A 53,955-nucleotide genomic window follows, 5' to 3' on the forward strand; every position below is an offset into this window, starting at 1 on the left:
AATCTCTGGTTTGGGCAATCATGTTGCTATGCTTCATCGGTTAAGCACAGCAGTAATTCAGAAAATGAAGCCATGCTGCATCTGTCATATCGTTTAAAATTTACTTCAGTTTTGCAGGTATTTGAAGATTGCAAAATGAACCACGTTACCCTGCAATATTCTGCCGGCGTTGGAATCTGCTCTGAACCTAATGGGTTTCTTTAGCTCCCCAGAGTTGGAGGTTTCCTCCCCCCTGCAATATATTCCAGTCAATGACACTATTGAAATTCCGACAGTAATTTATATACAGTAACTGGCTGCCCTCAGATGAGACGCTAAACAATTTCTGTGCACCAGGCTGCATTTTTCTCATGAAATGTAGCACTCTATTGGCAGTCACTTCTCCTCCCAAACCAGCATCATTTATAAGCACTATTGACAGTCTGCATGGAAGGCTTTTTTTTTTTTTTTAAATAAAAAAGGATCATGATAAACAAGCTCAGATAAATACCCTTAGATAGGACTGTCCATGAGTAATATTACTTACAAAAATAGTCCCCGTGGCTTGGAAAAGGCTGTAAATATAGCTCCCATCCTGGAAAGACAGTTATGCATAGACTTCTCTTTATACGTGCTCTCGGTCCCGTTGAAGACACTGGGACTAGTCGCATGATTAAAGATAACCATGTGTCTTAAGCATCTGCAAGACTGACATTTTCCCTGCCAAACAGAGCGCCTCTACAATGAGCACCTCTCTGCTTTGCAACAAAACTTCAAGAATTTTAAAGTATTATTTCAGGACTGCAGGCTTCTTCCATGTTAATGATCTAAAGATATACGCATATATATAGGAAAGCTTACTTTCTTTTGTTCTTATTCTGTACTAGTATACCCTTGTTATGGCTAGTGTGTGTATCTGTCATGCTGAGGGGTCAGAGCCAGCCTCCCACATCCAAACATTGCTGTATTTGGGTGTGGGGGGATTATTTCTCATTGATAATTGTCTTTATTAAAATAGACCATAGAGATATCTAAAATCAGAATATTTCTGCTTTCATGAAAAACAGGCTGAGGTCCAGGCAGCTCCATCCATAACGAGGTCAAACACAAGCTTTGCATCCAAAAATCCTTTGCAGCTTGAGTCTGCATTTTTGATCCAGATGTGAATTCCCTGGCTGCCCTCCTCCGGCACCTCATAGCCTCGTTGACACGATGAAAAGCATGAAAAATAAGTAACAACCCCCCCCCCCCAAAAAACCCAAACCAAACCAGAAACCAAAAGAAAAGCCCAGATAAGCATCGACAGTCCTGCCACTTTTCATGTGCGTGTAGTTTTAGTTCAGCGTGGAAGGAACAGTAATAAAAGGTTATCGCCACGAAACACACACCTAAAATGAGTTTGGGGCCGACGGGCACCTCCAAGCTGCCTACCTCAACCTTTTTCACCTCATGAAGCAGAGGCAACGCCATTCCCTCACCACCTCAGCCACCCCTCTCCCGCAAGACCCAGCAAGGGGCTGTTTGTGGGGCGGGGTGGGTTTTTTTGGTGAGGGGAAAGAGCGTCACGAGCTGCCTGTAAACCTAAGGAAGGGCACCCTGAGGGGACCGGAGGGCGGAGGGGAGGCCGGGGGCGGCCGGCCGGCCGCCCCCGGCCTCCCCTCCGCCCTCCGGTCCCCTCAGGGTGCGACAACCCTTAACGGCCCTTCCCGCCCTGCCGCCCTCGAAGCCCCTCCCCCCGCTGGTATGCGCCGGGAGGGGCGGCGGCGGCGGCGGCGGGAGGGGGGGGGGGGGGAGTGGAATGACGCGGGCGCCGCGGGTCACGTGACGCGAATGGAATGCCAACAATGTAGCGAATGTCCCGACTGCGCCCCGCACTCGGCGCCCGGGACGGCCAAGGGGGAAGATGGAGACCGGCCCGCGCCGTCGGGGTCGCCGCCGCCGTCGTTGAGCCGTTCCGTGACGGCTTCCCCCCCCCCCTCCACCACCACCACCCAGCCCGGTAGGCGAGCGGTGGCGCTGGGCGCCCCGAGGAGGTGAGCGAAGAGGGGCGGGGGGGCGGCGGTTTCGCCTCGACCGCGGGTGTGAGAGCTTCTTCCCCCCCCCCCCCCCCTCCCCAAACTGCTGTGCCCTGGGGGGAAAGTCGTGTGGGGGCGCGAAGGCGGGTCGGTTCTTGAAGCGGGAGTGAGTGTCCCGTGTGCGTATGTGTGTGTGCCCCCCTCCCGGGGGCAGCCTCGGCGCTCTGCCCGTACCCTCCGACATTTTCCGGACACCCGAGTGACAGCCCAGCCCTGGCGGGGCGGGGGGGGGGGGGTCCCGTCCGTCCGCCCGCCCGCCCGCCTGAGGCCTCTGCCCCAGGCCGGTCCGCCCGGCTCCCCTCCGCCGCGGGGACCGGCTCGGCGGGCTGCCCCAGCAGGCCGGAGAACTGCTGCGAAACGGCCGGAGTTTATTTTGGGAGCTTTCTGCCTGCGAAAGGAGTGGGCTCGGGGCCGGGGGAGAAGGGGTTGGGGCGCCCGCGTTCCCCGGGGGCATTCCCGGCCGGCACGGGGGTTGGAGGCGGTGAGGCTGGGCCGGAGCCCGCCGTGGGGGGTGTCTGTGAAGGCGAGGGCCGGGGGCAGCCGAGCGGGGGCACCCGGAGCCCGCCAGGTCCCGTCCGGCTGCAGCGGGGGCCCTGTTGTTCGCAGTCAGCTGAAGGTCACTGCCAAAATTCAGCACTTCGCCACCCTCCCTCCTGCCTCGTGAGTGGCGGGCGTGTTGAAATACCCCCTTCCCCGGCAAAGGCACTCGCGCAAATGACGCAAAAAAAAAAAAAAAAGCTTATTTGGAGTGTCCAGGCTCTGCGGTCAATTACTGCTGGTCTGCTGTGGATGGGGAAGGTGAGCTGTTTCCCACAGCGCTGGATTGGGCCAGTGCTTATGGTTGGCAGTGGGATGCAGGCACAGAGTTACTTTGGGACGGTTTTGTTAGCAGGAAGAAGGAGAGAAGGAATGATTTGGGGGAAAATCCTCACTTCAGTTCTTTTCACTTGCACCGTGTGCTCACTTATAAAGGGGAGCATGGTTTGTATAATAATGAAATTCCTGAAATGCTCCCCCTCCCCACCCCCTTGACAGCCTTAGACCTCCAGTACAAAGTGGATGGTCCCTGCTTCCATGAATTTGCGATCCAAAAAAACCAAAGCAATACCTGTAAATTGAGAGAGGGAAGGCAGTTGTAGCAGTTTCTTAAAACTTTATTCCTTCCTTCTGCAGTGATCGCTAGCTCAGCTCACTACAGTGCCTGCACAGTTATAGATAGGGAAGCAGCTCTCCAGCTCAGGGTTTGGGACTTAGCTCTTGAAACACAACTGAGTTTTAGTTTCTCGCCTGTGTCCTAGCTCCACAGAGACAGTAGTAGCACATGCAGCCTGTTGGTGAACGAAGAAACAAGAGAGTGAATAGCTAGTGCTGCTGGGACAACAGACATCAGCATATAATTTCAGTGTGGTTGGTTGTTTGCTGCCAGAGCAGCTATTGGTATTTCTCAAAGGAAGAAGACTAATCAGTTATTAAAAATTTTTTCTAACTTGATGCAATTAAAGTAATGCTGCGCTTATTTGATTGTATCTTCAGGATAATGGACAAGCTTCTAATTAGTGCAGAATGTCTAACATTTGGGGAAAAAAGCCTTAGGATTGTTTAGTCAGAATGGCTTGAAGCTCAAAAATAATTCTGAAAAATCATTTCTCGTGATGGCAGGAAGGCTATTGATACATTCATGCTGTAGGCAAGGTGCAGATTAGAAGGATTTGGAGTTATCCAAATCCAGATGTACAGTCAGAAATGCGTAGACAGAATTAGACACACTACATATCTCTTAAAGCATAGAACCCTTTTATCTTTTGCTAAAAATGCAAATCACAGGAAGATTTTAAAAAGCGGGCAGCTTGTCTTTGTAAGTCATCTGTAATATTTAATGTTCCAATTTCTTGGCTTACCTTACGTATTTAGTCAAAAAACCCTTCTGCAAAATGTGAAACATTTGCAGTTAGCTCCAACAACTTGCTGTTGTTGCTGTTCTCATTCATACTGTCTAAATGATCAACATTTCTTTCTGGTTTAGCAGTATTGTAAGTGTAAGCTGAAGAAGTTGCCAGCTGGCTTGACCTAGCATTATTAGACTGGAGCTTAGGCTAAAGGTCACAAAAGTTCTTTATGTGAAGCATGTGTGTAAGTGGGAAAGCAGTCCTTCGCTGCAAAAAGGTGGGGGGGTTGCAAGCTTTTCCAGCGCGTCCCAGGCCTGAGGATTGGCACAGGGACTGAAAAGGAAGAACAACACAGATTCCTAAACCCAGCCATATGGTGCCTGCTGCTGTCAGGAAAGGAAAGACAGTTATAGACCAATTAATTGGTCTGTATCTTTTTAAGCACTAGCTAGTTATGATGTAATCCTAAAAGGGCTGCAGTCCTATTGGTTTTTTTTAACGAGGCTATGTATTATCTTTTGCTATATTCTGTCTACATAGAAAAAATTCTGTTCTTGGGATCCTTCGGTTGCTATTGTCTTCATTGAGAACAATGAAAACTTGATCTGTTATTGACTAATAGCTGATTTGTTGTTTGTGGAAATATCAAAATCTAGATGAACAGCTTTAGCATTTCTCTTAAAACAAGTGACAAACCCTGTCCAATGTGCATGTGGGCATTTATGTCATTCTTAGTCCTCTATGAGTTAGGGTTGCAGGATATCCTTAGAGAGTACCGAGTGGAGCTCAAGACCTTGAACACATTATAGGTGTCTTTTAGTTAACTGAGCATTTAAATTTTGGCAAAAGAACTTGACATGGGTTAATCTCAAGTGATTAATCTATGCTCCTGCATTTCAAACTGGTAAATCATCACAAAAAAAGAGTCTGGGGTCTGAGTTCACTATTGCATTTCAGTCCTTGGTTGTAGAGGAAAGCTTGAAGTGGACTCTCTACTAATTAGGAAGTGGTGATGGGCTTCAGACATGAATGTGTCCAGATCCTCTTGGCCTTCACTGTAAGCTGTTTGCTTGGCAGTGAGAAGTGATAGTAAATGTATGGAAATGGTTGTTTTGTTGGGAAATACTGTAGCTATTGCAGGAAGAGTTGCTGCAGTGAGTTGAGTTTTAGTATGAGCATATGAAAATAAAGATCAATACTTTCTGGAGAAACTCTTTCCAGTGATAAATGTGCTATGATCAGAAATGAAATTCCTTTTAAAAAAAAAAATCCATTTGACTTCTGAGGGACGGAGAGGAACATACAGTGTGTTACCATCTTCTGTATTTGTGATTTGAAAACAACTGAACCAAATTCTAGCCTTCTCAACAAAGTGGCTTGAGCACCATTCAGGAGTCGCTTTGCAAGTGCTAATATCAACAGCAGAAGCAAACTTGCATAAGCAGCATCAATAGCGAGATGACGTTTCTGATTAAGCTATCTTTTGAATCCTCTTCTGAATGCACCATTATTTAATGTTTCTATTATGGTGATGCCACAAAGACTTAGTTAAGGTAGGATTCTTGTAACTTCATGCCGCACAGAGATTGCAAGTTGCATGGTAGCTCAGCTGTGCTGCATAGTTGTTCTCTGCTGCATGTCAGAAGAGGTCCTTAAAGCTATCTCAAAGTCTTTTCTTTTTTCTGTGTTGGGATGCTAACTGAGCTGGTTCTGCCTCTTCTGCTTTTACTGAGTAGCTCCATCTATGCCTCTTTTCCCTTTCTTCCCTATAAGGCACAGCTAATGAAATACCATATACTCCCCCTCCCTCCTTTTTTTTCCCCTTCTCCTTCCAGTTCTGGGGAGAATTCTTACCTTCAGGCTTTGCTAAGATATTCATGTGGAAAGGCAAAATATCTTGTCTTTCTGTTATTCACTTTGTTATTGAAATACTAGAAGTTGCTATGGTTAGAGTCATCAATATTTCCATTATAAATCTTTTTTGTAAACTTCTGAAACTGAGCTCAGCTAGTGTAAAACAAACAAAATCTTGAGTGGGGGAAAAACATTTCATGAGCATACTCTTCCCTAATTATGAAATAGGATAGGCTTGTCCAGCATTTGGTTATGCAATTGGGTGGGAAACTTGCCGCAGTTAGGTACTGTAAAATTCTTAAACATTGTAGTTTTTAAGGGTTTTATTTTCATTTATTTTGAAAATGAAACTTTAAAGAAAAATGAATTATTTATTGGTTATGTTGAGAAAGCCTTTTGGAATCCTATTCTTGAAAATAGATAAAGTGAAAATCATTAAAGGGAATCCAGCTGTGACAGCTTAATAGGTTAAACTGATTCACTTTCACTTGATTAATTGTCATGCTGTCCCTTCAGAGGCATTTACAATATCAACTTAATTGCATGTTCTTTCTATTTTCTTTTGTTTCAGACACTGTCAGTCTGCAAAATGATGATTCCAAGGATTTTCACTTTCTGTAGGAAACGTGAAGTTCGTGAGCTGAAGTAAAACGTTGGCAGAATTTTCTTGAGAATTTTGCCTTTTCTTTTTCTCTTCGAAGGATTATGTTTACAAGAAGTTGATACCATCAAGTGACACTTTTTCGAAGTAAAGTAATTTAAAAAAACTAAGAATAAAGCTGTATTTATGCTCAGAGAAAACTGGATTAACAATGAGGCCAAAGACTTTTCCTGCTACGACATATTCTGGAAACAGCAGACAAAGGTTACAAGAAATTCGAGAAGGTTTAAAGCAACCATCCAAATCTTCAGGTCAGGGACTACCTATTGGACCAGGCAGCGAAACGTCTCTGGACCCTAAGATTTTAATAGGGAAGGATGCTGCAAGGCAGCAGCAGATGAGACAAACACCTAAGTTTGGACCATATCAGAAAGCTCTGCGAGAAATTAGATATTCTTTGCTGCCTTTTGCTAATGAGTCGAGCACTACAGCAGCTGTTGAAGTGAATAGGCAGATGCTCCAGGAACTGGTGAATGCTGGTTGTGATCAGGTACGTATGAGTTTGGGGGGGGAGGGGGGTTGTCACTGCCTTTAAAACAAGTTTATACTTGGGACTGAGGAAGGGATATTGATGAACATTATCAAGCTTGCCAGCTGACAAAATGCACCGATTTCTCTGGCAGTTGTGTTGCTGTATGACTCGCAGAGTAGATGGACTTGGTGTTGAGAGATGTGCCTAGTATGAGGTTAACTCATGTTAAAGACAGTCATGGTGACCTCTAGGATTCTCTTATGGTTTCTCTAGTTGATGTATAAGGGTGAACAGGGTAGCTTGTATTTTTTTTTTTTTCTCCTTCCTTTTTTTCCCCCCTCAATACTGGAACAAGCGTTAGCTATGAGTATTAAGGTGGAATTTTGTCTAGTACATCTAAAGTCAGTTCGCTGTCAGAACCAACTAGAAGAAATGACAGAGACAGTATGTGGTCTTTGAAGAAGCTCACTTGCTGTTTGCCAGAAGCAGGTGGAACTGGCTGGATGTTCAGCAAGCAGCAGTGGTTGGGTGCATGCTGGGGAAGGATTTCTCACCTTCTCTGCTTCTATCAAGAGATGGTAGACCTGTCTCAGATAAGGGACTTGGCACAGAGATGCTTGCTTTTGTCATTCTGAGATTGATGCTAGAACATACTCTTAATTCAAAGACCATTTGCCTGGTGCGGAACATGGTCTTTTTGTGTTGAGCTGCATTCATCTTGCATGTGCTTCTGGTGTTGGTATTGACTTTCACCTCTGTCCAGGAATACTTCAAAATTTTGCTTTTTGGAGATGAAGTATGTTTTGGGTTCAGATTGTGATTGTTGTAGAAACAACTTTTTTTCCTGTGTGATTGAATGCCAGTTATTGACAAGCTGAAACATTTCCATTTATAGTCCTTGATATAAATTGGAGAGATTTAAAACCAAAGTGCTTTCAGTGGCATTTCCTTGATTTCAAAACTTAACCTCATTCACTCATGTCAGAGTGTGAGTCTCTTGACTGTCCTAGACCGTATTCTGAATCTGTATAACAAAACTAACACTAGGCATTATTATAAACAGTCTGCATTTCTCTGGAGCTATATAGTCGTTAATTAGTGCTGTTTCTTTTCCAAAGAGTTTATGCTATGCAAGATAATCAGTGCAGGAGTAGATTGCAGATCCAATGAGAAGTGCTGCAGTACAACTGAACGCTTCCTAGGCCAGTGAACCAAGATGCTGGTTTATTGTAATAAGAACCAAATTATTTAACTGGAAGAACCAAGGATTTTCTCTAATCTTAAGCATGCCATGAAAACACAGTGTTTTTTAGAATTCTGCCCTCTAAATTTCCCTAGCTGTTTAGGATGAGAACACTCCCTGTGCATTTGAGCCAAGGTTAAATGAGCACAGCTGGATTCTGGATTGGAAATGTGCATTTGGTGGGTTACATGGACAAATTGTTCACACACAGAACAGGCTTGTTGGACTGAAATCTTGGAAAGTACTTTGAGCATACTACAGCACAGAAAAGTTAAGCCAATGTATAAAACAGAAATACCTAAGCACCTGTTAAAATGTCTTGGTATTAAAGGCAGTGTAATGCACTATATGTGTAAAGTTTTTAATATTTTCAGCTATTTTATGGTATTACTTCTTATAGAGCACTGAGAATGATCCCAGTTCTGACTCTGATGTGGAGATTTTTGCTACCTCCTTAAATTTGGCTGCACATTTTTGGTTGTTCCTCCCCCCCCCTCCCCCTCATTGGCCATGATCCTTCCATCCTCACATTTAGCTCTGCTCCCTAGCTGTGACTTGTTGCCTGGAGATGGCATTATTGGGCCTATCCCTTAGGTGTGTTTGACACTCAAACTGAAGCATAAGCAGGATCACATTTGGCTAGAGTCCAGACAGGGAATCCAAAACTGGAGTCTTGTGGCTAAAAATGCTGGGCTTCCTAGTGTGGGTCCAGGCCGTATGAAGGTTGGCTGTCCTGGAGGGTTGTGAATGAGTGGAGCTTCTTGACATGGTGTGAATGGTATCTGGTCCTGGGGATGGCAAGGTGTACGGTGACAGACTTGATTACTACCTCTAGATTCTTCCTTTCCTCCTGGTGCCTGAGCTGTTTTGAATCAAATACTGAACTGTTTCAGAACGTAATTTGTAGTAAATCAGCCATCCCAAGCTGCCCTGTCCCTGCCTGTGAATCCAAGCCTTTAAATGCCTACCGCATGGACATCTTCGGTAGTCCTGTAGGCAGCTAACAGATCTCTGATTTAACAGAGAGGTGAACTCAGCTTCAGTTTCTTTGGGGATGGTTTTATTTATCTCTGGGCCCAATCCTACTGTGAGGTTGGTAAATGGGCATTGAAGCCTTGTGCCCCCCCTGCCCCCCCCCCCCAACGCCAGGAGCAAATGTTTGGAGGTTAAGGATTTCAGTCCATGAATAGCTAATGGTCTACTTGAGCCTTCCCCTACAGCAAGCTTGCAGAGTACAAGATCTTACACCTCCTGATCCTGCTTCATGCTACACTAATGAGCTGTTCAGTGGCTGCAAGTGTCCTGAAGTTGGCAATTTGTCATAAGAAGCTCTAATCGTGGGCGTTCTAGGAAGTTGTGAAGAATGAATAGACGGCTCTAACATTATGCAGTTTGATTTTATGTGAACTCCATTTTCAAGTTGGATTTGGGCTGATGCTTTTTGGTGTTCTGTTCCGGATGGAACACTGGAGAGTAATGCTAACCTTCTGGGTAATCTGTTCTGGTGGATACCATGCAAGGATCAGGATTCTTCTTCAGTCTGTTTATTAGGCCACAATAAGGATTTTTGGAAGGGTGAAGGGGAGCATTGACAATTAAGGGGTATACATTTTAGAGGCTGGGGGAAGGATACTTATATTTATTATTCCTATTAGCTCCACTCATGTAGCACATCTGTAGCATGGTTAGATTTTAACAGTCATTTTACATACTACAAGAGATGTTGCCTATTAGGTAACATAAAGGTAGGGTTTGTAGCTCCCTGTTCTGCCTAAGTGACTCTAAGATGAAATTGAAATTGGTTTAATTAAATAAGAAAGAAACATTGTAACATTTTATTACCTTATTCTTGCTCTATGAAAGACCCACACAGACAGGAAATTGGTTATAAGCTGGTTGGTAAACTTAAGTGTTTAAAATGCAGTGTAATTCATGAAGTAAATAAAAAATTCTTGTGTCTTTCAGTTACAGTCATCATGGGTGTTACATATGGAAACTTTTTTAAAGAATTGATTAGGAAGTTGCCAGTGTCCTCTTAAATGACCCACCTTCTTTCACTAAGTTTTCTTTTCAGCCATTGTGTAGCTTATGATTTTGTAGTGAAAACTGCCTCCCCAAACTTAATGGAGACTTTGCTGTTGACCTGAAGGAAGCCAGGATTACACAAGTTTGTTTTTTTTAAGAGATACAAAACAAAATTACCCACATAATTAGTCATAGTTCTTCTCAAAGGGAGTAACTTGTCTGTTGTTTGCCTAAGTCATCTTTTCAACAGTAATTATTAGCAAGTTTCAGTCAAAAATAATTAGTGCAGCATAAATGGTTTTGAAACTTGTAGAACATGACTGCAAAAGGCTGGACCTCTTTTGTTGCAAAAGCTTGAAGCCAAAAGCACTGCTAATATACTGTTCTTTAGTAAATACAACTCCTTGGACTTAGAAGTGTAATTTGCAGTCACTGCAGAGGGACAAGAGTGTGGAGCAGCTGTCCTGCAGGCTGGTAAACCACTGGAATCACCTGGGGCAACTGGATGGTGCTTGGGGTGTGGTGGTAAATGCAGCTGCTGTTGTGGATTGAATTTTTCCAATGAATAGATGCAATTGAGCATATGATCAGTGACATTCCAGCAACCTGAATGGGCTGTACTGTACTTACTGTACTTCCTTAGAGCATAAACAGCCACTGACATTGTAATTTAGAGTGGGCTGCAGCAGTTCTAGATGAACTGTGGAACATTACACACTTGTCAGCACACACCCCGCCCCCCCCCCCCAAGCAAACTTCTTTTCTTTGATCAAGGGTGCCTTTTCTGGGTGAAGATTTCTAGACATAGTTTGTTTGGGCAGCTGTTTTTAAGGAAAACTGATGTTTAGGGGTTTTTACCTCCAGTACCTCCAGTAACATGCATCATGTACAATACACAGAATAACTATGCGAATATGTGAAGCGAGGAAGTTCTTACGCCTCATTCTTTCCAGAGGCTCCTATAAATATCTCTGTAATAAAACATGTACACCCCACCTGTGCCAATAGCAGAACATTCCAAAGGAGAAGATCTGTCCTTTGGACACTAATTATAGTGTCTTTCAAGGAACTGGAATGGTGTTTGTGGGTACTGTAATGTGTCTAAGAGTATCAAGCTGACCATCTTGTCATGTGTGTTACACTGAGTTCATGGAATCCACTTTGTAGAAGTGGGGTGGGTTTTGGTTCTGGGTTGTTTTTTTTAAATCCTCCTTCTTGCATCCCAAGATTCTTTTGATCTCTTAATCATGGATGACATCCTTTTTATTTAACCCATTTGGCAAAGATTCTACCCTGATTTGGGAACTACCACTTGATTTTGAGAAACTTTGAAAATGGGGAATGCAGTATTTATCTCAGTTCGAACAAATACTTGCACCTCTTTAAGTGAGGGAAATTCTGCTACACCAAATAGAGCTTGGGCAGAAAGTCCTTTTTATGTTTTGCAGGTGGAATTACTATTCTGTTTTTTCTTTTCTATATAGGGTTTTAGGTCATGTTCATTCACATATGATCCATGTGTCATCTATCAGTTTGTTACTGAGCAGTATGACTTTTCATCCTATCGTTGGAGCGATGACAGAAAGCAGATACAATGCAAAGCTTTGTTTTGGTAACAGACAATGCATGGCTGCAGTTTTGCTTGTAGCAAAATATCTGTTGCGATGTATTTGTTAAGAGGACAAGTCTAAAAAGACAGCTTGCCTTCAAGGTGAAGGGCAGCAAATTTGTTATAGCCCTGAGCAAATGGGAGAATCAATTTCATAACATTGGCCTGTCCTGTAACAAAATTTTGTCTTTTGATTGGGTAAACTTTACCTGTGTTAAGAGTTCTGCTTGCCCAGCTATTTACTAAAACCTCCAGGAAGAAGACCGTAGTCATCATCTGGGTGTTTTGGGTCCAGATTGTTTTGTTAATGAAAAATGGCTGAAGAATGAGCTGTTACAAGATTGCCTAGGTTATTCTGTGGGATGTATGTTAAAGGTGGCAAGAGTCATTACAAGCTATGTTGCAGGTCAGGAGGAAATAAGTCTTCTTGGGTTACAAGGAGAAAAAAGGGGCCTTCAAATGAGGGCACGCACTGCTGAATGCAGGAGAAGGATTTTATTTTAGCAACTGAAGTAGATTTGATAATTCAGGCCAATAGTCTCTTGTGTGTTCATTTGCCTCCCTCATTTGAAGGTAAGTTGTTCACTCTGTTTCTTCTTTGCTAGCTGTGTTGAGAGCTTGTTTCATAACCTTTTCCTATGCTTTTTTCTTTTCTCTCTAACCTCCACCTACCTTTTTGGTTTCAACCTTTTCCTCATTTCTGAGAAGCTTCCAGTATCATCCAGCGTTCTTCCATCAAAGCATGTAATGCAATATGTTCTCCCACAAATACACCTGAAGTTAGCCCCTTAAGTCAATTCAGTTTTTAGCTGCTTCAGAAAAAAAGTGAATCATAGCTTTCCAGGGGCTGAAAGCAAGAGGCGAGGACTGCTTTTGAGCCAATATCTGCTGACACCTCTCTCTTCTATCCAGTTTCTGGTCGCCAGTCTTCCTATGTTGCTGTCACTTCTTGATGACACTGTCTTAGTGAATATCCTTAAATCCTCTGTGTTGTGATGCAGTTCCTGCAATGTATTTGGGAAGGTACTCTTGGATTTGTTCTGCATGAGTGGCTTAGAGTATGCTCTTGTCCTGCAGAAGAAAGAAAAAGAATTTTGTCTTTTCCCTTGCATTTTCATGGTGGTAGAAATATTCCTTGGCAATAGTAGGTGACTGCATGTGCTCCTTCATGTGACAAGATGTGGCTTCTTGGCAGCTGGGCAGTAATGTGGCACTGAACAAGGCTGCAGTATGTTTTAAATTCTGTCCTTTATTCTTGTTAGCCTCCTTTCTTCTTTGGCAAGCTATAGAATAAATTGCATCTTTGTAGTAGGATTATGTTTGAAATGACAGAACAGGAATCAGATGCCAGACTTCAACTGTAGATAAGTGTGAATCTTGAGTTATGTTAAACTAATGCTTCCCTATTCCTCATGTCAGATCATCATTCTAGAGGCTCGGGAGTTAATATAAACGTCTAAAATTATATATTGCTGTAACAGGGTGCAGGATTAACTTGCATTGGATACTTAAATTGTGTTTATTAAAATTTAATTGCCAGGAGAAGGTTGAGCTATGGATTTTTTAATATATATTTTTTTTAATAAAAAAGGAAATGGCTTCATCACAGTCACTAAAAATTCTGCATAAGCATTAACTTCAGTCTCTGAATAAAAATGCCCTTGAGACCAAAAGTGAAGATTGCCATTATTATAACAGGAAGTTGATATCACAATAGTAGTAGGGTGTAACTGTTCCTTTTGCATTTTTTGTTGTTCTCAGCCTAGATCTCTGTTGTTCTTTTTAGCTTGTATCTGAGAGGGTCCAATGTGGTTTTACACCGAGACTGAAAACCAGCATCTCTGCGGTGGGTGGTGGTGGTTTTTTGGTTGTGTTTGTGGGTTTTTTTCTTTCTCAAAAAAAAAAAAGGAATTACACTTTTAAACTTAGAGAGATTTCAGTAGAAGGACTGGATGCAAGGCTTTTGCATGTTACATTCTTTAGATGTAATCCAATATGTGAATTCAGAACTCATTTAATTCAACCTAGGAATGCTTTTCTGATAGTTGCTAAACTGAATAAAAGTTTATGTTAAAGCTACTAACTGAATATCTGTAGAATGCAAATAAAAGTCCATGACTGCTTCTCATGTGATACACAGGTATGTGCCATGCTTGTGTAGAGTGCTTTTTTTTTTTATTAAATCCCTTTTTTCCCTAATGCATGGCCAAATATATATGGAGTAACTTACAATGGCAGTCCCTCTTTTCCTCACTTTTTTTCTTGCTGTACCCACAGGAAAAATTTTTGCGAACATTTTAAAATCAGTTGATCAGCAGAACTGAAACTAAGTTAATGGGAAGGAAAAAAAGGGGGGGGGGGGGATTTCATCACTACCCTGTGTAGATACACTGTCAGCAGGTATGTGAGTTTATAGTAATTTAAATTACAAGAATGTAGCCAGGCATTCAATTGCATGATATAATCTGATAAACTGAAGGGAACTAAACTACTATTTCTTCCATTTTATTTATAAAATATCATTGCCAGATACTGTCATATTTGCCCAAGGGCAGAATGAAGTTACTGTGACTGCATTTTCTGAAAGCACGGTAGTATTCCAATTGTGTGTCAGTTTTCTGGAGGTATTCAAAGTGCTGGCTGAGTTCTTACCAGACCACTGCTGGAAGGAGAAACAGTGACCAGCATGGTCATGCCCAGGAGGTAGGGACTGAGGATCACACCACTGTTGCTCTGGAGGTGAATGGTTATGTGCTACAAAACGCAGCGGAAGTGCTTTTTGGTTGTGAGGTTGATAATGTCACTCTCGAGCAGACCACAGCTTGTAGGTGCTCCCTTGGGCACAGCATTCAAATCCTGTTCAGCAGCTGCTTATGGTGGTAGTGACTCCTACAGAATGTCCATGTCCCATGCGTGTTACCCCTGTGGCCCCCCAGCCTACCATAAATCAGGCTCCAGTACATATAGTCTATCTTCCTTGGGTACTGGCTGTCTCTGTGACTTGCAAATGCATGTATGCAATGCTCTCTAAAATAGATGATGAGAGACATGAAAGAGACTTTTAAATCAAGTTTTCTTGGTGATGGCAGCTGCTGTTTTTCTCATTTATTGGGTATGCCCATTAATTCCCCACCATTGCCTTTTTTTTTTCTTTTTTTTTTTTTTTTCTTAAATCTCTCTTAATGAACAGCAGGGTAGGCACAGGTTTTCCTTTATTTGACTTAGGAAAGAATTCTGGCTGGATTGCAAGCTCCCTCACTAGGGATATAGCTACTCTAGAGTAGATGTTTTACAATCAAGTACTGCTGGAAGAAACACAGTTTACACTAGTAAAATCAAGGAGGGACAGACCCCTGTCTGTTTGCTTAAAGCTACAGATGTTTGTGTTAATTTTGGCCTTATCCTTAAATAAGTTGTGTATGGCATGTGAAATACATTCCACTTTTTTCACTCTTTCTGCTTATGTTCATAACCTAATTGTGACTGTAACTTAGATCTGGCATTTTCATGTTGCTTGGAGCTGAGGCTTAGAGTGGAAAATGCTGGTCCTTATTTCTAGGTTTTCATCATTCTCTAGCTTTTTGAAAAAAACCTAAAATTAAATTTAAAAATGCTTCTGATTACCAAAATGGAGGGTGAAGTTGCTGCGGCATTGTGGGCTTTGGTGTTAAGCAGCAACAGGCTTGTATGATCCATACTTGAGAGGGATCCCAATTTCCAATCTTCAGAAGATGCTTAAATAAAAGCCTGGTGAAAGTCAAACTTGTGCTGTCAGCCTGCTTTACATATCTGCTGCTGGTCACCCAAAATACTGTTGCTGCTGGAATATTTTCAATTTCATGTTACTTGGCAGCTGATGTGTCTTCCCTGTTACCACATGGCTTCTGCTGAGGTAGTTCTGTCAGCTCTGATCTTGACGGGGTCACCCAGCTATGGTTGCAGCACAGCAAAACAGGTTTTGTTCTAAAAGTCTTGTCCTGCCATCTGGGTTGTCACTGGCAGTTCACAAGAAACTTCTCATACACAAATTGACACACAGAAATTAGGTTTCACCCAAGAGATGCATGTGTGCGTATATGTATTATGATGACTGCAGTGTTTGCATGGTACCAGCTGTTTGCAGAGAGCTTAATCCATAGGATTTGGTACTGCACTGAAGATTTCTTTTTCAGTCTTAAGTAAGCAAGACTGTAATGTTTGAGGCTGCGTTCTGCTTCCCTGCAGTGTAAGAGATGGATTCTTCTTGATGAGAAACTTGTGTTCTTCATTTTAACTGATTCCAAGCAATTAAAAATATTTCCCCAGGGAGGCAAAGGATGAAGAGAACAGGATAGGATATGAAAACACTTTAAAAATAAAAATTATTTCTAGGTCAGATAATTTTCAGAAGGCTGGAGCCAAAGAACGCTGCGTACCCATAACTTTGTGAATCAGGTAACAGCTATGGCAGGGACAGCCTGTGAAAATAACTATATTCTGTGCTGCTTTGTTATTAGTGTATGCGAGCATATGTGAAACTGTTACTGCAGCACATACTGTCTTCTGTGCATTTAGAGAAATGTAAACATGACGTAAATGGAAGAATGTTGAGATTTAAATGTAGATTGCTTGAATGGCCAAGCATTTTGCTACTGTTTTCTATATCTTTCATGACTGTAATGCATGATTTGTAAATTACTCATTTCATCCAAAGCATGCAAAGATGCAGTATATTACTCCTGACATGCATAAAATGCTAGAAAGAAGACTGCTGATAGTAGCTGATAATATAGTGAAGTTTTGCCCATCAGAGATTGACTTCAGTAGGACAACTAGCAGTGTAAAATTATTCCTGTGTAAGTCTTCATATGGTTAGGTTTGGATTTTATCCACCATTTATGAACCTGTTGGATGTGGGTTATTTCAAAACAGAAGAAAATGTCAACACAGACTCGGAGATCATTATTGCTGCTCTGCAGCTTCCTTCTCTCCGTGTTCATTTTGTTCTTCCACTGTATCAACTCTTAAATATCTTCAAGGCTATTCAAGTCTATACGTTCCTTTACCTGTTGTCCTATTGCATCGTTTTTTCTGCTCCATTGGTTTGAATGACTAATATTCAACACCTCCTACGTGCTTTTCTCCATGTGCCTCTGGATACCCTAAATGAATTAATTTTTTTTTATAATTGCAAACTATTAAGAAAAAACTCTTTTATAGACTTCAACCTTATTTTTTCAATTTGATGTGACATCCTAAAGAATTATAGATGCAACTGTAATGTGACTTTGACAGCATACCCCATATATTTTCATTTCTGCATCTTTTCTTCCGTTCAGTGTCAGGACTCCATAGTCTGTGCTTAAACTAGCTACCTGTCCCATTCACGCTTTTCTTCCAGCTTTGCCACAGTCACTGTGTTCATTCCACCTCCTGCCAGATGTCAGCCTGATAAAGATGCATAAAATCTAATTTAATCAATGTAAGTGGAACCTTAGAAATACTAATATGTGCAGGGTATCCTGGTTTACAAAAACAGAAAAAATCTCTGGCTGTCCCAATTAAAAACACAAAAATTTCTGGCCATATAAGATCTTTGAATCAAGACAAATCTTCTCCATATTTGGCTGGTTTTGTCCTGGCTTCAAACAAGTGCTGAATAATTTTCTCCAGAGATATGCATTCCACCTTGCTGGAGCCTGTTCTTTCTGATTGTCTGGAACAATTTCTTGATTGTGCTTTTAGTTGATCCCCCGACTGCCTGTGTAATGTGTGCTGCCCAGACATGGTAGTGACCAGCTGGCTGTGTGCTGGAGCAGGGTGGAATTTCTCTTTTCTTTCAAGTGCTCCAGCAGTTGCTGTGCTGGAAACTCACTTCCATCTCCTTCCTGTGATCATTTCTTGCACCTTGGCCATCCCTCCCATTCTGAAAATCTTTTTATTATGTTCTCTAATGCAAGCACCAAGTTCATTGAGTGCTTTCTTGAAGGTGTTTTATGAAGAACCTGTGAAACTTGTGGTGTTGCAGTCATGGTGGAGAGAAGGTGTTGGTGCAGTGCTCAACAGTGCAAATCAGACCTAGAGCCTAGGATTTCACAAGTGGGCAAGAGTCAGCAGTCTCTGCCAGGGCACGTGGCAAGCTAGCTCCCCATACTACAAAAGCAGGACCTCACTGGGAAGTGCCAGCAAATTCAAAAGCAAGCCACAAGAATTTTCATCTGCGTCGGTGTGCCTCCCCCTGCCCCCCACCTCTCTGTTTATTGAGAAGTGAACCTTCAGAGTTTTTAGCCACATGAAAGTAACCTAGAAAAAGTATTTTTCAGTACTACTTCGGTGCTGTAAAACCTTCTGTAACAAAACAGTTCCACTTTCCCAGGAACTTCCCTGTGGTTTGTAAGCATTAGAAACTGGTGGAGGTTGAGAACTTGCTGTTGCAGGCCCTGCTCTACACTCACGCAAAAATGGGTGCTCAGATTTACTGCCAGGGAGGAGCTGTTGCCTCCTGAGCCTGGAACACCTCTGTTCAGGAGGTGGAGGAGGGTCTGAGCTGCAGCACAGTCTGTGGCAGAGCTCTGGTGTTGGAGGTAGAGCTGACTTCTAGATTCCTGGGAAGGTCAGAACGTCCTGCTGTGTGTTAGCATCTCCAGGAACACTATTTTGGCCAAATAGCAGTGCTACATGTTTAACAGGATTCCTTGGGTTTTTTTTGCAAAGAGCAATTTTTTTCTTGCCTTATGGAGGAGGATTTGTGCTCCCAAGTTCACCCCTGTCTACTGGAATTTGAACTCAGTCATCACCCTGCCCTACATGGGCCAAACAACAGCAGCCGTAGCATTAGCACAGCATCTAGGGGAGGCTGGTCACCTTACTTTTAGCTATGCATAAAACTTCCTTCTCTTCCTCTCTCCCATTTCCTTGAAATAGGACCATTGCCCAGCGCTAGACAAAACTCTTAACTAGCAGGGCACCATCAACCGTCCTTGTACACTAAGTTTTGAGTCCATGAATTTGGGGAAAAACCTGCCATTAGACCACAGATTGTTTTGCCACTTTCACACAGTAGTTTTTGTGGTTTCCCAGTCTGGGAAGACACTCAATGGAACTAATTTTTACCACCCCACCCCACCCCCCCCCCCCTTTTTTTTTTTTTTAACTCTCAGATCATGACAGCTAATGAACAGAGGAGGTATTACTGCTGAGATTTGAACTCCAACAGGAAAGTGATAACTGACAATCATGAGGGCAAATGGGAAGCATAACAAAGATGGAGCCCCTGCTAAAAAGTAGTAACTGGATGTGTAGGGAGAGAGGATGATGCTTGGCATTTACTTGGGGAGGAGGGCAATCAGATCACAGAGCTGGTAGTGATGAGTTCAGCCCTTAGTAGCAAACTGGTCAACTGGAGGAACATTAGTGCTAATGAAGTATCTGCCTTGGAAACGGGATGTAGTTTTTGAGGATGAAAATCCTAATCATGCACATTGAAGTGCTGTTTTGGTCTCTCAGCCCCCAAGCTGCCTACATGACCAAAGTCAGTGTGTGCTCATTGAGGGCTCATACTCGGGTGTTAGGATTTCTTCAGCTTGGCAGTGTGGAAGAAACAGCAGCCTGAGCCAGAGCTGCTCCCTGCGCACCAGGGAAAGCAGCACGGGGTTCCAGCAGTGCCCCCCAACAGCGAGTGCCTGTTGCTTGCTCTAGCTGGCAGGCACTGCACAGGAGAGGCATCTTCCCCATCTTCCCAGCCCACTGAATTTAGAGGCTCCAGCTTACTTTGCTTTCCTCCTCCCCACTTCCCTCTTTTCAGTGTTTTTTGTGTGCTTGCAGTCTAAAGTCATGCTTAACCCCTCATCCTGCCCACATGCTCTGCTCAGTAGGCTTAATTGCTTTTTGTATTTGTAGGTAACACCCTTCTCTGTTCTAAAGGCCTGGCTTCTATGCTTGTTGCAATGGCTGTTCGTGCTTTTGGGAAAATAAAGGATTTGCTTTTCATGTAAAAATAGCTTTATTATTTCCATACGCGAGTAGCAATCAGGGCAGGCATATTTCCAGGTCAGCCTGGAGATGGGGTTGGATAGTGAAACCCTCTGTTCCAAAAATGGGCTGGAACCAGCAACAGTTCTTGATGTGCTAAGCAAAGCTAACTGGCTTGGAGAGAGGTGGGATCCCTTTTTTGGGTGGACATGCAACATACTGGTATTCTTCTGCTACGGAGGGGAGCCAAGCATTGACATAATGAGCACTTTATTCTGTTAAGTACTCAAATGTTAGTTTTACAGTTTTCTCATAATCATGTTCTTTTGGTAATTGTAGGCATGGGTTTTTAATAAAAGATTATAAAGGAAGGTTTCTTAGGGCATAGTAACTACAAGTGCTTAGAGTGTCTGAGTAGAAGGGATGTTTGCAGGAGCAGTCTATTATTCCACAAGATTGTGCTCTGTTGGGTACTGAGTAAATAAACAGTAAATGTGCAAATCTTGGATAATGTTGCTCTATGATTATTTAGATAGTCCAGCTGTACTTTGGATTTTGTTCTCTATGGTAGCTGTCTTGTGAATCTTCTGGCTCATTGCCATGTATTTCTAGATTTATATGAACATGATGTGGATCTTTTTCATCTTCGTATTTTGCTAATTCATATTTTTACTTCCTTCAGTCATATTTTAAAGGTCTCTGTAAGGCTTTTAAAAATTAGTCAGCTTGAATTTTCCCTTTATCTTCACAAAAGTCGCTACAGAAATAAGAAAAAAGCACAGAAGGGGAATTACAGGCAGCATTAAAAATGTTCCTTCAGAACAGAAAAGCAGATTTAACATGAATTAAAAACTCAGCTCTGTTTCAGAGTTGCAAAAGCTCTTTTATTCACCAGAGAACTGTTAAAGCTAGTCATTTTTGGCATAGTATCGGTCAGGGAAGCGTGACAAAGTGCAGTGGAATGCACTGAGCTGCGATCCAGCTTGTAGTGGTATATATGACTTTAGTGTATGGAGCATTGCAGGAAGTGCTGGGGGTGGGGTGGGGAGGCCTTTTCATCTCATCAGCTGCTGAGTAACAGTGTTCTCCTTCCTCAGACCCCACCTGCAACAACAGAGGGTCCCTTGGATGCTTGGGTCAGAAGACAAAACGTGAAAAGCCTGTACAATCTTGAGTTTCTGGTAGAACTTGGCTCTGTTCTCTGAGCACTGCTGTGCAGAATGCGGTGAGGTGAGAAAGTTGGGAATAGTAGTATGTTTGGGATTGCACATCAGCTGTGCCTATCTAGACTGGACTGTGTCCCCAGCCCCACCATCCCGGAGGATGAAGATTCTTGGGCTGAAATTCTGTCCTTGTTGAAATCAGCAGGAAAATTCCTATTGATTTCATCAGGCCAGAGCTTTGCTGCTTATTTTGAGCAGTAAAAGAGTACTCCTGTTCCACCCCAGTACACACACATGCTAAGTCCATTTACTTTGACTTAGGTTTTGGCATAGATTTTGGCCTTAAATGGAAATCTGTTCAAATCCATTTAGTATCGGTAGCTTGGATTTCAGATTATATGGATAGTTAAACCCAGCTATATGTGATAATTAATAACCAGTTAAGATATTCTTGTAATTTTAAGCATACCTGGTATTTTCCTTCTTTCTTCTCTAAATTGTGATGTTGGCATCCACAGAGTTTTCCAAGCATTTGTAATGATATTATAAGAAAACATACTGGTACCTTTCCTGGCAGAACAGGATCATTGGTCTGAGACCTGCATGTTAAAAATTGGGAAAAGCTTGGCGTGGTATGGATTGTGTTACCAGTGTAAATTGCTAACAAGAATTTTACGGTTCACCTTGGGTTTCACATTTGCATCACTCTGGTACAGCAATAATCAAATACAAAGCCACTGTTATATTGGTATTGCAGTAAAGCTGTGTGGTACAACGTCATTGCAAAAAATTAGGTCTCTACCCGGAAGCCATTATAACCTGAATTGATGTTCCTAGAGTAGGGATGTAGGAAGGTTGCAGCACAGAGAAGATAAAAGGATAATGATAGTGTTTTTATTGTTTGCATAGATATCTCTGTCATTCTTACTGTCTGCTTACTTAATGTTCTTCAAGGGGAGAGCTTGAGGTTGTATTGAAAACATGGGCAAATGTTCAGAGCGGGAGTAAATGAGTAGGCAGCTGCTGGGATGTCCCAGCCCATACACTTCAGGTTAGAAAGAATGCAGAAGTTGCTTGGCAGATAGATCGCTTAGATGGGAGCATTGTAATACTCACTGAAAGCTCATTTGGCATTTAGGATATAGATCCTATTTAAGATGTAGGCTGTCAGATTATTAAAGGTTAGGGTACTTCTGCTCTAGATTCTTAGCTTTACCCTTTTGCAGAGACAAGCTGAAAGTTGAAAACTATTAAAATTTATATACAACAGTCATTATAGTCATTCAAGTAATGGGCTGCATATGGAACTACTGTGACTATATTACTGTTTTCTTTGCATGGCAGTACTTCGGATAGTTCCAACATCTCAGATATTGGGTGTTCTGGAACATAAATCCTACAAATTTCAGTTGTGGAAAAAAATTGCTGAAATTCAGGTTTTCGCACATAATTCTATACTTGTGTATATATATACAGACAATTCTAAGCTTGCTTATCATGTGGTTAGTCTCTGAAGGTGATGGCAGATACTGGAAAGCTTGATTAAAAATAATTAATCATAATGTTGACAATTTTAAGAGCTGATGGATGCTTTGGAGAAAAGGAATGGACAGTTGCAATGCTTGTTACAGGAAGTGAATGCTAACCTTGTAAGCAGAGTGATCGCTGCTGTTCAGGAATCATTGCATCTGTAATTCTGCATCTCACAACATTATCCAAGGCAGTGTACACACAGACAGGAGCCCAAGTAAGATGCATTCACAGTAGAAGTGAGGAAAGAGCGTTTCACTGGAGCTATAGAAATTCCTTCAAGGCAATCTCTCAGAGCTTACCTTACTGGCGTAGCGTGAACTCGATCATCAAAATACAGGGACCGTCTCCATGCACCATTACCATGGAGGCTTAGCTTTGTTTTGGACTTGGCATGCTTGAAGAGTATGAACACGGATCTTCTCATGAACCTGCGGTGCAGTGTGATGCAATGACATCTGTTTAACAGTACTTGGCAACGCACACACAGGTTAGAAACCAGTAGGAGTACTGGCTCCACCCAGTTCTCGTAGGGGAAATTTGGGAGTTGGAACTTGACTGCCTAACCAGACATGTATCCTTACCTTTGGCAGCTTTGTCGAACAGGTGCATAGAAATTATATATTTTTTTTTTACTTCGTCCAGAAACCGAGACATTTACCAGTGCAGTGCTGCACATTGTTGAGTCTTAGTTTCTGGAACTCTGTATTATGAAGCCTCCCTTTCATGCCATGCAGCGTTGTGCGTGTTACTGCTAGTGTTATCCTGTCAAAGCACTGGCCAGGTTTTGTTCTGCATCTGAAATATTAGAGAAGAATTTTGCCCAGCGTGATTTTGCTGTAGACCTTACTTTTAAGAATATGTTTTCTCAATGAAGAAAAGTGATTACTTGTCTCTCATTGGTTTCTTAATATTTTGCGCCCTTAAAGATCTTGGAAGAAACACTGCTGTCTTTGAATAGTATTCATGCAACTGAGCATGTGCTGTAATAACAATAATAATGATGATGATGATGATAATGAAACCTGAAAAACAATTGCCAGTTGTTCTCCTATCAAGTGACTTGGGTTGAGAGCATTGGAAAACAACAGTCTCCTAAAAGTTTCCGTAAAGGCTTGAAGGAGGGAGGTGAGGAACATTGATCCACTGCCAGGATTGCTGGGAACTAGTAAGCAAATGTGTCAACGCTGAGTGACTTGGTGTAATGCACCATCATACTTGGCCAAGGGAATGGTTTCTTGATCTGCTTGTGCCTTCTCAATCTTTGTCCTCAGACTTCAACTGTGGAGGAAGGATGAGTGGAACCATGTCCTCTGCTCTGCTTTTCTCGCTCTCCTTTGTTTCAGTCTAATCAAGTTCAGACTTCTTTAGAGTTCAAAGTACTGTATTTTCCTAAGAAATATAGTTGTTATGGAATAGGTCCAATATCTTCTGGAGTCAGTGTTACAGGGTTTTTATTGGCTTGATACAGTGAGATTTTTTTTTTCTTCCTCCTGTGGTTTAAAATTACTTGTCTAACATGTTGATTTATAGCCTGTCATGTAAGACTGTTTCCCCTTGGCTATATCTTTTTAAGACGATCAAATGTATTTCTGAAAAATGTCCTGTTGTTGCCTTGAAATATTAGGTGATAACTGCACAAGTAAGTGAGGGATTAGCTTGTTAAACCTAATATGACACCAACACACAAAATACTGCAATTAAAAACTTTCTTAAGGCAGCATGGCGGGGGGCAGGGAAGAAAAGCCTTACAGTCTGAGATATCACAAGCGCATTCCATTCACCTGGGAAGTTTGTAGGCTGGTGTGAAGGAAGGAGAGGAGACTCCTGGGCTGGGGCTCCAGGAGAGCAGCTTTCGGTGGTGCTGCCAGAGCTGCCTGTCTTTCCACTCGTTCCTCCCTGGTTCATTCCCGCCAGCTGTGCCAGCGCAGTGTTTGAGGAGCTGAGTGGTGACTGATCAGGGAACTGATCCAGGTTAAAAATAACTTTTGGGGGATGGTGGGAGGGACACGAGCACAATTGCGGGGTACAGCGGGGGGCACAGAAAGGAGCAGAGAAGTTGAGAGCAGTGGCAGCTGCCTTGGCTGTCAACCACCATCAGAGGAAATGCCGAGAGAAAGCTCAGCCTGCGCTCACGTGTTCTCCTCCTTCCAGCTGTGCTCCAGAGATGGCCATCTGCTCCTCACTGCTGTCTCTTCTTACTCCTCCTCTCACCCAGGTCTTACTACTCCAGCTGAGCTGAGCTGCTGCTGGAGTTAACCCTAGCTCACTTGGGTCAAAATGAGCTGAGTTAGTTTCAAGAGCTAAATCACAGGTCTGCGCCAGCTCAGCTGTCTCTGGGGGCAAGCAGACCGCAGCGCAGTCAGGCAAGAGAGAAGCAGGTGATACCTCCGGCACAGGGAGCAGTGACAGGCAGCCAGGGACAAGGTGGAAGTCGTTTTCTGCCGGCACACTTGCAGCTGGAAGATGATATGTAAATACTAAGTTATGAATGTTGAGGGTAGTGATACGGTCATTTTTCATGTTGCTGCGGCTGATTTCCTTGATGGCTAATGGCCGGTTTGTGAGGAGATACTAATGGTAAGGGGATGACATTGAGGAGGATCTTGCAAGAGGATTTATTTTCCTACAAGAACCTAAAATACATATCACAGCCTTTGCACATAAATGGAGCAGAGCGAGAAAGATGCTTCTTCAGTACCATGTGTCTTGACTATTAAAGTGTGCCACTTGGCCAGTAGCCAACAGAACTAACATTGAGGTGAACTGAGCAAAGACACTGTTAAGGAAATACCAGATAAAAAAAGAACAATTTAAGAGAGATATTGTGGAGACCTAGAAATAAATGGGTTTATACTTTCAAAAGTTACTTTTGAAAATAATTATGCAATAAAAGTAAAGCCAGATGACTGTATTCCTTTTGTTCTGTTCAATATTGTATAATATTTCTCCCCCTACTCTTCTGTGTTGAGCTGGACTTGGGTGTCTGCTTACAAAGTTCCTCTAGGACATTGATCAAAGTGTGTGTGTTACCAACTGGCTTTATGTTTATTTATTTATTTATTTATTCACTTCTCTGTTCTTACTGAACACAGAAAAGGAGCGGTCGTGTGAAGCATTACCATGGAGCAGAAGCAGTTGTTCATTTTCTTCCCTTTTCTGGTCAGTTTTGGGGACCCTGGTGGGTGTTTCTCCCTCCCCCCAGTAGCTCCCGAGCTGAGGAAGATGCAGCTGCTCTCTTAGGGGGAATTGTTTACCTCTCCGTGGAATCTTGTCCCGGTCAGCTATGTGCTAAGAATGTGAATAATTTTGCTGCGGCTGCTTTACATGTAAAAAGCCTGACCTTAAGATATTTTATCCAGCTGGGCTTTTTTCTTTCTCTTTTTCTTTTTCTTTTTTGCCTCTAGCACTGGTAGATTTGAGAGTTCTATCTTTTAACTGCAGAAAGCTGCAGTGACTAGCAGTCGTATAAAGCGCTTAGTACAAAGGGGTATTTTTGTAGTCTTAAAAATCATTAAATGGCAGTCAGTAGTATTTAACAATTCTTACTTTTGGACCTGTAGTTATACATGTGTATTTGATAGAGTTAATGAAACTAAGTGCTGCATGGAGACTTCTGGAAAATGTCTAATGAGATCCCTAGTGCTGCAGAGCTCGAGTATATTGTATTACAAGGTTGAGCATATTGATTTTAAAATGTTAAAAGCTGAATGCCTTTTTTATATTTTTGAATGAGCATTTTAAAAAAAGAAAGCATTGCAATTAATACATAAAATTCAAAAATGCAAACAATTTAAAAAAAAAATTGTATATAAAAGTTCTACATCTTCCTATTCTTTGAACAATAAATATGCCAAGTTGTCTTGCCCAGCACACTTGCATTCTGTGTGTGTGTGTGTGTGTACTGAAAAATATTAGGAATCTCAAGATAAAACCCAGATGTTTCTTCAGTCACGTGAGACATGCTGTGTTGGGCTGTGAGTCTGAGAGAAGTAGCCTTCATTTGTCTCACAGTGGAGCTATATTTCTTGGATATATTCTTTTACTTTTTGACTGTGCATTACTGCTTGATGTCAGTTGGGGTCCCATTGTGGTATAAATCCTCAAAGGAAAGAACAGTTCAGTGGTAATGCATTCCAACCAGATATCCTGGAGGTTTTATATTAAAGTACTATTAAAGTACTCCCCAAAGAAGAATTAAGGGGACCAAAACTCCTAAACTTCTAAAGGCCATATCAGGAATACACTTGAACCTTGTTTGGAAAATTAGGTTAGTATTTGACCTTGAATATGAATGGGCAACTTAATTTTACTGTCTTTACTTGAATTTTTCTTGCCTTGGAGAAGAGGTTTTAAAACAACACTTCAAAGTTCAAGTGGATTAAAACTGAAAAAAACCCCCATATAAAGTTACAAGAAAAGAAGGAGAGAGGAGTATTACTCTCTAAATGTTAAAATCTTATGAAATACAAGAAAACTTGTAATGCCTTAAGTAGGCAGCGCTCAGTAAAAATGACAGAGGCACCGTTCACAGGAGTAGATACAAAATTCAATTTGTAGAGTGGGATATAGACAAATGCAATAAACGGTACTAAAGCATTGCAAATTTGCAGTACCATGTGACTTTCTGGGGAACAGCTGACTTTGGCAGTGCAAAAAGCTCTTGCAGTCTTTGACACAATTCTTTTCTGTGCTTTGGGGCTTTATTCCTGGACAGCAAACCTCATAAGTCATCTTGCTGAATCTGAATACCCAGTTTATAAGTCCCTTGTATCCAGTTTGGGTAAGAAATCATTAGCAAGCTGTGTGAATATTTGTAAAAATCCTCTTTTATACATAACTCAGTATGTATGTATCTTTATAGTAGAAGGAAGAGCAATGGGAACACTCATCTTAGTGTCTGTGGCCACTGAAAAGAAATACTTTAATACACAAATAGCATTATTGTAAATGTAATGCCAGCCAAATGCATTTTTGGCTAACGTGTGAGCAATAAAATTAGCAAACACATCACTTGCTGCTAATGAAGAGGAATAAGCTCATCATGAAACCTTCACTGAACTGCTATTCTATCCAGCTTGATTTACTTGCCCTGATGGAGTAAGAAACTGCTGTCTCAAAAAAAAAAAAAAAAAGGTGGGGGAGGGATGTGTGTGGTGGTAGGAAGGAGTCATGCTATCATTCTGACAGCTCAGTATGTGAAAAGCAGGTCTGGAAGAGAGCAGGGATGGCCTGCTGCTCTTGCAGCAAATGTGCCCTGGTTACTACTAAGTGTAAAATACTAAGACTGCAAAACATCCCACATGAGAGAAAGAACCTGAAAGAACCCAATCCCAAAAGAATAGAGTTTATATAGTGCTTTTTAAATGGCAGCTGGCCTTTGCACAGCAAGATGTTGCTTTTGCTGGAACTGCCATCTTAATATATTTAGTAATTTAAGATGCATTATGTCAGGAGTAGGTTGGGTTTTGGTTTTGTTTTTTAAGATTGCATGTCTTGAGTGTACAGACACTCAACTTGGACCCTCAGAGTACAGAATAGCAGATGCCATTTTTTATTCATGGCTGGATTTCATGCATGAGGATCCTGGTACACAACTGGAAATGAAGCTGTACTGGAGTGCCTTTCTTAAAACAACAGTGCCGTTCTGCAGTGTGGTGCACCCTTCCCTCAATGTTGGGTCCAATTCTACCTCAAATTTGAAGATGCCTTCTATGCAAGCCTCTTTACCATGTTCTACATGTGTTGAGAGTTCGTGAGATTTCAGTGGAATCAATAAATTCCTGAAGGCAACTTGCTAAGATTTTTTCCCCAGGAACTTGTATTGATTCTTTGCTGGGTGCTGCAGTGTTTATTAATATTCTCAAATTGGCCTTTAATACTTATATTGGTATTAATGTCAGCACTGTTGGCCATATTTGAATGATTGGCCAAGGGGAGTAAGGACAAATTAGTCTGGCTGAAGTCTGCCTGTTCTCTTGGGTGGGAAAACTTTCTGATTGCATTGGTGAAATGCACAGACCTCTCTCGCTCTCCTAATGATTTCAGTACACCTTATGAAGAAGAGATAGGAAAACGCTTCCTGTTGTCTTTTCAAACTGAATTCTGTCTTTAAATTGAGTTTCTGGATCCATTATTGCTTTCTGGATGTAAATCATACCAATCCAGAGGAAGGTTTTAAACCAAATAGTGACTGAATATTTGAAGATTCTCACCCTGTGTGTATCTTCCTCCTAGTTACAAAGACTGCAACACCCAATACTGTCTGCTAATAAATAGCTTTTGGCAAACCCTGCTACTCAGTGCTGCTGCTGAAAGGATTCGCTGCTCTTTGCACCAACTCAACTGCTTTACTGTTAGGATAAAGAAAGTAGAAGACAGGGAGATGGGAGGTGTTGCATTCAAGACTAGTAACTTGAATTGAAATACAGAGCCTTAGTAACAAGCTTTGCACTGGCTTGGACCTCTCTGTCATGTAGAAAGGATTTGATTTGGTGTACCAGATGGTCAACTCTTGTTCTTTGAGTTACAGTTGTAAGCCCCAGAGCTTGTCCAGTGTTGGGCTTGGTATGAAAAGGGGATGGCGTCTTTGGTAACACCTGTAGTTATTAAAAAATGTGAATGGGAACCTGGAAGAGGTTTTCAGTGAACATTCCAGGAAGATGATGATGCTTCTTGGTTTGGGACAACTTATTTACTTATACTTGAATTTGTTTTCTAATTGCCCTCTGTTTCCTTTTCCTCAGAGATCAAGGGCAATTGTAGGATGTCATGTGACCTTTGTAATATTAAAAGTATTGAAGAATAGTGCCGTGACTTGACTTGTGGGAACTGGAGAAACTCTTAAGCCTCACTGGTTAATGCAAGGTATATGGCTGAGGCACTGTATGACAGAGTACAGGTCACTGCAGTGGCTGCCAGTCAGGAGGGACAGGAGTGAACTGGAACCAAGGCTGAGCCTAGTACGGACTGTGTCCAGAGGGTGCGGGAAGTTCCCTGTTCTTGTAACCAAAGTGAGGGGATTTCAAGGAAGTAAAATAGCACCTTTGGAAAGGAGCTATGTACACACTTGCATGTGTGTGCATGTGCATTCACACATGCATGAAGTAAGCAAAGCTCTTCCGTGCTGTGCTGTAACATAAACCTGCCAATACAGTAATATACAAATGCTGTTTATATAACATGATTTGGCCTCAGTATAAGATTTCTGAATTAGCACATAATAGTGCTCCTGGTTTGAGTTCCCACTGCTCCAGTGCTGAGGAAAGATTAGGAGAGATTTGTACAACTTTGTCTGTTGATGCACCCGCCATGGGTCATTTGGTTAGACTGAACTCTAAATAGTTTAAATAGCTCTCCAATGAACAGACTTAAAGAGTAATGAGGAACAGTTATGGCTGCATATACAATTGTTAGTTCTGTTTTAAATTAAAAATAATTTTTAGATTAGGATTCTTCCCTTGTGTTTGTGTAGGGCTCAGCGCAGTGGTGAAGGCTTTGGGTGCTGTCACAGTAGAAAGGATTTTGTCCAGCTAGGAGATACCTTGAGCAGTGAAGACATACAGATACATACTTTCTCCTCTTCTTTATTTTACCATTAATGCAAACCTGGCCTGTGAATTTTGGTATATAGGTAGTCCTGGAGTACACGTGTTCAAAACTGAATGCTGTGTGCTCATCCTTACACCTCTGTTCTGAGGTGAGATCTGAAGTGTGTGTTTTCCACAATGGGGGCTTTCTGTACTTGTGGAGATATTACTCTGCTTATTACTGTTGGCCAAGTGTGACTGCTAAATCAGGAGCCTGTGCTCCTTCAGAAGCTGGGGGAAAGAGTGGGTGCCTTCAGAAAGGGGTGTTAGAGCCCCTCAGGTAGGCAGAAAGTCACCTTGTGTCCTGGGTGCTAACAGTGTCACTCTCCCCACCAAGTATCTGGGGAAGCTAGGCTTCTACCACCAGCTCTTCAGCTGCAGATGTGCTTTTTGGACAGAGAGAACAGGCTCTTTGTCACTGTTCCTCAGGTTTATCCACTAAGCTGCCTCTGTGATGGGGCTCCCTGCACTCTGCTCCCCTTCCTCGCATGCCTGTGTCCTGGTTGGGAGAGAGCAGCTCAACTCTGTTCTTGCTTCCTAGCCTACTTGGAAGAAAGGAAAAAAAAAATGTGGTATTCACAATGGCTTTTTATTATTTTCATTCCCTTTCAATTACTGTTGTTAATGCCGGGGCTTCTCTTTCCTTGCCTGTTTGTAATTGTTCTTCCATGACACTTGAGCTTCATGCAGAGCGCAGGTTTGTTGCCTGGGGCAGCACCTCTCCCAGCTTCCTGCAGGCCTTCCCCTTTCCAAATCCTTTCCAGAGTGCCTGACATGCTTCCAGAAAGGCTATAATAAATGTATATATAAATATATATAATGAAATTACTTGTCTTTCTGACTGGTGACACAAACAAGAGCCTTATTTCTTCATGAAAGATGTCATGTCTTTTTTAATACATTGCTTTCAAAGAGCTCACAGGCTTACTTGAGATTAGATTAATTCCAACAAAATCACATACACAGACACACATGCATTATATAATATCTACACGCATGTCTATGTACACATACATACTGAGACATCGACAGGAGTTGTCTGATTATATGTTCTGATTGGATTTGAAAATTGACATTGCAGTGCATGTGTGTTTTTTCTTTAAACAAATTGCATCTCTTGAATAGTTCATCAGAGCTTCTTGAAGTGTTTACATATGCACTCTTTGTCTGGAGATGCCTTGTTATAAATACTCCCTTCATTTTACAAGCATTTGTTTGGAAATAGGTTGAGCAGCCATGCTTGGTTTATTTCCAAATGTCTTAACTTTGGGACCTTGGATTGGCTTATAGCCTGAAGTTCATATCTCTCCCTTTCATGCAAAAAACCATATTTGAACAACTTCTGGAACACAAGGACTGTAGTGTAAAATGGCAGGTGTCCTCCGTGAAATGCCCACGGCTAAACACAGTAAGTCTTACAAGGAGCTGCAGTGGGGCAATGTACTATATGAATTCAGTTAAAAGAACAACAACAAAAAATTATATGCTGCTACTTGATATAAATTGCATAGTGTTAAAACGTATTTTGATGTAACTGGTGCCTTTTGAGACACCTGCTAAGGAGCTGTGTCGTACTTCCAGTTACTTTTCTCAGCTCTTGTTTTTTTCTCTCTTGCCCTTTCCAAGTCAGTGAAGGTGTTACGGTGGTGGTTCTTTGTAAGTACCCTGCTGCTAAATCTATAGAATATTTTTTCTTCTCTTGGAAGAACTTAAATAGCTTTCATTAGTCATGAACTTAAGGAAAAGCAGCTGGGGAAAAAACAGTAGGCAAGTGTCATGATGGCCCTTTCATTTTGATTTTTTTTTTTTTTTTTTTTTTTGTGATACTTGTGAAAGAACCTTGTATTAGCTCTAGGACTAGTAAAATATGAAAACTAACATGATAAATTTCAAATGTTGGTTTCATTTGTTTGCTTTGTAATCATCCAGAGATGTTTTAAATCTGAAAAGATACTGGAAACATTTTGAACAGCTATAATCTTGATCACCAAAAGAAGCCTCTCAATCTCTGGTTGCTTCTGTTTTATTTTGCCTCATTCCTTCCACAGCTATAGGAAATGTGCCATGTCCTGTGGCTTAGAGGATTAAGGTAATCTTATTTCAGGGTTGGTTTGTTGTGTAGTGATACGAGGGTTTCTATCGTGGGACCCAGGAGAATTGACACTTTAGCCCTCCAACATCTTTTTTGCCTGCTACTCCAAGCTGAATATTTTGGGCTGGACTTAATTAATTTAATAATAAGTTGTCATACTGCATAAACACAATAGCAGGACCCCATTGTACTGGATGCTGCACAAACACAGAATAGTAAATACGCCTACCTTCTGTAAGTGACTGTCTAAATAAAGACTAAAAGAGTTTGAAGGCAAGCAGAATGAGCGGTGGCGTAGCAGCAACTGTCATGTTAGTTTTATTTTTATTTGTTTTTCTTCTGATAGGATGTTTACCAGAGCATTGTATCATTTCCAAAATCCTTATTCTATCTTTTGGGCATACTCCCTTTGTTAGTTCTTCAAATACCCCTTGAAAATGTTATAGAAAAACCTTCTGGTCAAAGTTGTTTCTTACCTGTAATTCTGCATTCCTAAATTACAGTTAGTTTTTTTTTTTTTTATATTGATGTGAATTTAACTTAGTGAGTCTTACATTTCATCACCTATCCATATTCTTTTTCTGTCTGCCCCAACTTTATGTACTACAGGGTGTCTCTTCTCTTCTGCATACTTTTTCCATTAATAAGTCTGGTATTAAGAAAGAAAAACAAAGCACTCTGACAGTGTATAGTGGGAATGCACAGTCAGTGCAAAGCAGGGCTGGAGCATCTGACCAAAATAATGGATGACCTTAAGGGCTGGAGTGCTACCAGAACTGAAAATAAATTCAGGAGCACAAAGGGTAGAAATGCTGCAAGCAAGGACTAAAAGCCAGGATTGAAGTCCCACACTCACAACTTCCTCTGCTGAAATCAACAAAGGAAGGGAATGACTTTACCACAAGGATAACTTTTACACCACTGCATGTCTCAAGAACGGTGTGTGCAGCTCTTATCAAAATCATGTCCCAGTATGATCTTTCTTGATACGGAGATGGGCTACTACACCGATAAAGAGAACGAAGAGCCTGTTTTGCAAGAGAAGACTAGAAGAATGTGGTTTGTTTAGCCCAGGAGTCCAAGCTGCAAGCATCCCGTAGGATGAAGGGGGCTCGTTCTCTGTAGATAACAGCAGAGCTGCTGCAGTTAAAAGACAATCGAAAGTAAAGGCAGAGGGAATAAACTGACCCTGCATAATTTAGGCTGAAAGTAAGAAGGAGGTTTATCACCATCAAAGCAGTATAGCTTTGGAGGAGCTTTGTAAAAAGGAGCAGTAGGGGCAGAAAACTCTTCACTAGCCATGGGGTAGATCCCCATTAGTTTCTGAATGGGTTACATGGTTTATGAATGGAGCAAGTGATCCTGTGGTAAACAAATGGGCACTCGGTAGGTTTCCTGCTTTTTTGATACACTAAAACTGAAGAGCGCTTGTGATTCTCAGGATAGCTTCTTAATTATGTAGCTAGAATATTTTAATCAGGTTTATAGTTAGGCATGGGAATTTGTGGGCAAAATTTAGCTCCTGGTGTTAGCAACCTGAAAACAGGCAAAACAAAAGTAGAGTAGAAAATTATATGAAGCATCCAACTAGAGAATATTACAAAATAAGTTTCTGCGTTCTGTGGGGCTGCAGTAATCCTGACAGAGCATATTGTACACATCATTTCCTGATTTTCTTAGGTTTTGCATGTTTTAAAATCATGAATGAAAATTTCTACAATAGTGGGCTATCGCAGAAAGGTTCGTAATCAATTCTGGATCATCTCTTCTGGCATGAGCTTTAGTTTTTTCCCTTCCGCAGGGAACCTGTATCTGTTTCCTGCATCTGTTGCCCATCCTTCTTTGTGAATGGAAAGCAAGTAATTAATTTTTGTTGTTAGCAATTAATTACATTTGCCAAATCTTGGAGGACCTATTGTCTCCTTCAGACACAATGTTCTTGGGAAAACGTCTTACTTATTGTAACCTCTTGTGCAATCTTCGCTTGGATGATAAATACATCTTGGCAACGAGGATCTTTCTGAATGAAAAATGTTGCTGGACAACCCTGTAGTACAGCAAGAACGCAAGCCTCTGCCAATGCCGGTGGAGTACAGCCAGGCGGGAGGGTAAAATGGGGAAAGCCTTTCACATTGTCTGCAGAGCACAGAGTGAGATGAAGTCTGTATATGCACACGTCCAAATATCTGTTTACCATCAAACAAGGATTTTCCCTGTTGAGCATCTGAGCACAAAGGTGGCCTTCCTTCTAGCAAAATCTTGAAATCTCCTGGAAAGCAGCCTTCTATGAACGCGAGGCTGGGGAAATAACGGAGAGCATGTTGATGGTGCAGCTATTTGGTTTGGGTAGCCCATTGTAGGAACTAGGTGGGACCCCCGCGCCGCCCATTTTTCTCTATGAACCCATAGATTTGGGGTCCTGCAGAGTTGCCTCAATCTGCTTTGTGGTTCATGGCCTAACTTTGGTTTTCCATTAGATCTGTCCAGAACCACAGCTGACCACTGAAACCTCATTTTAATATTGCGGCTGTAACATTAATTACAAAATTATTAGAGTTAATTGTAAAAGCACATTTTCCTCTTGTAGCCTTTTACCTTTACTTTTTCTGGTTTATTTTTTCACGAACAGCTAGTGATGTCTAGAAGCAAAAAGGTGCATAAAAGCCCTGCATGGAGAGATGTTTGAATCTTCCGAAGGGAATACAGAGAATGAAAAGAATGACTTGGGGCTGGGACCGCTCTCTTCCCTTGTGGTTTATGTGCACGCTGCCAGTGGCTTGTGTTTCTCCTTGCAGCCTGACAGCTGGCTGTGGGTTTAGCAGAACACAGCCAGCGGCCAGGTTTCTCAAACCATACTGCGGCTGACAGCGTTTGGCCTGGTGAAAAGGAAACGATCCGAAGCGGAGGGCCTGATGCAGTGTGCCTTGCAGCTAATGGAAATCTTTGTTGACCTCAGTGGGAGCTGGATTTGATCCTGTGCCTACTTGAATGTTCTGGCGTTGGATACAGCTCCAAGCGGATTTTTTTTTCATGTCTCATTTCTGATCTTTTTTCCCTTCTCTTTCTAAAATGTACTTACCTTAGAGTGGCCTAAAATCAAGACAGCTCTATCAGTGGCAGTGTAGCTGTGCACTTTTATCCTCACTCAGTGTCTTTCCCCTTGTTTCCTCAGCCCTTCTACTGTCTACATTATCAGTCTGCAAGATTTTGGCATTGATTTCTCTCCTTCTTCCTGAGCCTTTCTGCGGCTTCTCACAAACATCCTCCATCTCATTTAAGCCTCTGCTCTCCAGCAAGTGTAATTACTGACACTGCTTAATCCATCTTCTGCCCTCCTTCCCATCCTTGAAAACAAGCCTTACATTGATTTCCAGCAAATGCAGCCCAGGCTCTGGCCCCTGCCACCAGCTTCCCCTTCAGCAGGCTACAGGAGGTCAGCCCTTTGCTGCCTCGTCCCAGCCATGCTCCATCAGGCAGCAGAGCTCATCGCTGCATTGCATATAGGAATGCCCCTGTAATGCCACCATGCCGCATTAGCCAGCGGCTGACGCAGAGCACACCCTCCATAAGCCTCAGCCATGCATCACCTTGTCCCCTGTCCCTAATGAAAAGGTGCTGGAATGAATGGAGCCCTCTTCAGGTGGCTGCCAGAGAGAGAGCTGTGGGCATGGAGGATGGCGATGGGAGGAACAATGCAGAGGGGGCCAAAGACCAGCTATAACAGTGCTGGAGCTTCTTGTTGCCCTCCAGTCTCCTGGAGCATCGCATGCCCCCAGAGGGATTTCTCTCCTGGGTGAAGAATTATGATTGTATGTAATCTGCCTCTGAGAAAAACCCTTTCCTTTTGTATGTGGAATGTTTATTTTTTTGTTGGTCGCTCTCCATTTGCTTGGAAATGATGTGAGGCTTTTGTGAACCAGCATCAGAAACTGGGGCTATTTATGTCTCATGATAGCTATGGGGGAAAGGGCCAAAGCTATGGGATGGTGTACAGGGGAATCACAGGTGGTGTTCTGAACCACGAAAAACTTACTTCATTTTTTCCAGCAGTAATGTAATGCTAAGCAAACGGGGTATGTAATGAGGAAACCCTTTGGAGGGTGGGAGCTGACCTAGCGAAAGATGAGAGGTGGTGAGCTGGAGCACAGGGCTGCTGCTGCACTGGGGGCTTGTGGGGCCGAGATTGCCAGCAACACATCTGCTGGTCCCAAGCTCTTGCTGGCCCTCTTAGGTTGTCGTACAGTCCACAGTGAAAGGTATTGGGCTTTTCCCCTCCCATTATTCCCACTAAAGTTCATATATGAATCCCCTAACGTATCTACTGAAGGTAGAATATGCATCTTCAAATAGACCAGTGTAATTTTTACTCTGTTTTTCAGACATAGGTAATGGCAAAAGAGGAGAAAGTAGTGCCACAGTAGGGGGGGGGGGGGAGGATTGTTTTCAGACATGATATCACTATGCTGGTGATAAAAAACTGACCTATTTAGCCCCTTTGAATTGTATGCAGCTAAGAGAGGGAGAAATGGATTATATGGTCTGTTTTATTAATCATTAAGATAATTGTTTACCAGGCATTTATTCTCTTGGTGCTCCATTGCAGGCAAAACCAAAAAAACACCCAAAATCCAAGCCAGCCCAAGTGTGTGTATGGAGCACATTTGATTTAGGAAACTTTAAGACTTGTGATCTAAGGCTAGATCCAGCTGGTGTAAATGGGCAGAGTGTGCTAGCAGCCCTGTGGAACGGGGCTGTAAAGCCCAGAGTCCCTGGATGATGAGAATGCTGAGTACTAGGATGCGAATTTGCTAATACTTCAGAAATGTGTCCAGAAGAAGAAAAAAGAAAGAAGGAGAGGAAAAAAACATTGTGGGAAATTCTTTCCTTCATACATAATAGTTTTCTGTTGATTTAAAATTGCCCTTAGTAATGTGTTGATGCCAGTGAAATATTTCAGCTATAGGAAATGTGAAACCAACTACTGCCTTTCTATGAATTATGAGTCATAAATTGTATGAAAAATATTAAAACTTGCTATAGCTATTCCCCAAGCAGAATCTCTGAGTAATGGAGAAAATGCTGCCATTTTGGGGCGAGTAGGAGGGGACTGAGCTAAGCAAAGCAAAATGCCAAGTGCCAGCGTGTGGCTCTGTGCTAAGTGTGAACCGGTGTCATCTGAGATGATCCTCCCTTGCGAAGTAAACAGTTAGCAAGTATGTTACATGTACTTGCAGTTCAGTCAGCAAAGTTGCTCTTTGCTCCGGATGATATGGGAAGGGGGTATACGTGTTGGGGCTACCTGACTGCTAGCCAGTGCACAGAACTGACCCATGGGAGAGCGGTGCGCTTGTGCCAACCCAGCCATCACATCTGCAGTCAGTAAGCCAAGCCAAGAAGGCACAAACTCCATCTGATTCAGCGCTCAGTGGGCAGGTTGCAGTGACAGAATTCCCCTAAAAATGGCAGTAAAGTGGCAAGATAATAGGATACTGGCATTTGCAGGCAACTCCTTGATGGTGACGTTCATTTCATCGAACTTTAGCCATCTAAGAGCTAGGCATCCAGTTCAAATTAGTCCTCTAATCTTCTGTCACTAAAAGGTCACTTTATCTTCTATCTGTTTTATGAATTGCCTTTTGCAGGTGATGATAGAAAGGTTCTCAGGAACAACTTTTGACTAGGTTTCTAACTTTTTGATGGGTGAAGTTCAGTGAGTTGAATTCAACATTAAAGCTCTGGATTTCAATTTCTCCATCATTTCAGAAAAGACCATGCAGCCTTGTGAGGATTTGAATTTTGTTTTGCAACCAGAGGCTAGAGTTGTTGAAAGGTATTCTATATACCTGAGCTATAAGTAAAAGTATAAACAAACTACAGGAGAGTGTGACTTGCTAGCGGTAGAGCAGGGCATGCTAACTGTGACTGTGTTACAGTAGTTTAACTAGAGCATTCATACTTGCCCCAGTTTTAGTTTGAGGTTGTGTGTCTGGCACCCATATTAACTTCTCAGTGATGGATATGTGCCCAATAAAATACAGCTAAAAAGACTAACAATGTGACACAAAGTTAGGTGTGGCTAGTCATTTTCCAAACAGGTAGTGAATGATGTCCCAGCTGTACTGAAAACAGCAGTCTTTCTTCCGCATTGACTCTAGTCAGCAGAAATCAGCCCCTGCCTAATTAGTTTCTTGTGGCATCTGTGAAAGGGTAAAGCTTTTACTGTGTCCAGGTGTGACTAAGAGACATGCTCTCAAATACCAAAAGCTAAATATTTTGTTCTATTTTATCCTATGACAAACTATTTTGCCTTTTCCAGACCTGATTCAAAAGTTTATTTTAAGGAATCTTAAAGTACACATTTCAATTTGATGCTTCTTTAGTTGCCAGGGATAGGTTGTGGGTTTTGTTATTTTCTTTTAATTTTTAAGTTGTATAAGATGTTTTCAAAATATGAGTCCATATTTTTCTAGCCTACAGCACAGTGCTTGGGTTTTGTTTCAATGTGATTCAATTATTGTTTGCTTTACACAGGAGATGGCTGTCCGAGCACTGAAGCAGACAGGTAGCAGAAGTATTGAAGCAGCTCTGGAGTATATCAGTAAGATGAGCTACTTGGATCCTAGAAATGAACAGATAGTACGTGTAATTAAGCAGACCTCACCAGGTAAGCACAAACTCTTTTTTTTTTTTAATTGTGTTCTTCTTTCTTGCAATAAGCTAGTTTTTAGAGTCGTTGCTGGTGAGAAGTAGTGGATTGGCAGTATTCTATAGTAAGTAGTCTTGCAGGAGATAGTGAAGTAAACATGGCCCTGCAAGGTGAGCTGGGCTGGAAGCTGAATACAACTTGCCTGCTTCACAAGAGTTGTCCATGTGCACATTCGTAGTCCACCGTTTTAAACAGAAAGCTGTTTATCCTTTGGTGCAGGTCAGCTCAATCATCTCAAGTTTACCGTGAAGTAAAAGCTTGTGCATAGGTAATTGCTACGGATTTGTGAGATAGCTCACCTCCCAGGAATTAATTCATGTTAACATCTTTGTAAGTACACTGCAGAAATAGCTTGGGCCAAGATAGCAGAAGCTTTTCCACTCATCCCTGCTAGTCTGCTTCAGCTCTGTTTCATGTAAATTAGCAAATTGGAGGATTTGGGCCCTGTGTATGCCTCATCAGCAAACATCAGACCACAGCTGACAAAAGGCCTTGCAAGAGTTGTTTCCATTCAGATATTAGGACTTACAGCACTGCAGAATGCTTTTGAACTGTGAACCAGAGAACACTCTGGTTTGGATAGAGTTTGTTACTTTTATCTTCTTTCAGTTTCAAAAATTGGCCAAGCAGACAAATAACTGTCCTGTGACTGGCTGAACATGTCCAATCACACAGTAGCGTTAACATGCTGCAGATGGGTTAGTGGATGAAGGGTTGAGCAAATTGGAGAGCTGTTGTCAGGAGCCTGTTTCCTTGGTCAAGGAACTTCTCTTGTGACAGTGGCAACATTTAGACTTAAAACGTCTGTGTTGGACTAGGTGACACTAACAAATCCTTTCAGTTGATCTGATTACAGTAGTCTAGATCTCTAAGCGTGCTCATAAATTGAGTTTACTGAGTGCAAGTGATTTCCAGGTGACAAATTTCTCTTCTTGGCCACCTCAGCAGCAGCTTCCTTCTTGCCTCTTGATCAAATTGAATGTCTCTGTTGGGAAGGGTGTTAAATTTGGCGTAGTTGATAGAGAGGCATGTCCAGAGATGAGGAAAGCTGAGGAAGAGAAAGACCATTCGGTTTACAAAGAGAAATCCCTGGACAGGAAGGAGGTCTTCAGTAAAGCCACTTCTTTCCTGGAGGACCCTGAGCATAGCCACATATAGGGAAGATGGAAATGGGGAAGGAGCTCATTTTCCAGGTGGTCATTCTCAGGACTGAAGCTTCACATGTGGTGGGAAAGAGTGATGGTTCTGTGTAAGGAGCAGCTCAGCTGCCCTTTCTATCAGTCTTAGACTTCCTGTTCTATTATTTGGGGAAATTCTGGAAAACCCTAAGAAAACATTTCCGAGGGTGTTACCCTGAGGGATGACCACCTGGCCAGTTTGCTATTTGGAGAGCTCTGTCCTAATACATGCACAAATGTGGCCTCAACTGGGCCTTAAGGAGAATTTAAAATAACTTTTGACAGAATTACTGAACTGTATTTTGCTTTATATTATAACGACTTTATTCCTTAAAGTGAAAGAACACACCCAGTCCTAAAGAGCATACATTTCCGCTGAAAGAGTTGAAAAATCTTTCTAGGCTAACATTTTAGTTACTCAGTTGTCTTTCATTTGCATTTGTTTTTGCTTTTTTAACTTTCCAATGCATGCAGCTGTTTTGAATACTTAACCTTTTGAACTGAAGATCCACCTTTGCTTTTAGGACATACAGAATGCAAAACTTAAATGTCATGCAATTGATGTTTGCCTGCCTGAGGTGCCACAAAATCAGACTGATTTGTTTGGTATGGTATTGTTTGTGCTAGGATAGCACAGGTCTCCTCTAGTTCATTAGGAAGCATGTAGTGCTACTTGGGAGCTTTTCATTTGCAGTTTGAGAATTTAAATCTTCTGGGTTTGAATTCCATATATTAGTGTATGGAAATAGATTTTCAAATTATTCATTTTTGTCCTGCACTAACTTCAGTAGTAAAGCTAATGAGTTTCAGCATACTGGCAAGACTCAAATAAAACTTAGCAGATATTACTGTGCGACAAGAGTTACGTATAAAAACAGATGATCCCATGAGTATAGCTGATTAATCTTAAGAATACACTCTGATCCAAAACCTTCACAGGCAAGAGATAGTCATAACAGTTACCATATTGGATAGGAATGTGTGAAAAAAAAAATCATCTGCAACTACCATGTTTTGTATCTTCACAAATCCAAATATTCCTCTGTCAGACCAGAACAGACTTATGGGTATACAAATCTAGGAGGTGTACATCATATCTCTCTTGACATCAGCAAGATTCCTTGCACAGCTGAAGTATGTGTCCCAAAAGAGGGACACATACTGCTGCTACTTTCCTTCATGGCCTCTGATAGGGAAAAACAAAGTCAGTTTGCCCCTGAGGCTCAGCATGAATCCTACTGACAGAGATGACAAATGTGTCTTATGGATGCCTCCTACCCCCAGGCCAGAGTAGCCACTTAGGATGCTTTGGATTGCCACAATCTCATCAGTGCATCTCACTGTGTCCCAACAGATGAGCTATCAGAGAGTGCTGTTATAAGTACAACCTCAGTAAGCATGGCCTCATGTTATCATAGGAAAAAGAGCTGCCAATTATAGATTTCGCTTTAAAGAACACTGATTATTGGTCCAGCTTGATTCCATTTCAAAACATTGCATTGTTTATGAAAGTGCCATTTAGTGTGGGGGCAGCCTCTTCAGTGTGCAGAGGTGGTGCATAGACCTGTCTTAATAACATGCACGTCTTTGTGTGTCTATATATAGCAGGGCTTGTGTGTCAAGGTGAGGAGTCAACAGCTATGCTCAGGTGTGCTATATTTGGCTCAGCTGGGACATGCTGTAATGCAAACAATCGGAAAAGCTTGCAGTCCAGTGTTCAAGCCTGTTAGCTCAATACAACTATTCTTGCAGACCTTGTGAAGTCAAGATTTTAAAAGGAAATTGTTTATGCATGAATTGGCCAAGTCCTGTGATTTGTGAAAGCTAAAGAACCAGAAGGGGAACAAAAAAATAGTGACAGCATGGTCTCCACTTGTCTTTTTATCACAGCCAGTGCTTTATACACCTGCAATTTGTCCTCAGATCAAAGAACTGATGAAAAGTGCCATTAACACATGTAGTGCAGGAATGCTGCTATCTTGTCTCTGCACATTCTTCAAGCTAAGATTAACATGTTGACACCCTGAAAGATTTGCCTTCAAAACAGATGGAAGATGAATAATATGAGGGGATACTCTGTGTCCAACACATTGGAAAGAGCACAGGACAAACTATATGATGCCTTTGTTGTAAATGAAGGAGAGGGAAACAAGGATTTTTGAGGAGAATGATGGAACAGAGACATGTAAACATCCCCAGAGTGAGCAGTGAGCTCACTGTACAGAATATGTGGACAATGTGATGACCTAGTAGCTTATAGTAATGTTGGCTTTAAGTTGTATTGACAGTCCTTCCGGGAGCTTTTTTTCTCCTGTTGGTGCTCTATTTAACCCCCTGCTCTATAGCTTCCTCCTGTCTGTGAGTAATGACTGGTAATACTGGTCCAGCTTTAAAAACCAGGCTGTAGTGTAATCTGATGATTTCATAGTTAAGGAATTTGTGCTTCTATTTTCATGATTTGATAGGACTCCCTGATGATTCCTGGCATGAGCAGTGTTGTGGACCAGTAGCTTGTTATCAGTAGTAATACTTGGCACCTATAACTTTAAATGTTCAGAGTGCTTATTTTAGGTTCTGGAAGGTGTTTTTATAACACACACTCCCTACACAGTGTGCATGCGTGTGTGTGTATGTCTGTATGTATAGATGGATGAGTAATGCAAAGTAATTGGTTCACCTGAATTGTTTCCTAACATTCTTCTGTGTTCTTTTTATAAAGGAAAGGGTATTGTGCCAAATAATGTAACCCGCAGGCCAAGCTTTGAAGGATCAAATGAATCTTTTCCGTCCTACCATCAGATCAGTAATGCAGCCTATGAAGGGACAGGCTTTGGAGCAGAAGGTGCAAATATGCTTACTGAAGTTCCAAGGCCATACATGGACTATTTAATCTCTACTTCACAGTCTACAGCTATGAATGCTCCTGTACAGCGACCCTCTGGAGTAGGCACTCACAGCACAACAGCAAGCCATCAGCAGAAAACATACCCTGCAAATATTGAGTCTTCTGTGATTAGTTATCCAGTGGCTAATCACAGCAGTCAAGCCTTGCAGCTGCAGGCATCCCATGGCTCCAACAGCCAACACTACAGTAGGCAGCACATGATGGTGCAGGGGGAACCTATGGGGTATGGTGTTCAGCGGAGTCCATCCTTCCAAAACAAGATGCAGCAGGAGGGAGGATACACCAGTCTCCCAAATAAAGGGGCAGTTGTTCAGAATAATTCTGGTCATGCATTTCAGCAGGCACCGGCAAGCCTGTATATATCACATTCTCATCACAAACAGGCAAGTCCTTCTTCTCATCAAATGCATGTGATATCCAGAGGTCCAGCCTTCACTAATGATTTTTCAGACAGTTCACCACAAAATCTATTAACTCCATCTAGAAATAGCCTAAACATGGACCTCTATGACATGAATAATCCTCAAGTTCAGCAGTGGCAGGCAGCAACGCCGTCACGCCGAGATTCTTTACAAAATCCAGGAATAGAAACATCTCCACGGCAACATGTATCCTTCAGACCAGATGCCACGGTGCCAAGCAGAACAAACTCCTTTAACAACCACCAGCAACAGCCACAAGTGACAGTGTCTATAAGACAGGTTCCTCCAGGAAAACCTGATCCTTCAATTACATCTCCAAATACGATCACAGCAGTCACATCTGCTCATATTCTCCAGCCAGTGAAGAGCATGCGAGTGATGAGACCTGAGCCTCAGACTGCAGTGGGACCTTCCCACCCTGGTTGGTTACCTGCGCAGGCACCGGCTGTGGATGGCTTGGAGATCATTGAGCAGCATGTGCCACCTGTTGGAGCAGCTAATGCCTATCAACTAGATGTGGATTACGGTAACCAGGAACTGCGGTGTCCACCACCACCGTATCCCAAGCATTTGCTACTTCCTGGTAGCTCTGAGCAGTTTGATATCAACTGCTTATGTATGGGCGTAGAGCAGACCCTTCGCGTAGTCCCCAATTCAACATGCAATAAGGCTGAGGAGAACAGTGAGCGAAGTGATAAAAGCAGCAAGAACACTAAAGCTGAAAAACCAAGCAAGGATAAAAAACAGATTCAGACGTCTCCAGTGCCTGTGCGAAAAAATGGCAAAGATGAGGAAAAGCGAGAATCCCGAATAAAGAGCTACTCACCTTTTGCCTTCAAGTTCTACATGGAGCAACATGTAGAAAATGTTATAAAGACCTACCAGCAGAAAATTAACAGAAGATTACAACTGGAGCAAGAAATGGCTAAAGTAATTCTCCTTGTTTTGTTATAATAAAAGCTAATGGGATCAATTTGATTATTACTATTTTTAATCGGTCAAAAAATTTATAAAGGCAGACTCCAGTGGAAGTAGTAGGTATCCAACATCTCCCTATATCAGACTGTTTTCACTTAGAAGCATGGATGCAGGTCTGGGAAGCTGTCTGAAAAACATGAGATGTGAAATAGTATATCTTCATACCAGAAAAGTAAAATTAAGCGCCCCCCCCCCCCCCAGTAGGAGATTATTAGGTTTGCTTAGGCAAGAACTCAGAAGCCAGGCTTGAGGCTGAGATAACTCTGGCAATACTTTGGCAGCTCTTGCAAAACTCTAAAGGTTTTCCCTTTGCTCCACTTCTTCCTCCCTGTTCCATGATAGCCACCTCATTCACCAAAGCCATGGTTGAACTTGGCAGTATATCCACTGTGCCATATTTTCAGATGAATATGTAATACTTGACTGGAAGTTGTTTGTTGAACACATGTAAGTAATAATATTGTGCAGGTAATCATATCTTGCCCAGCTGGAACTGATCTGGGGACCCTTGCTGGAACTTGCTCTAGAATCAGATCTCAGGGAGGTGCACTTTGAGTGAGAGAGCTTCTTTCATGCCTAACTGTAGCTCTCAAACCTAAGCTGATTCACTGATAGGGCTGCTTAAAACAAAGCTGCCAAGTTCTGATGGTTGTTCTGGCAGTTTTGTTTTTAATTTTTAAATGTGGAAGAGCTTATTTTTCCAGGCATGACTAGAATATGACTAGTCTACTTTTGTATTTGAGGATAAACTCCGAGGAAAGCTATTATTAATGCGTAATGGATAATAATTAACTACCCAATCTTCCCTAGCACAGTCAATTTCCAGAGTCAATTAATTTGATGCTCACATTGCTCCAGAAAACTCAGCAGTTTGTTTGTAGAGGTTAAATTAAACGAATATGCTTCTAAAGTCTCTTGAAACGTTGGCATTGTAGTGACAGTTAATAGTTTGTCCTCGCTGCAAGTACAGATTGTGTTGCATTGCTTGGATTTAGTCAATATTTTCCTGCAATTGAGATAGGGAATGATCTCTAGAGAAGTAAAACAGCAGCTAATTGCGTTAGTTCTTCTCTTCTGACTCCTCAGCTTTCCCTCACTTCATAACTCAGAGATAATTCAGCTATAAACAAAAACAACTCCTTCCCCTAGCAACCTCATCACTGGCTGGAATAATACACTCAGGAGATTTTGGCTATCTGAATATCGCATTATTCTAGAATTAACCAAGAACGCAACACACTAATTATTTTACCTTAAAACAATAAACACTTCCTTTATTATGAATTGATGTGCTTGACTTAATTTTAAAAACATTATTACTTGTTTTGATTTGGCTGTTGGCTTCAGTCTGAAAATTCATCCTACCTGTTCTGCAAGTTTCTGCAGACCTCCTCCATCCTGTATTCATACAGATTTCATTTTTACACCGTGGGGATCTCACTGCATAGTCTGGCTGCCCATATTCATCTTTAAAGACCTAGACTACAGATGTGAAATTAAATCGATCTAAGGAGCAGCCCTGTGGGCATATGCCTGGATCTTTAGCCTGCCCATCAGTCAGCTTCAACTCCCTCCACTCTCCTCCCCATTGCTCCTTTTCACCAGGCACTTATCTTCCTCTCAACGTGGTTCAGTTGACCCCAGTTAAGTCAGGATTTTGGAAGTGGGGTACGCAGAAAGAAAGGGGCATGCTGCAGAGGATGAGTTGTCAGGGGGTCCTGGGGATCAGCCCAGGGGCTTCCCCTGGTGGAGGCCACCAGTGGTTCTCAGGAGAGGGACAGGCACCAAAGTTAGCAGAGTTGGCAGTGTGCTGGCTTTGTCTTGAAGGGTGGGGAAGGTCTCATTGGATACTGCTGCTTCTCCCTTTTTCAGGACGTTCTCCCCGCAGCCATGTGAAATGTTACTTGGAGGCTCTCTGGGGACAAGAGGTAGACAAGCCAGCTTTTTTACAGCTTAGGTGCAATAATTAGGGGACATAATATAATACATTTAGGGGGGAAACAGCACCAGGGTCTGGGCTGCAGTGGCTGAGGAGAGGCCAGACCTGAGGGTTGTATGCACATATTTTGGAAGGGAAAAGGGAGAAGTTAATAGATGGTCAGGTGATCTACAAACCTTGAGAGTGGGGTCTCTATATGGTGGAGGAAGAAAAACAGTTTCTAAAGAAGAAGGTTCCCAAGGCACTAGGGAATGTGTAGGTCAAAACCAGCTTCTTAATTACAACACAAAAACCAACAGTCAAACAGCACTCAAGGTAGGAACTGTTAATGTGAGTTGCCCTGGAGAACTATTCATGAACAAAGTGGAATGCTGCATCTAGGTTTAAGTTTCAGTTTAAGTTAAGCTGTACTGCAGTGTGCTTACATACAGTGGAGTGCAGTGGCAAAGTGCAAATTTGAAAGGTGTAAACCAAATTCCATGATTTGTTGTGTTATATTCCCCTCTCTGACAGTATTGCCCTATGCCTCTTCATTTGGGCAAATGAGAAAGGCAGACCAATCACAGATATGGCAAATTCAGGTAACAAGTTAGGGCACAGTGAATTTGCCAGTATTTCAGAAACACCTCAACAGAGAGGCAAGAGAGTGTATCTCTCATGAATATGTCTTCTCTGGTTCTTGGTTAATTTTTCTGACAAATGCATTTTGGGTATACTTGTTTATTGTTCTCTTGCTATGAATGTAACAGTACTAGTTCTTGTCGTTTGCTTTCCTTTGTAAAGGCTGGCCTTTGTGAAGCAGAACAGGAACAAATGAGGAAAATTCTCTACCAGAAAGAGTCCAACTACAACAGGCTCAAAAGGGCCAAAATGGACAAATCTATGTTTGTGAAAATCAAGACTCTGGGTATTGGTGCATTTGGAGAAGTATGCCTGGCCTGCAAAGTGGATACCCATGCCCTGTATGCCATGAAGACTCTGCGAAAGAAAGATGTGCTAAACCGGAACCAGGTGGCTCATGTCAAAGCAGAGAGGGACATACTTGCTGAGGCAGACAATGAATGGGTGGTTAAACTCTATTATTCCTTCCAAGATAAAGAGAACTTGTACTTTGTGATGGACTACATCCCTGGTGGCGATATGATGAGTCTACTGATTCGGATGGAGGTCTTTCCAGAGCGTCTGGCTAGATTTTATATTGCAGAGCTCACTTTGGCTATAGAGAGTGTGCACAAAATGGGATTTATTCATCGAGACATCAAGCCTGACAACATTCTGATAGACCTTGATGGGCATATCAAACTGACTGACTTTGGACTGTGTACTGGATTCAGGTGGACTCACAATTCAAAATACTATCAGAAAGGTAGTGTTCTTAGATTTATTTGTGATGGTATTGCATTATTTATTTTGAAACAAACACATACCTCTTGGCAGAAATGCCAGCTCAGAAAACAGGTGGTGTGTACATTAACAGTCAATGACAATATCATGTATCTGTCTCCCTCTGATTCATTCAGTTTCCAGTCCTTTGTTTCCAATACTGTTCAGATCCCTATCAGTAATGTTGACCACTGCAGTAGCAGCAATTTTTCAGTTTATACTTGTTTGGAGGGTCTCTTTTGATGGTGAAATAATTTAATCACAGTTTTAAAGTAGTCCATGCACCTCCTGTGTGTGCCATTGAGGAGTATTGGTGCCTGTTGGTAAAAAGGTGATAAACAATTGGTATAGCTAGCCTAAATATACTCCATTGTTCTGTATCTCCCATATGGGAGCATGCTTCCTTGTGCTGAGACAGAGACATTTAGCTGGTTATGGAAAACCGATTGTGAAGGGGAGGGCAGAAGGAAATGCCTTGGGTTTAAAGTTTAAGTGTTGCTTTTCAATGAGAGTAGAAGATGGCACAACTAGATCTAGATAAATACTTTTCTTTTTGTGTGTTGTGGTTTATTTCTGTGAATGTAAACTTTCTCTCCCATTTGAAAGGGAGCCATATCAGACAAGACAGCATGGAGCCCAGTGATCTTTGGGATGACGTGTCCAATTGTAGATGTGGAGATAGGCTGAAGACATTGGAACAAAGAGCTAAGAAGCAGCATCAGAGATGTCTAGCCCACTCGTTAGTTGGAACCCCTAATTATATTGCTCCTGAAGTCCTGCTTCGTAAAGGTAGATAACCTGTATTTTTCTTCTGTCTAAGTGAACGTTGATGCTTTGAAATACTTTTTTTTTTTTTCCTTAAAAAAGCTTGCTGCTTTGGAATACTGGCATTCTGAAGGCCACAAACACTTAGCTCAGGTTAACGAGTACAGATTTGTCTATATGCTCCACTGTTTAGCATTACGTTGCTGACATTGATGGTGGTCATACTTAGTCTGTATACACTCTGAGACCTTTGAATGAGACTGCTAATAAATGTGTCGGATGATGTTAGCAGTTATATTTTTCAAGTATAAAGCAGATTATCTGTACTCATGCAGCGCGACTATGGCTGCTAGCAAGTTTACATAGACCAGTGAGTAGCAAGCTGATGGTTCTGAATCACTGAATCAGGTGGGCCACTTAAATATGGGTGATGTAAATTTGTGTTAACATGTCCTCCATATTCCCAGCCAGAATCTTGGGGAAACCCAACAAAAAATCTTGGGAAATTTACAGTGGACACCCTGCATTCAAAAGCTCAGCATGAGGAATTTAGACAGTACTTGGTGGCTATCCATGCAGAACAGACATGGTCACTGCAGTAAGGAGATTAGATGTTCGAAGTTGTCTGCAAGCCAGATCCGAAGCCTGATCTTCCTCAAGTTGAGAGATTTCACATTGGAACCTACATCGTCCAGTGACACAAATCTCCATTGAAATCGGTGTTTAAATCCTCCATTCCTTTTTGGAGATCTCAAAACATATGCCTTATTTGTCTTGTCAAAGCAATTAAGTGATTGAAATTGTTCCTCTGCTTGGAACTTGCTTAAATATTCATCTGTGGCTTTCTTCTGTGTCTAGAGCTAGGCTGTGTCATTCAGGAGCTTTTCAAACTCATGGTGTCACTTCCACTGAACCAAGGGGGCACATCAGTCACTAAACTTTTTTGTTATTCTTTGAGGTCCGGTCCATTTTTTGCTGTGTGTAGTGACGTAGTTGTGGGACAGAGCATGAAAAAAACTAAATTCTTTCTAATTATATGGTTTCACCACTCACTTTTGTTGAGAATTTATTCAGAAAGATTGCCAGAGAACAGGATTAGATCTTTACTGACAGCAGTAGAATTTAGGTCAGCAAGCAGAAGCGACTTTATGATGAAGATGGATTGGGAGTCCTTTATTTTTAGATCACATATTGTTTCTCTGAGAAAAGGCAGAAATCTGTGCTGTGTGTTTTGATACTTAATTGCAAGTAGCTCTATACACGTTCTCCTTGGTTGCTGGAGGACAACCTTTTGACTTGTTTTTCAGGATACACTCAGCTCTGTGACTGGTGGAGTGTTGGTGTGATCCTCTTTGAGATGTTAGTGGGGCAGCCTCCTTTTCTGGCTCCTACACCCACAGAAACCCAACTGAAGGTAAGTTGAAGCAAAATTCCAATCTGTGGTAGCAAAGTCTTAACCTTTTCTCTTCCCTTCTCCTCCATGCACAGACCTATCCCCTTTTGTTTTACTAGAGAAAGGAGTAGTGATTACAAAAGCCTGATTTTAAATAGTTCTATGCAGGCGCAAATCCTTTCCCAATCAATGAAGATACCAAATGTCAGACTAGAGTTGACTTGTGCAACTGCATAGATAGTTACTAGTTTTATGAGTCTTCTCAGCACAATTCTGATTTCTTAAGCACAAGTTCACCGATATAAATTCCTTAGAGTGCCTATCAGATCTTAGTAAGCTGATATGCCAGTGATAATTATGGTTGGCAATGTAAGTGTTTCAAAGTCAAGCAGTGAGTAGTTTTTTATTAGAAAGGATGTATCTCATGACCACTTTTCCTAGTTTACATTTTGGAGATGAAATGAAGTAATTCCTTGAAGTCATTCCATGAAGTCATGTGTAAACTGAGTATGTTCTCAAATCTGACTATGGGAGCAATTGCTCCTTTTATCTGCTATCCGACAATGTTTTTTGATTCATTAAAGTAATTATTAACAACTGATGCAATCTCATCATTGGGTTCTTGAATCTCTAAAATAAATACGCAGACTGTGAGTTGACTAGTTATGTGTATACTTCTGTACAGTTAATGTTGACAGTCGGAAGGATTCTGTTTCCAAGATTAGAAGTTGTGTAATACCTTTCTTACCTCCAGGTGATAAATTGGGAAAGCACGCTGCACATTCCCTCACAGATCAAGTTAAGCCCAGAGGCAACTGATCTCATCACAAAGCTCTGCTGTGCTGCTGAGGACAGGCTTGGAAGAAATGGAGCAGATGATATTAAGGCCCATTCTTTCTTTCACTCTATGGACTTCTCTACTGATATCCGTAGGCAGCCAGCTCCCTATGTTCCAAAGATCAGCCATCCAATGGACACTTCAAATTTTGATCCAGTTGAAGAAGAAAGTCCTTGGAACGATGCGAGCGGTGACAGCACCAGGACATGGGACCCACTAGCCTCTTCCAATAGCAAACACACAGAACATGCTTTTTACGAGTTTACTTTCCGAAGGTTCTTCGATGACAATGGGTATCCGTTCAGGTATCCCAAGCCTTCTGGTATGGAAGTTGGCCAGTCTGAGAAATCTGATGTGGAAGACAAAGGTGTGGTGGATCAGACTGGAGCTTGTCAGCCTGTATATGTGTAAATTATTGTATAGAGTACTCCAGATAAGACTAATCTCAAATCCAGTAGGGCCTTTAACTGATCCTTTAGGAGCTGATCCTGCAGCGCTTGTTCAGGTGTAACTTCAGCTGAGGCTGGAGGCATCCTGGGGAGTCAGAAGCTTGCAGGGCCAGGTCCTAAAAATGGCACTCTTGAAAGTTCAGGTCAGTTTTACTGTAAATAACTTTGTTGATAATTACACTTGAAATCCTGGTCTTCACCAAAATCTGCAAGGCCAGCAGTCTATCATTTCTAGGCCTATTTTTATTTGAGGTCAGCATCCCCTTACTCAGATTAACATTTACAGACTTCTGCAACTGTCAGCGTTATTTTTTAAATGAATAAAGAGCACTTATATTTTGTTTATAGCAGGGGTTTTTTTCCTACTAAATTATAGGGATTAACTTTGACAAATCATGCTGCTGTTCTTCTTTTCTACATTTTTATTTTATCCATAGCACTTATTTCACATTTAGGAAGATGCATAAAGCTGAAGAACATGTGATGAAAGGTCTCTGTGCAATAATGTAAGAAAGAAAAAGAAAAAAAAGAAGAAAAATGAAAAAAGAAAACTGCTAATTTTCTAAATTTACTGATGCCATTGTATTCGCACCGTGATTTTTGTTTATTATATGTATTTTCCACATTTCAAAATTGTGACATAACCTTAAAGCTGCTTTATTTCCTTCTGCTTATTGGAGTGTAATAGAAAGTGTGAGCAAGTGACAATTTGGGTGTGATTTCATTGTCTAGTGTGTGAAGAATGTTGCATGAGCAGTGTTTTTCTATTTGAAATGGCCTTTTCTTGCCATTCACAGGCAGGTCCTGTGGATCCATTTTTACTGAGGGTCTAAAATTAGACCATTTTAAACTGTGTGTTGATAATGTATTGTGTGGATGGTTTCCTCTTATGATTGTATCCAATATTAATTTTGTAAAACAGATTGCAAAGGTTATATCTGAATAGTGATTTTGTGGTCTGATGTGATAGATCATTTTAGCAAACATGTATCATCGGCACACACGTTTCCCCACAAAGGATGAATAGCAAGACCATTATTACAAAGCTGATTTGTGGCAACAGTCTAGATAGGGCTTATTCACGTAGCATGCAGCACAGTGTCCATTGTTTAATACTAGCAGTACTGCAAAGCACCAATACTAACAGATGTAGCTCAACGTCTTCAAAACAGAATGTCTAACGCCATACTCCTGTAATGCATCGAGATCCTAAGTGCGATGAGGCTGATGTTGAGTGCATGCAGCTCCACGGACGTCTATGGAACCTGGAGGTACGTGGCTTTTCCAGACATCACATCCCTGCATGTGACTGTCTGTGTATCTGTTTAGGATCCTCATGTTTTAGGCACTGACATCTGAAAATGTTGGCATTGTTTGTAGGTCATTCTATCCTGTTGTCTATAGGTAAAAATGTTGCTGTGATGGAGCACAATAGTCCTTCATTTCTGTCAAATTATAGGCATACTTTGAAATATCAATTCTTAACTATGTTAAAATACGCATTTTCTTATATGTATAAGTGAGAATTATTCAAGGTGATATCAGAATACTAAAGTTAATTAAGCCATACATATTTGCATATATATTATATATAACTAAATAAGTAAACACACACAAAAATCCTTAATTCAGATTAGTGTAACAGTCCTATTTAAAGTGATTGACATAATAACATTTGAGGAAAACACTCCTTTAATGTGTTTTTACTTTATTTTATTTTTAAATCTGGAGCTTCATTATTTTTTCCGCATATTATTCCACATATTATTCCTTAATGTTTTAGCATATCCTATCCTATCCATTGTTTAGATATCTAAGCAACAACATATAAATTCATCAGCCTAAACTAAACAAAAATGATTGTGTATTTGTTTACATTTGTATGAAAGGAATGTTCTGAGGTATGCAGTGCTTGTGTTGTGACAGTTCATGTAAGATTCAGTATTACTGCTTTTTTATATAGTAATGCCATTTTTTGTTATTTACATCTATCTGACATTCTTTCATGTGGTAGGTTCTTTCTCAGGAACTCAATTTAACTGTTATTTATTGATATATCATTGCCTTTGAAAGCTTCTACTGGCACAATTTATTAAAAATCTGAATCCAAATTTAAAATGCGTCGTGTGTTCTTGAAAAGGATAATTTCTGCCTATTTTAAGGCAGAATTTTTAATGGGTTTGGTTTTGTGACCTTAGTGATGGGTTTGAACTACAAACATGAGATCCAAATCTCACCTCTCCCACAGCATTTGATGTGGGATTTCTGGGTACCATAAGACAATTTCTTCTGTCCTCATGGCCCTTGAGAATAAGGGTCAGGATTCCCAGGTGAAACTTTGCTTTGGTGTGACCAGGTCGGTAGATGGCATGAAATTCAACACAGTCGCTTTCTCTGCAGTGGTGGCTCTGCCAGGGTAACCACCACTAGTGTGCTTGCCCCCTCTGTCTGTTGCCTCTGATGTATTTCTAAAATGTAAATAATTCATCTGCAAATACAGAATCTTTGCAACTAAGCAAAACAAGAGAAACTAGCCCAGAAGGAAACAGGTGCTTCCACAATGAATATATTACTCATTTAACATCTATGCTGCAGGGAACAGAAGCCAACTCCCATTTCACCTAAAGAAGAACTGATTTGAAAAACAAATATTTCGAGCTTATCAGGCACTGTCTCTAGAAGGCTCATATCCCCTGCAGACATTTCAGGGGTAAACAGAAACTTGGAGTAAATCTTATGAAATTTGGATAAGTAATCAATATGCCAATATTGGGACTGGCTCTAAGTGTTCTCGGTTCTGAACTTCGTGCAAAAAGCATCTAGTATCTTCTTTCAAGAAGTTATATCAATTCAATGTTTCTTTAAAAAAAA

At 41.6% G+C, this 53,955-nt stretch overlaps 1 protein-coding gene across 2 annotated transcripts; it reads left to right on the forward strand.

Annotated features, from left to right (window-relative positions):
• The first annotated feature begins 1,795 nt into the window (after positions 1 to 1,795).
• On the forward strand, positions 1,796 to 53,217 carry LATS2 (large tumor suppressor kinase 2). 2 transcript variants are annotated; one of them, XM_075050750.1, is made up of 8 exons: positions 1,796 to 2,012; positions 6,366 to 6,945; positions 38,660 to 38,792; positions 42,732 to 44,269; positions 47,040 to 47,622; positions 48,246 to 48,428; positions 49,712 to 49,818; positions 50,552 to 53,217. In XM_075050750.1, exons 2-8 carry the CDS (start codon positions 6,607 to 6,609, stop codon positions 51,044 to 51,046), a joined length of 3,378 nt encoding a protein of 1,125 aa, XP_074906851.1. In that variant the 5' UTR covers positions 1,796 to 2,012; positions 6,366 to 6,606; the 3' UTR covers positions 51,047 to 53,217. The 2 variants fall into 2 exon arrangements, with proteins under 2 accessions (XP_074906851.1, XP_074906852.1); XM_075050751.1 differs by lacking the exon at positions 1,796 to 2,012 and adding an exon at positions 20,852 to 20,984 and having other exon boundaries at positions 6,856 to 6,945.
• The last annotated feature ends 738 nt before the right edge of the window (positions 53,218 to 53,955 follow it).

This window comes from Buteo buteo, chromosome 18, assembly GCF_964188355.1.
Source record: "Buteo buteo chromosome 18, bButBut1.hap1.1, whole genome shotgun sequence".
In the NCBI taxonomy this organism is placed as follows: domain Eukaryota; kingdom Metazoa; phylum Chordata; class Aves; order Accipitriformes; family Accipitridae; genus Buteo; species Buteo buteo.

What these genes read in the sequence shown, in the direction of transcription:
- LATS2 (XM_075050750.1), top strand. Translation starts at nt 6,607, where the DNA reads ATGAGGCCAAAGACTTTTCCTGCTACGACATATTCTGGAAACAGCAGA. An exon ending in TGAATGCTGGTTGTGATCAG is followed by an intron (nt 6,946 to 38,659) that starts GTACGTATGAGT and finishes TGCTTTACACAG; the next exon opens with GAGATGGCTGTCCGAGCACT. An exon ending in CCACAGAAACCCAACTGAAG is followed by an intron (nt 49,819 to 50,551) that starts GTAAGTTGAAGC and finishes TCTTACCTCCAG; the next exon opens with GTGATAAATTGGGAAAGCAC.